The sequence below is a fragment of the Pinus tabuliformis genome, chromosome 1_1, assembly GCF_031772625.1.
Source record: "Pinus tabuliformis cultivar Carrire ecotype Pingquan chromosome 1_1, CPIR1, whole genome shotgun sequence".
Lineage (NCBI taxonomy): Eukaryota > Viridiplantae > Streptophyta > Pinopsida > Pinales > Pinaceae > Pinus > Pinus tabuliformis.
The window spans coordinates 49,095,344-49,167,432 of NC_142297.1; the positions used below are offsets into that span (position 1 = coordinate 49,095,344).

The 72,089-nt window shown below is 38.5% G+C and overlaps 1 pseudogene; it reads right to left on the reverse strand.

The window, feature by feature from the left end:
- Positions 1 to 25,713: 25,713 nt before the first annotated feature.
- Positions 25,714 to 30,547, reverse strand: LOC149211511 (pentatricopeptide repeat-containing protein At3g12770 pseudogene; annotated as a pseudogene).
- Between the last annotated feature and the right edge of the window lie 41,542 nt (positions 30,548 to 72,089).

Consider the following 72,089-nt stretch of genomic DNA (forward strand, 5'->3'; position numbering starts at 1 on the left):
GCATTATTGCACTTTTGTATGATGTTGGCTCTGACTTTATTCTGAATACATGACTGATTTTATATGCGATATATCTTTCACAATCATTTTGTCTAACTATTTATCCAAAACGATTCTTGTTAAACAATTTCACTTCTTATTGCAGTTGAATTATCTTTATTACCAATTTCTATAGGACATTATTGTAGATCACATATTTTATTTAATTCCCGGGTATATTTATAGTTAAATAGTGTTTAAACTAGGATATATGCATGTGTTTAGTAGTTTAGATTAGATTACACTTAGCTCAATCATTCCCCTGTTACATCATGTATCACCCTACCAACACTATCAAAATCTCTTTTGGGAAACTGGTACCATTATCCCTAGTCAAAGCCACTACACCAAACGGAGAAGGAGTTGTTAACCAAGCTCCGAACTGGGTGGTTTTCCCCCATGTTGTAGCAATGATTTTGGAGGCTTCAACACTGGGAAAAATGTGATGGATCACTGCCACTTACTTCAGATGTTCGTTAAAACACGCTAGTAGTTGTTATGTAATTTCTGTAAATCTATGGGCCATGACGAGCGCCACTATCGAAGTAATGAGTTGATGATGGGAAGAACCCCTACTTACCATATGTAAGCAGAAGATTAGCCTCCATATCAAAGCGCAGGAGGAGTGTGCAGAGGTTTTCAAGGCCGAGGACAAGGACCTAATATAGGTCATGGTCAGATTATCTGCTACAACTGCGGACAATCGGGGTACTTCGCGCGAGACTATTTGAATCCTATACACCCTTCATGTCAATACTGTAGACCATTTGACCATGCCATAGAAGAATGTTTGGTGCTAATAGTTAAAATGCGAGAGAAGAAAACATAGCCTCAGCAGCCTATGCAGAATTTGAAAATGATGAGGATCGAGCCCCACGAGGAGGATTAGAGCATTACTATTGTACTAAGGAGTGGAATGTCAACTTGCGCAGATAAAGATAAGTGGCTTGACGAAGATGGATGGTTCCGCAAAGCTCCTGAGAAATAAATCGTGTTTGACCTTAATCATGCCAAGGAAACATTTACGGAAGCCAAGAAGAGCTTCGGTGAGGCCTCCACCTCAGGAAGCCAGGACAAGACACCAGAGACTAGTGTGACACAAGATGTTGATACTTCTGTGCTCACCACTTTCTTGGAGACTTACATGAAGTTACTGTGTGATAGAAAGTTTGTGGAAGGATTGCAGGACTTAATAGACAAGTGTACCAATAAGGAAAAGACTCCTTCGGAGTAGCACACAATTAGAAAGATTGGTAAGCATAAGGCACGAACAGGACGTGAGATGCAGCTAACAGTGCAGATATGCGATTATGAAATGGACCAAGTCATTTTGGATCTACGGTCAGCTGCAAATTTTCTACCGAAACAGACTTGGGAAAGGATGGGGAGACCTGTGCTGTAGTGGTCTTTGATTCAACACAGTGAAGGATATGTGGTTGATCCTTATCATGCTGCCACTTCAGCCCCTTATTATGTTACATCAAGGAGTCTCCGACGAGTTGAAAATCCGAGATCAGTGTGCTTCACTGTCATCAGTGAATTTAAAGTCAACAACAAGTAGCTTTTCACCGAGAAAACTCAGGCGTTGAAGGAACAAGAGGAATTGCAGACACAGTGCCAAAACCTGGTAACAGCAATTGAGCAGGCCTGTAAGTCTCTGTTGGAGCTAAATATACCAAAGGATGTAGAGGCCTCAGCCAAAGTGAGGAAATTGGCTACTGCAGTATGTGATGCAAAGTAGAAAGTTGATAAGGTGACTTTTGATTTTCGGATGAAAATAGTTGAGCTGTAGTTGAAGTTGCAGCCAACCACACCGCCATAAGTTTAGGAACAAAGAGGTGCAGCTATAAAAGAGTCCATGGTTCAACTAGATGTCGTAGTTTAGAGTTGCAACCAACTCTTCGCACAGGCAATGGGCCTATGGGATATAATGCAGGAATATCCTACATTGCAACAGTTGAACACAGAGATTATGGAAGCACATAAACAATATGATGAGATCACTGTGACAGCGCAGACATTTGCGCGACTCCATCACTTTGTGCACTTGCAGGAAGGCAAGGAAAAGTTGATACATATCCAAGAGTTGCAGAAAACGTATCCTTGTTGAAGGATCGGCTTTAGCCTTGGACAGAGGAAGCCAGGCAACTTTCACAAAACATTCATGAGAAGTTGAAGGCCATGCAACTGACCTAGAGGACTATGCAACTTGCACTAGAGGGGCCAACCACAGAGAAACTAGTCTAGGAGGTACAACAAGCAACAGAACAAAGTACCACAGAGCTCTAGGCATTGACTAAGGAATTCAGCGAACTCCACCAAAAAGTGGAACAACCAGCTGAGTGACTCGAGGGTGAGTCATGATCTTTATGTTGGGATCTTGTTGGGATGGGGTCCCAAGGGGTAGAATTGAATTAAATTAGTCATTTTTTTGTAAAGAAGTTTGTAAAAGATGTAAAGTCTTCGCAAATTATGGATGCAGAGCGCATAGATAGATAGGATTCAAAGGGGTCTTAGCCCCTTGTTTTGGTTGGTTTTTGGATTATGAAGGAAAAAGTATAAATAGTTGAGTTATAGTGAGTCTAATATATAACTTTGATAGAGGATTGGATACGATATAGAGTTTTTGTTGTCTTGAGCAATAGCTAAGGAAGGAAGGCTCTACTTCATGCGCTTAGGTAGAGAAAGGAAGGCTCATGTAGCTGAGTATGCAGGAGGCCTGGGTAGCGTCCATAGTTGAGTGCGTGGACCCTTGTAGTTGTGTGTGTAGGGTAAGAAGAATCTGTAATCGATGAATTGAAGATCAATAGAGACAGTTTTTTGAAGAATTACTAAGTATTTCCATTGAATCTATTTATGTTATATGTTGTTGATTAATGATATGTTTTTTGAAATATTGAATGAATGCTACGTGAATTCACTGAATATGTCTTAATAATATATGAATGAATGGTTATCCACTTCCATGAATTTAAAAGCTATTTCTCTTGTGTTTTCTGACGAATTAATTAGATCTACGTAAACTCCAATCTAGGGTTTCTTTTTTATGCGCGAAAGTAGGTGAATCAATTGTTTAAGGTTTGCAAGGAGTGATTGTGGACCTTCGTGAAGATCTGGCAGCAACTTTATCTTAGTTATAGTAAAGAGCCCTTGGGGTCTACAGATCTGTGCACAAGCAGATCTAAGGCACTGAAAGACATCACACTTGTCTCTGGATGCAGAAACTTGGTTCTTGCATCCCCCAATACTGCTTCCGGTGAGACTCCAACCTGCGCTACACGTGGTGTTGCCGAAAGGGCTAGCAGTGTAGTGTTTTGGTGGTTGGCGCAACTAACTCCAAACCTAGGTCAAGACACCCTAAGCCAACAATATCATAGAGGTAGATTCAGTGCACATCTTAGAAGAAGGTTTGATACTTCTGTGGTGAATTTCACTAAATCTCAGTGAGGAATTCTATGAAGTTTCAGTGAAGTATAATCAGTGAAAGATGAAATTTTTTAGGGTTTCCTCCACAGAACCATGGGCTAATGCTTGGGTTGTCACTACATAACCTAGAACCTATATGTTGCCATCACAGGACTAGATGAAATAACTACGAAATAGAAGTCGGTTATGTCACTATAAAAATATAATAGAATCACAAGTTTTGAATAAAGTGCGACACAAGTAAGGATGCCACAGAAGTCAAGTATGACCAAAATAAGGTACCAACCCAAGGAAATCAAGTAAGTATTAAGATGCACTTGTAACAAGTCTAATAAAATCAAAGGTATGAAATTCACAAGGTAAGTATGTTCATTAAATTTCTATTATCTTAAATGATTCATATGATCCTTGTTTGTGGCTAGACCGGGAAAAAGATAGTACTCCCTAGCAATCATATGAAAAAACTCATATTATAACCTTAATACTTGTTTTCTAGAGTTTACAAATAATCTAGGATGTCAAGTAAAAGGTCCTACTGATGATTGAAAAAATTAACAGTTTATCATAGGATTCCATCCTCCATGATTATGTAGAAGATCTAACTTGATAAATTAAATTATGTCCTTGGTATCGCATTTTGTGCTTGTAAGTATGTACTACAGGTATAAAAGATGATGGGTTAATACAAAGAGAACACTTCAAGGAATCCTTACTAGGTTTTCTAGCGAACATCTCTAGGTATGTATTAAACTATACACCTTACAATATTATCTTAAAGTATGATCATGTTATTTTTCAAGTTTGCATTAAATTACTAACATCGTTATGTCTAGCTACCTTGAATCATAAGGATTCTTGTTAAGGGTGATTCATCACTTGATAAATCTAACCTCCTCATATTCTTAATTATTTTTATAGAACCCTAGACAGCTTCTCTGGAAAACCCTAACCTAAGGGTCTGCTAATGTTAATGTCTGAAACCCTAAAACTGCTTAGGGTTATTGAAAAATGTTATTTGAAGTTTATGTTGATAATTTCATTGTTGGGGTTTTGATATGATCATGAAAACCCTAACTTGTTAGGGTTGAAATGATGTCGTTTGAAATCTCAAACCTTTGAAGTTTTGATTTAGTAGGGTTTTCTTTGTTATGTTATGAAACCCTAGATCTTTAGGGTTTGGTTGAGTCTATAAGCAAAACCTTTGTTATGTATTTAAAGTAAGATCCTAGGATTGAAGCCCTAGGTATACATGAGTCGATTTAATAGAAAACATAGTCTGGTCTACATCAGTATATGTCTATTATATTAATGTTATCAGACATATGATGTGCTTATAATGAATTCCTAGGTATGGGTGTTGATCTAATTATTGATGGTCATGAATCCTAAGGTATGGAATCAATCCCTAATCAAAGTTTGAAGTTATAGGATGATTTTGTTTGGTAAATCTAAGGTTTTGTAGCTAAACCCTAGTAGTAGTTAAATTTTCTAGTATGTGACAATTTGGAATATATCTATATAGTAATTGTTGAGATTATGTGATTAAGAAATATAGGGTTTACATCAAACCTTAGTAGATGCTTGTCATAATTTTGATTAAGTTGTGATTGATTTTAATTGTTAGAGCTCATGTATAAAATCTAAGGTTTACATGAAATCCTAGTAGGAAGTTTAACATATGAAATTTCAAAGTTGTTATATGTATTAAACTAATTTGTTTCTAGAGTTTTCTATCTGAAAGATCATGTCATGTCATTAAAATAATATTGAAACCTTAGATATAATAAGTTTGATATCTTGAGGAGTTGTGGATGTGATTTAGGTTTTGTAACAAAAATTGGGCAAGTAGTTGAAGTATTGAAGTATAGTATCTTGTTGATTATGTTTGTAAAGTCTGATGCTTCCGTTATTATAAGAATTTTGATATGGCTAACTTCATGCTTCATGCTTCCGTTAGCCTCCAAGACATCTGTTGGCCTCCTCCCCCTCTGGGCATCAATGCTGCCCAGCGAGTCATTCTCGGCTCTCATGGCACCGAATCAGGTACTACGGCCCCTTGGCCCTGGAAGATTGGTAGTCATTCCAAAATGAATGATACCATAATAGAACCATAGCCAAATTGCTTCGGTTTTCCTCGCTTACATTTTGTAAGCTGTCTCTTCATGTTTGTAGTCATTGCTATGGCCCAATAAAAAACAGTGGGATTCAGACACTCTGTGGCCAATATGAGATGGTTCTTTGTTGCCTCGTGGGGTGCCTGCGACCCCGCAGCCCGTGTGATGGTAAATAACACCGCCTTGAGTGTTAGATCCCGAACGGTGGTGATATCCACCTTTGCACTCCCGGATTTGAATTGTGCCCCTGGGCACACCCGTTCCATCACCTCGCCCATCTTCTCACCAAATGGTCTACTCCCCGTCAATATGGGCACCAACCCTCTACGTAACAATCCCGTGATGAAGTAAATGTCAGAAACATCCAGTTCCAATACTTGGTCTCGTAATCGGAACACTTCCTCGTTCTCATCCCAAAGATTGATCAAGTACTGTAAAAGCTCAGGTTGAGCTCGTAAACAAGGCGTTAGGAAGAATTTTTTTAGCCCACAATTCCTGAGGGCATCCATGCAGGCTTCATCTTCCATGGCTAATTCGTCCACACTGTCATGCTCCCTCTCTTTCCATTCTACCACCATTTTGTTTGGTTGCCTGCATCCACATGGTCAAACAAACCTTGATTAGATCTCTGGTAGTTCAAATGCATCCAAATCATTTGTGGTTTTGAAAATTGGAACTAAAAAAAATAGTTTCCGCTACTGGCGCGACTGTTTTTAAAATAGTCGCGCCCATTGGCGCAGGTCCGTGCCCGATACCCACGCCAATGGGCGCGGCGCTCATTTTTGAAATACCTCCCGCAGAGATCAGATGGGGGTAGGAAAACCATTAAAAAGGCATTAAAATGGAGCATGAGGAAGCGCCTCTTGCCTGGAACTGACGGAACTCTAAATGGTTGCACGGATCTGCCACAATTGCCACTCGAAGTTCGCCACCCAATGGACCACTGCTGCTCTTCAATGAGGTAAAAAGTAAAAAGCAATTTTTGTTTTTACCATTTTGACATACTTATAGCTTTTTCAACTCAAAATAGGTTTTAAAATTCATTTTTTGTGAATATTTTAATATATTTTTTGTCGAAAATGGGTTTTACACTTGTTTTTGTGTAGTGACGGGTTTTTATGCGATTTAGACGGTGAAATGAGTTGAATTTTATACTTTTTCGAACTCGGTAAATACACGAAAAAGTCATTATGGAGTCATCTTTCAGCTCTTTTCTGACTCGTTAAAGATGAAAAGATGGCCGAGTTTCCCTCTTGACTCGCTAAACGTAAATAAGAGGTGGTCATCTTTAAACTCTTTTCCGACCGTGTAAAGACGAAAAGATTGTCGGGCCCTTGTCATTTCAGTTTCGTTAACGGTTACGAAATGACGTGATTTCAATCGCTTTTTTACTTTTTTAGGTCGAAGTCACTAACCATGAAAAGTACTCCTTGATCGTAATGGTCGGGCAGTTCTTTCGAGCATTTTTTTATACTTTTTCGGGCTCGAGAGACACAACTTTACGAAAAAGGACACCCCTGGAGTTTATCTTTTTGCTGTCTTTTCAAACTCTCTAAACATGAAAAGGCGTCGAGTTCTTCCTCTGTCAGACTCGTTAAAACTTAATGACATTAGGTTTCGTCAAAATGACGCTTTACAAGCATATGTTATCCTTGTCAAGCTTGTCGATAAAAATAACTGGGGTACTTACCAAAAATGGTGGGAAAATAGAACCACAATCATTGTCGTGTCGGCAATATGTCGCTCTTGAACATGGCACTTGTTTGCATTCGTGTCTGGGTGGCGACATCTCATCTCGTTTTTCACTTGCCTCCGTGGGTTTGGGTGATCATTTTTGACCTCTCATCTGCTCGTTGCCTTGTCACCATGACCTCTGATCATTTGATGTCAAATATTGCCAAGTCCATTATCATGTCGTTGATATGTTCAAGAGAAGTTGACCTCTGCAAAATAACAACCTCCCTTTGATAACTCACATAATCCTGATTCACAACAACCTTATCTTCTTCTGTCTCGTGTCAATGATGTGGGAAACACTATGGCCCACCTTCGATCAAGGTCACTTCCTGTCGTCTTCAGCTCGTTACACAGGAAGCTGATCTAGAGACTCCCTTCTGGTGCCTTGGAGCCTGCATGCCTCAATGGCAGGTTCTTCGCATTCGACGCAAGGTTTTCATCATTGGCCTCCGATCGAATGATTCTATGTGTGTTCGACGCCAGCTCACTAATTCGCACGCCGTAGATTGTACCTATAGTACCTTAAGGGCGATTGTCATTATTGGTGGTACCTCTCACGTACATTAACATCTTTTACCATTGGCTGGTTATCAGACGATGTTCCTGCATGTTCAACTTCGACTCCTACATTCGTATGCTTGAACTTGTACTTTGTTCGGATCGAGATGGAGCCCAAGACCCTGGATTTTGTCTGTTAGAGTCCATGCTGCGATTTTGTGGATTATTATGATTACTACATGAATCACTCACTGGATGGTTGCGACCATGCCTAAGTCTATTTATCGATCCTCACTAGATGGTTGTGCCCACACCTTGGATCTAGATTATTGTGTACTCTGCTATGGATGGTTGTGCCCATACCACATATATCATGTATTTGAGATATCAGTTGTACTTCTCCACACAAGTTTTCCGACGGTAGTGTTTTCGGTTGGACATGTTCTTGTAAAGCATTTCACCCCTCTCTCTCTCTCGGGCCTCCTGCCTTAGGGGGCATTTGTTACACAGCAATTTGTCACCGTCCCTGTTACCCCTCTCCTGCATCTTGGAGGACTCATTCCGGGACCTATGAGAAGTGACATGGCCTCCAAACACTTGCATTGTATTCCTCTGAACATGAGCTTTATTTGCCCTGAAGACATCTCCTGCTGAAAAACCCTAAAAATAGCCCTTTTTCCATTGGCGCAGTTCCATAGTGTAGCCCTTGTGCCAATGGGGGAATCCTCCAAAGATGGCATGCCAGTTGGTGCTCTGTCACAGAGTTGCACTCGCGCCAACCATAATCAGTGGTGTTTTTTAACAAACAAACGGCAGAAGCTTCAGCCTAACAAATTCCTGGACTGAATCTATCTTGAGTTTGGTGGGTTGGCTATGGATTTCCATAGAGAGGAAGTGGTTTTCCACCTTTCATGGAAGCTTCCTTGATGATAAGGCCAATTCCATGATTATTTTGGATGATCCCAACTCCCCTTCCTCCATCTGTAAAATCTTTTCCATTTTCCTTGGCAGGCTAGTTTCAGTAGTTGGCTAGTTTTTGGGGGGATAGTTCCAGAATTCCAGAGATTGAGAATTGTTAAGTTTCCAAGAGCTTCATGTTGTAAGAGCCTTCTTAATTCCCACAATGCCAAATCCAAGCAAGGAGATTCTTGTACAACAACTAGAGGGAGAGGCGTGTCCCTATTCCCAACAAGATTTGTGAGACATGCTGACTACCCGCCAAAGGAGAATCTAGCGTCAGAACTTTGGTTGTATTCTTATTTGATTGATTATTAATGGACGACTATTGGTTATGGTTCCACTCTTATTATTGATTATGATGATGATTAGTTATGTCCTTTATGACTGACATATAGTTGCATATGTTGGATTTTATGCTTGTGTTTGTGTCGTTCCTTGTATGTGCAAGTGTCCATTCACGGAGATCGTGAGGATCGTGATCTGCCGGAGCAAAGGAACAGGAGCACCACCTCTCCCACAAACAATAGCGTTGGAATCCAGGTAGGCCTTCATCACTGGTCTATTAATTTTCAATTAGGAACTTGCGTTGTAGCGTTGTATGATTGTTGCTAGACCCGGTCTGGGCTAGTAGGGATTGCCTCTGTCCGCAGAGGGGATTTACCTCCTCAACATGGTGTTTGACATCAGATCATATATTCACACCACATGAATTGTACTGTAGTAATTTGAGGGTCATTATCATTATCGGTGATTCCTCTCACGTCTGTTAACAGCTCACATTATTGGCTGGTAATCAGGCGATGTCTTTCCATGTTCGACTTCATAACATCTCTTCACATGGATTGACTTGTACATCGAGCGAATATTGAACAATTTTGAAGACCTCGAATCTACTTCCATCCATCCGAGCTGCGATATATTCAGGGATATAAAAACATCAAATGTACAAATGCGCTGCACAGATAGTCTTCTGAACCATGGATGATGACTCTACATCTGAAGAATCACCAGTCTACATCTACAGACGACTATCTGATCTATGTACATGAAATGAATTTATAAAGCTGAGCATGGGAATTCCTCCCTTAGCTAGATCATGAAAATTATATTATGATGATGTATTGTATTGTAACTTATGCAGGTCACCTTCCAGTTCAAAACCTCGAATCCTCATGATAAAGCATTTCACCCAACATTAATATTTACAACTTCATGCTTTAGGGGGCAACTGTTATAGACATATTTGGGCACTTCAACCCCAAGGTTATATGTTGATAAACTAGGGCTCATCAAACCGTAAAAGAGTTTTTTCATACCCTAAAAGAACATGGTCATCTGATTACATCATTCCCCAAAAGTTCCACCTAAGAAACAATCCAGAATTGGCCTAAACTAAACCATACTGACTGCTCCACTGGAAAAGTGCGATGCATACTGAGTGTTACACTTCCCAGGTGTGATGCATACTATTTGGGCCTTCTATAGGGTGCAATGGGTGAGGATGGACAAATGTCCAAGACAATTTGCTAGGTGGTTGCTCATGAAATCTTCTAAAAACTTCTCCTATGCCGCTTGCCTCTCTAAATTTGCCCATGGATGAGTAGGAGATCCAAGAAATCTCCAAGTTGAACCAATTATAACAAGTGAAATGACACTAATCAAAACCCCAGACATGACTCACACCCTTGCACACATCTATAAATGGATCCCTCATCTAAGATATCTAGAGGCTAGAATATTATGAATTGCAAGGAAGTGTTGATAGTTTGTAATTGAGGAAAGAGTATTGTATTGCTGGTGTGATCTTGCTATTTCATGAGGTGAAGAGGGATTAATGCTGGGAGGATGATGCTGGATCAGACAACTGGGTTGTAATTCTCCCTTCTATTTAATAAATTTCTTCAAGTTTTCTTCCATATGATTGTACAATTGTGAATGTTATCATTTGTGAATGCCATCATTTGTTTATTATATATCTAATTTTGTAATGTTTATGTTGTAATAGATCAAGATGCTTTGACGGTTCTTTGTTGTTGTGTTTCTGCAGGTACTCTCTAAGTGGGTTAAGTACGGGGAGGAGTTGCAAGCTCTGTCAAGGGGGAGAGAGATCAAGCAAGGGAGTAAGCAGAAGTTCCAGGTTGGTTCCATTATCTTTCTCTTATCCATTACACAGAAGAAGTGGTTGAATTCCTTTAAACTGTTGTTTCTAGGGTAGCTGCCAAACCTAGAGGGCTAGTCATTCGACAAGACTCTAGTTTTCCCAAAAACACCTTTTAGGGTTACAATTAGACAAAAGTTTAAAAGTTCAAAACTTAAATGTTTTTACTGATACATAACGTAATTTTAAGCAAGAAATGCTTGCCAGAACAAGCACCCTAGACTTAGGTCCTACCAAAATGAATTATGGGATTCAGTTGAAAACTTCTTTGATGCTTTTAATTTGACTCATATTCCCAGATATCATAATATTCATGCAGATGCCTTAGCTGTCTCTATTAGCTCTTTTAAAATTCTTGTTCATATTGATGTACTCTATCAGATACAAGTCAAATATAGGCCATCTATCCCAGATAATTTGAAGCATTGGAAAATATTCGAAGATGATAAACAATTGAAATCATTTCTACAGGTAATAGATGATTTTTCATTCCTACAAATTGATGAAGATAGAACTGAAACAAATGAAATGCAAATGGAAATGATACTTCAGATTTTAAAACCAAAATTGCTAATCATGACATTATTCAATTATCTAATAATTTTATTCCAAAAAGACTTATTCCTTTAGAAAGATTGTTTAATCAAAATGATGTCCTCTGAAACCCTTAGTCCATTTCTTCAGAAGATGGCATAGAAGAGATTAACATTAGAACTGATAAAGATACCAAAAACATCAAAATATGTGCATCTCTAGACTCTGAGATCAAAGCTCAATATCTTAAGTCACTGCAAAATTATAAGGATGTTTTTGCTTGGACTTATGCTAATCTAAAGACCTATGATACTTCATTAATACAGCATAAGGTTCTTCCGAAGCCAGAAGCAAAACCTTATCAACAGAAACTTAGAAGGATAAATCCAGCCCTTCTACCAACTGTAGAAAGGGAGATTAAGAAAATGCTAGATGCTCATATCATCCTTCCTCTTAGATATTCTAATTGGGTTGCAAATATAGTTCATGTTAGAAATAAAAATGGAGAAATAAGACTCTATGTGGATTTTAGAAATTTGAACAAAGCATCATTAAAAGATAATTATCCTTTGCCCAAAATGGATCAGTTACTTCAAATGGTTTCAGAAGCACAAAGACTTTCTATGCTTGATGGTTTTTCAGGTTATAATCAGGTGAATGTTGATACAGTAGACAGAGAGAAGACAATGTTTACTACACCCTGGGGTACATTCATGTATGCTAAGATGCCATTTGGCTTAACCAATGCTGGAGCAACATTTCAAAGAGCTATGGACATAGCTTTTATGGGTCAGGTAAATAAATTTGTGGTTATTTATCTTGATGACATAACTATTTTTTCTAAATCTGATCAGAAACATCTAAAGCACTTGATGAAGGTTTTTGACAGGTGTAGAAAATTTGGAATACCATTGAACCCTAAGAAGTCCTTGTTTGCTGTCAAAGAAGGAAAATTGTTGGGCCATATAATTTCAAAGGAGGGAGTAGAAATTGACCCCAAACGAGTATCTATCATTGAAACATTGACATTACCTAGAAACAAGAAGGAGATTCAAGCTTTTCTAGGCAAGATTAATTTTCTAAGGAGGTTTATTCCAAATTATGCAGAGATTGTAAAAGATATAACTAACATGCTCCAAAAAGATCATGAAGTCAAATGGACTCCCACTTCTAGGCATGAATTTGAACAAATAAAAAATACTATCTCTGAAGTTCCCACCTTAGCCATTTAGTATTTTCTCTTTTGCCTCTAAAAAAACCCTTGTTGTTGTTCTATTATAGAAAACCAACCCATAGCCTTTTTTAGTAAGGTTATAAGAGATGTTGAGCTTAAGTATGACATCATTGAGAAGCAAGCATATGCCCTCATTCAAGCCCTGAGATCATTCAGGATGTATGTCTTACATTCACCTATTACTGCTTATGTCCCTAATAGTGCAGTGAAAATTGCCCTAACCCAACCAGAAACTAATGGAAAAAGAGGTAGATGGATCACTCAATTTCTGGAGTATGATCTAACTATAAAGACTACCAAGCTAGTAAAAGGTCAAGGATTAGCCAAGCTTCTAGCTGAATCCAACTGCAAAGTACTTGGAATTAATTTTGTTTTAGAAATACAAGGGAAGAATACACAAGAACCTTATGTCCTTGCAGAAGGGGAGAATCCACAAGAACCTTCCCTTCATCCTAAAAGGAAGAATCCACAAGAACCTTCCTTTCATACAAAAGGGGAGAATCCACAAGAACCTCAACCTTCAGAGCAGATCAGTGCTATACACATTGATGAAAAATTCTTATTGTCAAACTGGTATCAAGATATTGTAAATTTCTTGATTCATTTTGAGTGTCCAGCATCATTCTCCAAAACCCAGTGTAAAACCCTTAAGTTAAAATTAGTCAAGCACTGCATTATAAATGCAAATTTATACTGGAAATATCCACTGAATATTTTGTTATTATGTTTAACAGAATCAGAAACTGAAGGAATCATTGATCAGTTTCATACAAGATTTTGTGGGGGACATAATGCTTGGAGAGCAACAGCATACAAGATTCTGAGGGGAGGATTTTATTGGCCCACATTATTCTTACAGGTAGGGGCAAAGGTCAGAGGTTGTGTTCCTTGTCAAATGTTTGCTGGTAAACAAAAATTAGCAGCTCTTCCACTTGTTCAATCAATAATTTCAGCGCCTTTTTCTCAATGGGAATTAGATTTTGTTGGAGAGATTCGCCCCACTTCAAGTAATCAGCATAGATGGATCCTCACTACAACATACTACTTTACTATATGGGTGGAAGAAATGCCAATCAGAAATGCTACTGATTCAGTAGTAATTAAGTTTATTAAAGAGAATATCTTATCTAGATTTGGTTGCCCAACTCAAATTGTCACTGATAATGCAGCAGCTTTTTCTAGTGTTAAAATGATTGACTTTTTCCAAAAATATCATATTTTGTTACATCAGTCAACTCCATACTACCCTCAAGGTAATAGTCTTGCAGAGTCATCAAACAAAACTCTGGTAAAGGTAATCAAAAAGACTCTAGTTGATCACAAGAAGAGCTGGGATTCACATCTGACTTATGCAGTATGGGAAAACAGAATTACTCCAAAGAGATCAACTGGGAAATCTCCATTTCAATTAGTCTATGGGAAAGATGCAATCTTCACTAGCAATTTGGTTTTCCCTATTTTAAAATTCCTGCAGGATTCTACAGATGAACCTGATGATTTTTCAAGAAGAATAAATCAGAGTATTGAACTTAATGAAAACAGAGATGAAGTTCAATACAAATTGAATAAATATCAGAGTAAGATGAAGGCCATGTTTGACAGAAGACCCAGGGAGAGGGACTTTAAGGAAGGTGATCTAGTTCTAAGATGGGATGCTAGGAAAGAAGAGATTCAAGGAAAGCATGGCAAATTTAACAATCTATGGTTTGGACCTTTAGCAATTGCTAAAGTCAAGGGTAACAACACTTTTGTGTTGTAGAATCTTGAGGGGCTATATTCCACTTATCCTATAAATGGAAGGTTTCTCAAACATTACATTCAGTACTAATAAGTTGAAATAGTTTTCATTGTAAATACTCTGGTTTTATTTTACCTTTCGAGATGTCAGTATGATTTTATTTACAGCAAGGACTCCATAGCCCGAGGAGAAGGCACATGGATCTATAGGTTCTCTGCATTCCACAAAAGAAAGCAGTCCCTATTTGGAGCCAATGTTGTAGCATTTTTTGGTTTTGATAAGATAGAATAAATTAGTCAAAAAATACATAAAAATATTTTGAAAAAATGTTAAGATATGGACATAACAATATTGAATAAAATGTTAGTGAAAAATCTTGATGATAATGTCCATATCAAAGAAAATGTTAGGTTAGATGTCCTAAAAAATAAAGACAAAAAGAAAATGCTAGATTAGAAATCAAATAAAACAAATAAACTCTGAAAGTGAGCAAATCTAATTGTCACTACTATTGTTTCTCCGAAATAATGGTTGTGTGCAGCTTGTTTTAAATGCCACAACCCATGACAGTCAAATAGTTTAATCTTGATTACTTCATGCTTTAAATTTAATGTTATAGTTAGAGAATAAAAATCTGGCCAAACTGTTTAATCTTGGCAGATCAGTAGTTAGGTAGAGAATAATAAGGTGCTTATCAGTTTAATCTGAGCCCTTGGAGGTTATAAGGGTAGATTTAGATAATTTGTTTCATAAAATAAAAAGAAAGGAAAAGGGTTTGCTAGCTTAAATGCACCCATTAAGTGAAAAAAATTATAGAATAAGCAAAGGGTAAGTAGAGAAAGGTTGCAGAAGTTTGATTATTGGTTGGACAAAATGTACATTTACCATGTTTCTATGTCCATGAGGCAATTACACAAAGCAAATGAAGGTCTACAAGATCAATTAATTAACTTCTCATTCATCTCCATTCATCCCTATATTCACTAATTTTCCCTTCCTACTTTCATACATTCATATTCATTCATTTTCCACAAAAAAATCCCTTTTCCTAAGGTTAAATTCCTTTTTACCTAAGAAAAAGTGAAAACCCCATGTAAAATCCATTTTTACAATGTAAAATCCATTTTTACCATGAAAAATCCATTTTACTATGTAAATTCCCTTTTACCCAAAAAACCCACAAAATGATGTTTAGCCTAAGTATTGATGTATATATGCAAAAAAGAAAATAACCCATGAAAAGCATAATACTTAGTGTTTTTCCCCTTTCCGCATCATATTTCATATATTTCCCTTTTTTGCTCATATTTTATATTAACACTAACATAATGTATTAAACCCCTAAAAGTCCTTTTCCCGTATATATTAACTGCCTTTATTAAAATACCCCGAAACTCTTAGTTTTATTATAAAAACTATATATTAAATAAAATATTGCATCGGCGGATCGCAAGCTTCTCAACATGCATGAACACCCTCCGCCATTTCGATATGCGATGTGCGATAGACCTGGACCCGACCCAAATATATATTATATTTCATGCCATTTCGCATCTGGCTCCATCGCAAGTCTCGCTAAAGCAATAAACCTCCGCCATTTGTGATCTCCAATTGCAACGGACCCGATGCAATATATCTTACAATTCATACCCATATTGCATCCACCCCTCATGGCAAGTTCCGCTAAAGCAATAACCCTCCGCCATTGCGATCTCCGATATGCGATTGGGACCTGAACCCGATCACATATCATATATGATTCATTCCTACGTCGTGTTCGGCCCCTATCGCATTCCTTTGCGATAGGCCGTCATTTGCTAAACTCTGATTGCGATACGCGATTAACCTGGACCCGATATCATTATCCGCCCACATTCATATTATTTCAAGTCCGCCATATGTGTTTTGCTAAGTTTTTCTTTGTTAAATAGTTTTTATTATTTTAACGAAGAATTAACTTTAACCTTCATTTAAAAGCTAAATCTTAGTTTTAACCAATAATAAAGCCATTTGCTAAACTCTGATTGCGATACGCGATTAACCTGGACCCGATATCATTATCCGCCCAAATTCATATTATTTCAAGTCCGCCATATGTGTTTTGCTAAGTTTTTCTTTGTTAAATAGTTTTTATTATTTTAACAAAGAATTAACTTTAACCTTCATTTAAAAGCTAAATCTCAGTTTTAACCAATAATAAAGCCATTGCCGCCATAATTGATCATTGAGCCCCTCCGTACTCCTTCATTCCATCACCGTCCAATCACATATATTCAAATCCAACGGCCCTCGACAAATTTCGAGTTGACTCTCTGTACGAGCATTACCCACCCGAAAAGCGGTATTCCACCGTCCTCCATTGCTACATGTCAAGCTTTAAACCATATCAAGTAAACCCTTTCAAAAAATGCCCACGCCTTATAAGCGGTGCGATGAAAACCAAAACCACCTTCTGCATAGCGACAAAATAGTCACTGTTCATATTGCGCCATAATTCAAAAAATGAACTATTTTTCCGTTTAAAAGCAAAAAAAACATCATTTTGCTCTATTTTTCCTGTTTTACACAGTGAAGCCTCCATAAGCCTTTGCAACCCATAAAACCATCATTTTACCTTCCAATATGCTCTGGACTCATTCCAATTGCCTTTCAAGCTCAATAAAGCCATTAACCACCTTCTCTGTCACCATTGTTTTTCTTAACAGTGTCTATGTTTTGCAAGTAAAGCTTTTGTTCCAGGGTTACAGAGAAAAAAGTCTGCATACAGTTGGAAGACAATATGAAGATCATATCAATTTACTTTACCCTGTAACATAAAATCTAAAGTGATTTGTTGTTGAAAAACACAGTAAAAACCTCAAATGCACTGTAAAGATAAAAGAAACAGTAAAGGTTACTCAGCAGAGTTAAAGGAGATTCACAGAGTTTAAAGAGTATCAAATGAAAGATCAAATGAAGAAATCAATCAAGCATAAAGGATTCAAACAATCAAGCAGCTTAAAGGGGAAAATATTAAACAACAAAGCCAACACAACCTAAATAAAAGGGACAGCAAGAAGCAGTTCAACAGCTGCCCCTATCTTCTTGTATGAAGATCTTTCCTTTCCTAGAATAAATCTCAATCAGTGTTAGGATATTTCCTTAGTTTCATTATTGTATAAATAACTCTCTTCTCGAGTTATTAATGGTTTGAAGTTCAAGATTCATTGTTCATTGCTTGTTAAGTCTTGACTGTTAATTCTACTTTGAAACTGGAAGCCACCTTTGAAAGAAGATTTTCTAGACACTTGATGTACAAAGTGTTTCTAGAACCTTAATACAAAGCAAAGGATTCTGAATCTGGTTTTACACAGTTTTCGTTATCCTGTAAGTTTTTCTAGATATCAATCATTGTGTTTTTCTTTGTATGCTTATGACTTATAAAGATATCTAAGTAGGAATAATTGTGTCTCAATTTATTCCTACAAGCTCCTGAAGTGATCATCTATTAAGAGAATGGATTAATGAACTGTTTGTTTAGCTAATCCCCTCTAATCAATAAACCATCAGCATCTTGTGTAAGCTTAAGTATACTGACTTAAACCTTTGGAACGTAGTTTAGAATGTTTTCCTACTTATGATTGTTCTATTTTACAGTCTGGAAACTGTGATAATCATATTATTTTTCGTCTTCCTCTCACCACTATTTTTTATCTATATCACTGTGTAAGGCTTTATAGTAGCCCTTTGTTGAGATATTAATATAACCCAAAGGATTAAGTATTTCAATTCTACATCTGTCTTCAATCATTGGTCTTCCAAAAACCTAAAACCAAAAACTCCAAAACAATTATTTTAGATGCTCTGGCATTGGTAGCTGACCTACTACTATCTCATAGGTAGAACAAGTGCCACATAGAAGTCTCGACAAAGTTGGAGAATGGGGAATAGGTTGTGCCACAGGAACATCCAGCTCACTTTGAGTCAAAATTCATCCAACAAGTATATCACTTTTTCCACCACCCATCCCCTCTGTCAAGTAGAGAAAGGGGAAGATTCCAAATTGACTAAAATATGCAACATAGTGATGAGCAGTCGCACTGACCTAAGAGGGTCAAATTTCAACACGAGACATTTGAAAAGCAGCCCATTGATCTATCAATCAGCATACAAATGACCGAGATCGTACCTCATTGATGGAATTTGATGCCATAGAGCATCATTTTGTATAGTATCTTTAACCCTATTCCATTTTTATTTCATGTCATTAGCTAGTTTTATTTAATGCATTTATATTATGTCTTCTATATTTTAGAATAGATTTTTCTATTCCAACGATATTTTCTATAAATGCATGATGATTTCGATGTTTAATGGATATATATTTAATGGACTTATATTTTCTTGGATGCAGGATTTTGGGGTTCTCACGTTACTTCACAAAAGCAATGTGTCCCTATATGGAACCAAATGTTGCACACATTTTGTCAAAGTTCCAAGGGAGCGGAAGTGCCCAATTTTTTCAACTTGATTGGGGCATCTATCAGTAGTTTACATGTCCTTTTAAACTCATTCTGCAAGTTATATGACGTAAATGATCCTAGTAAGACATTGAGTATATGTAACAACCTAGGTAGGCCTATGATTTTGGTGACAAATTTCATCCTATGAGGTTTTTTAACCTCATTGATTACCTATGTTTCTATATACAACTAATCAGAAGAGTTTTTCCTTCCAGCGTAAACCCCAAAGCTAGAATGGAATTTATTGTCGAAATCTTATGTGAGTTCTAGTGTTTTAGTCGAGTCTGATGTAAAAGTGATTTGGGAATAATTTAAGCTAGTTGGCTTAATTACTTTATCACAAATCACTTGGTCTACTAGATCATATTGTGTCGCATATGGGTTGTGCCTTAAAGGTCTAAGACAAATGTGTATTCCCCCTTTGAGGGTTGTAAATGTAAAATCTTATGTATTAGAGGATAGAAAAATAATTAAATCCTCTCATATGTAAATTAATTAATTTTTCTAACAAAATAAAATTTAAATCCTAAGCCGGAAAATTAATTAATAGAGTCAAAACTAATTGTCTTTAGAAAAATTTGTGGGTTTTAAAGGAATCAATTTTTTAAAAATTTCCACCAAGAGAATATTGAATATTTCAAGAAAATTTGGACCCTTGGACCTTGGTGGTTAAGTCAAAGTCAAATTTTTAAGGAAATTAACTCAAAATAATTAATTTTGAGCTAATAAAAATGGAATTAAATAATAAATTCGAAAATTTCTCAACAATAAAAAAATCAAGGGCCAAGATTAAAAGATCTTGAAGTGTTTATCAACAGCCAAAATTATTTTGACAAAGATCAAAGAAACTAACCGTTATTTTTCCACTTGGAGGATAAATCTATAAATTAGAGAGTCATTTGTGTCTCTAGCATCTTGATCTTTGGCTAAAAAATTTATGTTGAAACATCCTTGTAACCATTGTCCCGTTGGGAATTATTTTTTCAATCATAATAAAGACTTTGGGGTGCAATTCAAGGTGTTCTTGTTTATTGATTTGTGGTATGTGTTAACTACAGGCATCTCTATGTTGTGTTGAATATTGATAAGATTCATTTTTTTCTTTAGATAGAAATAAAACCATGCTATTGATAGTTTTGAGCTAATCTTAGGTGGTTTGATTTTCCATGTGATCTAAAAAATTATTTTGAGATAAATTCATAGTTCTCGTATATACTTCAATCATTGGTCTCCAAATTCACAAATTTGGGCAAGAATCATTATTGCTTGGATTCCAAATATTTATATGGTGGATTAAATTTTCGTTAACGCTATAGTATACATTGAGGTTTCTAAAGTATTTTTAGTCATTCTTCAAAGGAAAAACTCAATAAAATATTTTTCACAAAAATTTAAAATTTTTAAAATCCTTGTATATTTGTAGATCTTGTGAATAATTTTATAGATCTACCCTGGGATTTATTTTTTCTAGCTTGGATTTTGGGAATTTATAGTATTTTGTATATATTTGGGGTTTAGGTGTCTTATTTTCATTTTTGCAAGTTGGATCAAAGGATAAAGTGGAAAAAGAGCTAGATCTAGGCCCTTGAGGGTAAGATCTAGTCTCTAGGTAATTTTGCAGGGCCATTCACTGAAGACTTTTCGGCAAAATTCAAACCCAAAGAAAACGAAAATAAATAAATAAATAAAAATTGAGACAAAGATTTCACTTTTTCAAGCCTCTCGGGCCAAGATCCGGCACTCTTAGGGCCAATGTCTCCCCTCCTTGGCTTGCGTTAGCCTCCAGAGCCTCTCCCTTATCTTTTTTAAGCCCTTTAGGGCATGTCCTAGCCTCAAGAGGCCTCGGCCTCCCTTTCCTAGCCCAACGTTGGGGCTTTAGGGCCTTAAAAAGCCTAGTCGTGGGCCCTAGGCCACATGCCTACCCTCTCTAACCCAAACAGTTGCCCTTTGGGAAATTTTTCCTCTTTTCAACCCTAATTTACCTCAGAAACACCAACGTCAAGCCTTTGAGGCTCATCCTCCTTCAGCATTCCCTTCTTGTGGCCTCCTCTAGCTTTGTTGACCTCAATCTACCTTTCTAGCCTCCTTATCCCCAAACATTGGTCTTCCTTAGCCTAGCGTTGTCTTTTCTTGGCCTCATTTACCCTAATTTTCCCTAAAACCCTCTAATTTTCCAGCACTGAATACTTGGTGGTTTTGCAGGTTTTGAGGCTCAAACTTTCTATTTTTCAAGTGCCAACTTGATCCCAAAGTTTCAATAAATTTTGACCAAGGGATCATCAAGGCCTTGGGCCTAGGGTTTGACATCTAAACCCTAGTTTTATCTTTAATTTATTACAACATTCAAATCAATAACAATTAAGCCCTAAAATCACATGCTACATGGTCAAATTTATTTAAAATTGCAAAATATTCATTTTCATAAATTTTGGCCACTTGGGCATCCATGATCTAGCCTAGATCTAACTTTTATGCTTGCTGAAATTTACAGCATAACTGAAGTTTTTAGATTTGAAATTTTTGAAGCATACACTTAATAAGGGTCTAAAATTTGAAATTTGAAATTTTCGGTAAATTTTCTGATTTCTAGGGAATGTTGGTATTGATTGTAACTTCATTAGTTTGTTGATCTATCAATTATTCATTGTTGTAGTAAATAGATCAAATCTGAAATTGTCTTAATCACACCCTATAAAAACCCTAAAAATCACTTTTTTTCAAGCTAGATGAATTTTACTACTTTTTGATATATTGGGCAATGCTTCTAACATCTCTAGCTTGCTCATCTGTGGGTCAATTGACTACTATAATAATTTATTACAGATCTGAAATATTACTAAATATATCATCATAAATTAAACTAGACACATAAATTTACTTTTGTTGGTCATTGGAAAGTTTTGTGCTTCATGTTTTGGGCAAATTTTATGATTTAGAGTGAACTTCCTATTGTTGTCATAACACTAATAAGCACTCAAATTTGTTGAAGTATTATTATTGATTCAACTGTTGATATTTAATACTATGTGCATTATACTCTAAGTTTGTGAAATTTCCAGAATTTGGCACCTAAAACACTCCTACATTTAAGCTCTAGACCTGATCTTGTGATAATTGGAATTTAATTAGCATCTTTGTATTTGGTAATTCACTTTAAGTCTTGGCATCTAAGTTTTCATTTGGCTATTTTGAATAGTGATTTGTTTATTTTAAAGAGGTATCGAATATTGTTGAAAACATGGCATTTTACACCTTGTGAGAATTTGTTGAAGTTTTTCACTTATGTCTCTAAAGCGCCTTATCTTATTCAAGATTGTCATCTCATCATTGTTAAGTACTTTCGCTATAAGCTAATTCACATTAAGTACTTAAGTAAAACAAACAATCTTAAATCAAGATAATCTCACTCATAATCTCTTGCATAAGCCCTAGATCTAGCTTGCATTAAAACTTACCTCCCAGCATAAGCTAGGTTGATAGAAATCCAGGGAAACCCTTCTCACCTAGCTTGAGGGGCTTGGCAACTCTTTGGTGGTTAACACGATGACCTTGTAGTAGTCAAAGCCACAATCTCTGTAGCACCAAAGGCATCAGGTGATAAGAGCACAATAGAAGGTCATACTTAGACTAGGCATGTAATTAAAATAAACCAAAATCACTGCATCTCACATAAATTCTAAGACTTTCACATCATATAAGTTAGTTAATCATTCAAGCAGCGGGTGTCCATCAGGTCACTTGGTTCTAATCATTAATCTTGCTAAGATTTAACCAAGTAATTTGGCCATTGATCTGTGTCTCTCAAACAAGTTAGTTTCCAACTTGTTTTCCTTCACCTCATTCCATAGGGACCACCCCCCATAGCCTGTTGTTGTGAGACAGTTGTTGATTTTGGGTAGCATCGGATGTGCTCTAGCCTTGAAATTTGGTGAAGAGGCTAAAGCACATAAGATCTTCAAGACCCGAAAATCGTTTGGAGAAATTCCATCCGAATGAGGAGTTATTAAAATAATTAATATTTTTAATGGGTCCCTAAGTCTAAACTTAAGAAAATAAAAATATTAATTGGTATTAATAAAGATAAGGGTGAGAAGCTTCTAAGAGATGAAGATCAAGTCTGTTTTAATTTTAGCCATTGATTAGAGACTTAATCTCGGTCGTTGATTCATCAACAAGAAAAGTATAAGAGAAGACTTGAGGATCATTTGAAGATATACCAACGGATACTTAGTATCCCAAAGAAATTGATTTTCAAAGAGAAGGAAATCAATTTCAGAGGGAGAGTTGTAGGGTGGAGGAAGAGGAGGGCATCAGCAACAGTGAGAGACTGAGGAGGAGGTGACGTAGGGGCATTGAGAGACAGCGCAGAGGGAGACGCAACCCTCACATAGGCTGACGCAGAGGGACACAAAACCAAGCAAAGTAATGCAGAAGTGGAAGAAGGGTCTACAGGGTGCCAGAAAGTTTCCAGGGGAAAGTCTCAGGTGTTTTCTCTCAATTTCTCTATAAAATCATTCCTTGTAAAGCAATTGTTACTGAAGATTAATAAAACCCTTATCTGTTGCACCGGTTTTCCCAAATTGGGTTTTCCGGGAATAATTGTGCAAAAACAACTCTGTTGATATGATTGGTTCTTGTGCATGTATATCCTTATTATTTTCTCTGTGTAATTATGTGATAACTACAGTAGAATTTATTTAATGTTTGTTGAAGGGATTTCGTAAATAACTTATTGTGAAGAATAAGTAAATGAAATAAATTAATTGCTACAGTAAAATTTCAGGTTAGAAATTTTCACAACAGCTAGAACAGAGTCGGCAGGGATCAGAGTGACAGCCCCCGCCCTGAGCAGTTGTCACGATGCCTGTACAATCCGGGTGACAACAGATCCAAACATGTTCATCTTTGAGGTTGTCTAAGTCATCTCTGAGGCCCTTATCGGAGTTTATCTAAGGACCTAATTCGGCCCCTTTCTGAGGGCAGCTCTTGAGGTTTACTTTGCACATGAGGTTTCATTTGGATTTTCGTGAGACAGAATTCGGATTTGTTCTTAGGCATCTTTCTGAGATGAATTTGGCCATAATTAGGGCATATCTAAAATTTTTTTTTTTTGAGAAAATTTTGGGACAGGTCTGAAGCTTGAAGTTGAGGCATAAAATTTAATCTTTGAGTCATTCTTAAGCAGGCATTCAAGGCATTTTTGAAGCAGATATTTTGATAATTTAAAGTAGACCTTTACAGCAAACTTGTGGCAGACCTATGACAATCTGAAGCAGAGTTTGATATAGACTTTGACGTTTGCAGCAGACCTCGACCTCTTCTGGAGCAGACTTTGACACATGTTTTTGAAGTATATCTTTGGAGCAATCGTTGAAGTCTTAAGCAACCCTTGTTGAAGCAGAGATTGCTGGATGTCTTGATAAGCCTTGAAGCAGACCTCTAGTGAAGTTGTGAAGCAGAGTTTTGAGCTACCCTTGAAGAACTTGTGCGGCAAATCAAAAGCAAAGAGCGAGCACTTGCATTGATGATTTGAGAGCCTACGTGGTGTTGTAATTAGGTCAATGACCCTTGTACGGGAACCCAAGAATTTTATTTTATATTTTTATTCTATAGGGTGGTCGGGTGGTGCTAGATAAGGTATTTGTAGCTTCCTTCAAGAGTTTGTCGCCTCCTTCCAGTGGAATCTAATTAATCTTGGGGTTGTAGCCCTTCCAGTTGTAGCTGGTAAATCTAAAAGTTGTAGCTTCCTTTGTAATATAAATAGATTGTTCAAATATATCTTGTGTTTCTTTGATGTGATATTATTGATCAATTGTTTTGATACTTAAATTTTTGAAATTTATGAAATATTGATTGACCCCCCTCTCAGTGTTTCCAACATTTATGTTATCAATATTTCCCACATTTATGTTATTGGTAAACAAAATAAAAACCTGAATACAGCTTTCTGATTAATATTATTAGTTGCTGTCTAAATTTATTCTGCTACCTAGTTTTTGTATGTAGCGTTACTTTTATGTAAAGATTGGCAGCAACTGATATGTCTTCTCTACCAATTGGTTATGAAATTGTAGGTATGCATACTCTGGTTTTGAGTATTTAAAAGCATCATGTGAACCTAGGTTAAGCTATCATAGTAAAACTGAGTAGGTGAATGAATGGGGAAATACAAGCTTTGCAGTTGTAATTTAAAAATTATGCAAACTAACTCTGTTTTGTGCAAGGATATTTATGATAGATACTAGATAGTTATATTCAATGTTTGACATCCATGGGGATAGAAGGTGTATTAATAATAAAACCCTTGCTGAACGTTGTAGGTAAAATTCAGAAACTCATATGCTAGCTGTTGTGTCGTTGTACAAAACATACAATGGTGAGTTTTCCTGTATCAACTCCTTCAATCTTCCCAGATAAAGTGGTCGCAGAGCTTGAGCAAGCTGCAAAAGATGCTGTAGTTGAACAATTTACTTTGCAGAAAAAGTTGCAGTTCCTTCCGATTCTCTTATGTACCTACTGCAAATATTTTGGCAACGCCATTAATATTTGTTGATTAAACTACAATTTCCTATGATACACTGGTGAAGCAGGGTCACTGTTTTCACTGTTTCTTGACATCGCAGGAGATGGCAATGGGCCTAGAGCAAGAACTCTCACAAAAATTAATGGACCTAAATGTGACTAATTTCAGTATGGTACCAGTCATAGGTTTGTGATTTTTAAATTCATAGTACCATTGCAGATAGCACAACATTGATACTGTCAAAACTGTTAAAGTTTGGGGAGATGAGCATTTTCCAAAGTTGTTGCAAGATGCAAGTGCAGGCTGTGAGTATATGTGTTCATGTCTGAGCACTGTGCAGGCTGTGAGAGTATGCATGCATGTCTGAGCTTATATTTGTTTTCCATTTCAATAAGCACCACCATTCATCCTTGCAGAAAGAAAAGCCATCCTTGAAATAATGGAAATTGTTTACATTCATCACAGTAATTTCACATAAAACAATCTTCAACATGAACTCAAAGGCACTATAGAAAATTGTCACACAGATGCAGGTGATCTGTGATATGTGTAGGAGTTCCAGGGTTTGTGATAATAAACCTAAAGGCAATAGCCAGCCTCTCAGTATGACCGTAGAGCATGTCTTCCTTTGCTGCTGCCTCAATAACATGCAGCACAAATTTCCTGGTAGGCACATCCCCTGCTTCCTCCATCTGCCTGGCCAATGTCTCCAATGTAGCATAATTAGTTCAGATTGAGAGCGCTTATACGCGCAAGGAATATATGCACCATGTTATTTATTTCAATCAAGCTCCATCCAGGACTCCAGGAGTTTCATTTCCAACTGCTTGTCTTCAATCATTGTTTTCACCTTTGGTACACCTTCCCATTTGCCAACCACAGGATACACATTTGACAGTGATATATAACATCTAATATTGTCAAACTCCAAGACATAACGATGTTGCACTACATGTTCTCCTGGCTCAATGTCCAAGTGAAATTCCATAGTGCCTAGCAAAGCTCCCCACACACTAGCACACTGCTCTTGAATGAAGTCCTCTGCCTCATCTAAATGGCCAGCACAGCCAAAAAGATCAATTATGCCTCTAATTGTCGTTTATACTGTCTTCACATACAATAATTCACCAAGTTTGGACTCACACAAGTCACTCTTTTGTGCTACACAATTTTACAATTTAGATCTCCATGCAAATGTATACATGATGTATAACTTAGTATTCTACACAGCGTGCAAATCCAAGAAACTAATGTGTATAAGTTTGTAGCTGTATATGCTTATACTTGTTTTCCATTTTAATTAGCACTGCCAGTAGTCCTTACAGGAACAAAATCCATCCTTGAAATGATGGAAGCTTTTTACATTTCTTACAATACACCTTTTGCATTGTTTACAATAATTCATTCCTTAGAAGCTTCAATATGATCTTAGTGGTAGTACAGCAAGCATCACATATACACGGGCTTTTCATTAGCCGTATACAGGTCCCAACTTCTCAGCATGAGTGTAGAACATGTCTTCCTGTACTGCTGCTGCAACATCGTGCTGCCCAGAGGTTGTGTTAGCACAAAACCTGTCTCTTCCATTTGCGTAGCCAAGGTCTCCAGTGTGGCATATATTTCTTCAGATGGAGAGTGTTATTTATCCTCCACAAGACATGCAGGAACCATGTTATTTTACCTCAGTCAAGCTCCATCCTGGGGTTTGTTTTCGAAACCCTAGTCCTTCAACATTTGTTACACCATCTCAACTGCCAACCACATGATATGCATTTGAAAGTAGTACACAATATCCAATATTAGCAGGGTCCAAGTCAAAAGGATGTTGAGCTAGACAATCTCCTAGCTCAATGTTCAAGTTTAACTGAATTTCACAGGTGCCTACCAAACCTCACCAAACACTAGCGCCCAGCTCAAATCTTTCAAATGAAACCTTCTGCCTTGTTCAAATAGGCAGAAGGGACAAGAAGATCAATTATGCACTTAGTTGCAGTTTATACAGTCTTCCCAATCACTGTTTTTGTGTTTCACAACTTTTACAACTTAGATCTCGTAATGCAAATATCTGCATCAAAGCGTCTAACACTTATACCCAAGGTGTAAATCCAGGAAACTAATACACCCAATTTGCAGTTCCCTCCGCCTGTACTAGTTTTCCATTAAAGCAGCATTACCAGTAATCCTTGCAGGAACAAAATCCATCCTTGAAATGATGGAAACGTTTTGCATCCCTCACAATAATTTCACGAGTGACAATCTTTGATATCAACTTGGTGGCAGTGTGGCAATCATCACACACACGCAGGTTTTTTGTAATCCGTATAGGGGTTCCAGGGCTTGTGCTGATAAGCGCAAAGGCAATGGCCAGCCTCTCACTGTGAGTGTAGAGCATATCTTCCTTCGTTGCTGCCTCAACATCATGCAGAACGGAGTTTATGTTAGGCACATAACCTGCCGCCTCCATCTGCTTAGTCAAGGCCTCTAATGTTGCATAAATTTCTTCAGAATGAGAGTGTGATCTATCCTCTGCACAGAACACATGAACTGTGTTATTTACCTCAATCAAACTCCAACCTGGAGCTTTTTTCAACCCCTTGTCTTTCATCATTGTTCTCATCTTCGCTACACCATCCCATCTGCCAACTGCAGCATATATATTTGAAAGCAATATATAATATCCAACATTATCAGGTTCCAGGTCAAAGAGATATTGTGCAGCACGTTCTCCTAGCTCAATATTGGAGTGCATTTTGCAGGCGGCTAGCAAAGCACCCCATGCACTAGCACCCGGTTCAAATGGCATCTTTCTAATCAAGTCCTCTGCCTCATCCAAATGACCAGCACGGCCAAGAAGATCAACTATACATGCATAGTGGTCAACCCCAGGAGTAATGCCATAATCTCTACCCATACAATAAAAGTACTGCCATCCCTTATCAACCAGCCCTGCATGACTGCAGGCAGACAAAACACAAATAAAGGTGATGTGATCCGGTTGCGTGCCTTCTGGCTGCATCACGTCAAAAAGTGCAAGCGCTTCCTCCCCATACCCGTGCATACCGTATGCTGCAATCATTGTATTCCACGAGACTAGATTTTTATTAGACATTTCATCAAAAAACTGGCGTGCACTATCTATACTACCACATTTTGCATACATGTCTACAAGTGCTGTCGCCACAACAATGTCGGACTCAAATCCACATCTAATAATGTAGCCATGGATCCACTTGCCCTGTTGCAAAGCCGCTAAATGTGCAAATGATGGAAGCACACTGGCCATGGTGACAGCATCAGGTTTCACCACGGTCAGTAGCATTTGATTAAAAAGTGCAAGGGCCTCGTCAGCATGGCCACTTTGGGTATAACCAGAAATCATTGCATTCCATGAGACTGGATTTCTTTTTGACATTTTATTAAACAAGTGGCGAGAAACATCCACACTCCCGCATTTCGCATACGTAGCTACAAGGGAATTCTGAAGAGAAACATCCAACTCAAAACCACTTTGCATTATATAGTTATGAATCCACTGGACTTGTTCCAAGTCTCCTAAATTGGCATAGGCTGGGAGCACACTCACCAACGTCACCGTGTTCGGTTTTATGTCACCCTTCTGCATTTCATTAAACAGTGTCAGCGCCTCTTTAAAATGTCCATTCTGAGAATACCCGGAAATCATTGCATTCCATGAAACCACATTTCTTTCAGGCATTTTATCAAACAACCGACGAGCAACCTCTAAAATTCCACACGTAGCATACATGTCTGCAAGAGCTGTTGCCAGAACAACATCCCACTCAAATTTATTCTTAATTATGTAACAGTGCATCCACTGACCTTGTTGCAGAGCAAATAAACTAGCACAGGCGGAAAGCAAGCTCACCATCGTGGCCGAATTGGGTTTCGCTCCTGAGAGTTGCATTTGATTAAAAAGCTCCAAGGCTTTGATTCCTTGTCCGTTCTGAGAATACCCAGCAATCATAGCACTCCATGAGAGCGCATTCCTTTTAGGCATTTTGTCAAACAATTTGCGTGCAAAGTCTAAACTACCGCATTTAGCATACATGTCTACCAAAGCAGTCATTACAATAACGTCCGATTCAAACCCATTTCTAAGCACATAACAATGAATCCCCTTACCTTCCGGCAGAGCTCCCAGATCGGCGCACACAGGGAGAACACTGGTCACGGTGACAGAATTTGGCCTCGAATCAGAGAGCTGCATCTTGTTGAAGAGAATCCAGGCTTCATTTGGATGTCCACTTTGAGCATATCCGGCAATCATTGCTGTCCATGAGACCACGTCTCTTACAGACATTCTATCAAAAATTCGGCGGGCAGCATCTATACTTCCACATTTAGCATACATGTCAACAAGGGCATTCGCCACAAAAATATCCAATTCCAATCCACGCCTGATAACCTGCTCATGACTCAACCTACCATGTTGAAATGCTGAAAGGCCAGCACAGGCCTTGAGGACAAAGTTGAATGTGTAAGAGTTAGGTATTATTCCTGCCCACTGCATTTGATAATACAGATCAAGGGCATCTTTGAACAGCCCATTGATGGCATAGCCTCTAAGCATCAAATTCCATTCAAAAAGCTCTGGTTGGCACATTTTGTCAAACACTTGGCATGCATCCTGCATGCTGCCTAACATAGCATATTTGTTGATAAGCTTGGCTTCAGTTTGGTCACACCCAGCTGTGATCAGCTGGGTGTGGAGTTGTTTTAGCATTTTTATGTCGTTGCAGTCCTGCAATGAACGAAAAATACGTTTGTCGTTGATCTGGGATTTGGAGGGATCGGCGGAAGAAAGATTCATAGCGCTTTTAGCCTGTGAGTCGAGTGAGTCGCGTATCATTTGATCTCTTACAGGAAAAGTACTGCAATGGGTGACTTTGGTACAAGCAGAGAAGGCCGCGTTTAAGAAATAAAGGAAGCGGCGACGGTAATGGTGATGGAAGCCAATTCCATAATTTCCATCGCAATAGTCACGCTTGTGCTCCACAGAAAACATCGTATCAGTGGCAAATGTCAGACAGTGTACTCTATATGTTTACCTTTACTTATATAAATGAGTTAAAAACGTGGCGAACAACCTAAGCAATCAACATAGATGATCAACCTTTAAAACATTTACCTGAAATCCAAAGCATTCAACCACCCAACAATTCAATGGAAATTTTATGTGTGTTAGTTACATTACAATATTTCAAAGGCATTCAATAATAACTCAATAACTTTATGTGAGAGTTGTGATTGTGGTTTCATAGTGAAGAGGGTGGTAGAAAAAGCACGGACTAAAGTTTCATTGGTTGAGCAACATGAATGAGTACTTAGAATTCAGTGTAAGTAGTGTAAGTACTTTATGAATATGATGTAATAGTATTCTTCATACATTGAGATATAATACTTTGTGAATTCAATAGAATAGTTTGATGGTGAATTTACAAAATAGTAATTTTGTGGTAAAAAGGTGTAAGTTCTTATTGTTAGGATATTCCGACACATAGGATATAGTTAAGTTCAACTTGGTCTAGCATAGAGTTAGGGTAGAGTTAGGTAAAGTGTGTTTCTTTACCGTTGTACATTTTGTAACTTACAATCCGACGGTCACGATATGTAGTGATCCGACGGTTCACTCTCACCTCGGTATTACCGACACTTGATCCGTGGCTTGACACCCGATTGGTCCATGAGTTCTATTTAAAGCGCATGGAGGGTCATTGTTCGGGTAATCCGTGCATGAGAGAAGCTTATGTAAATTTTCATTCTTTGATTAATAAATTGTCTGTAGTACCCACGTTGGGACAGGCCGTGGACTGTTTCCCTCCTTGCACTCTGAGGGTTTTAACCACGTCAAAAATACTGGTGTATTGATTTGAGATCTAGTTGTGAGCGGTGTCATTTTGGTATTCTTTTTGTGGAACTTACCCTGTAAATTCCTACATGGTATCAGAGCTATTTGAGGGTCGCGTCCGTTGGTGATCCAAATCTGAAGCCGGTAGAACTGCATGCGGCTGTCGTTTCCTAGATCTGTTGTTTCTGACTGCTTTCGGGCCGAGAGGACTGCTCTGTTGCGTTCGGAGCATCTGTTCCAGTGAGGAACCCCTTTCGTTTCATGCGAAAAGGTTTCCGGTAGCCCTAGCTGCGTCATTTTTTAGATCGGGAGGTATACAGTGTTTTTTTTGCAGTTTACTGTTAATTTCTCTCTGTTTATTTCGATCTCAGTTTATTTAGCCTTTTTTTTTAACCGGATCTATACCTTTCATTTCTGCGTATGCTCTTTGCCCTGCGACTCTGTGCGATCTGGGCAAATCAGAAACAGAAAGGAAGGATTTTTCTCATCCGTATGCTCTTTTCCCTGCACCTTAGTGTGATCTCGGAAAATCAAAAACATTGAGAAAAATATTTAGTTTTTCGGATAAAGCTAACTTTGAGATTTTTTTTAAATTTCTAGTTTTTTGGCTAAAGATAACTTGGAGCCGTAAGGTTCGTTTTTCTTTGCATATTCGTGTTGGGTTTTGTTTTTTGTGTTTTGTAGGGAAAAAAAGCTTTCTCAAGGCAAGCACGCAAATCGAGGCCCCCCTCTCTCTCTCTCTCTCTCTCTCTCTCTCAAATTTTTTGTATAGATCAATTGGTTCAAAGCTATTTTTAGAAAGTAGAGGTCTTGGATTCAAGTCTCCATTTTGTGGGGGCGGATTTTTTCATTCCCGCACATTCGCGCACTTTGTCGGCAACGTCAACAAGTTTTTTTTCAAAAAGCCATAACTTCTTCATCCGGAAGCCTTTTTCAGAGCCGTTTTTTTTAAAACAGCCTATTTTTTCGAGATCTATCCATTGGTACACTTACTTTCAGCATCTTCAGCTTCAGTTTTTTAAAAAAATGGAAAGTCCATGCCAAGTCATTCTTGACAGCACTAACTACTTCCAATTGGTAGAATACATGGAAGATTTACTTAGAAGTAAAGGTCTCTTCAGAATAGCCACAAACCAAGAGAAGAAACCCAAAGATGAAGACAAGGCGGCAAAATGGGAAAATAGACAAGATCAAGCACGTGGTTTGATAGGGATGTCTATTTCTCCTGATCTTAGATTCCACATTGCAGGACTTGAGACTCCTCATGAAGCATTAGAAAAACTTGCTAAAGTTTTTGGGATTAAAAATGAAATTAGATCCCATCAACTTGAAAATGAGCTGCTTACTTTGGATCCTAATAATTTTTCTTGCATTGAAGATTTCTTGTCAAAATTCAAGACCCTTAGATATTTCTTGGAAGGTGTTAAAGTTAAGAAAGATGATGGTAACCTTATTTATTCCATCCTTACTAAGTTAGGACCAGCCTACTCTGTATTTGTTTCCACTTTCCATTCTACAAGAGAAGCTTTCATTTGTCAAGGACAAGAATACAATGCCCCTTCCTTTGACTCCTTTTGTGATTCCTTAATAAGAGAACAAGAAAAACTCTTACACCTTGGTCTTCTTAATCTTGGAAACTCTTCCACAAAAGCGTTAGCCGCCCAGCAGCACCCAAATTCAAAGAATCCTAAGAAGTCATATCCTCAAAAGAATGGTCCTAAACCATCTCAGCCTCAAAATGAAAGATCATTTCAGCAAAATTATAAGCCCAATAAAAACAAATGGAAGAAGACTGATAGACATTGTAACTTTTGTAATCAAGATGGCCACTTAGAATCTAAATGCTTTAAGAAGATGGAAGCCTTGGAAGCCGCAATGAAGAAACATAACATCCATCTGGAGCCTACTTCAACTTCAACTTCCGGAACGGCATTTTCTGCATGTCATCGTCAATCATCTCAGTCTGGTTATGCATTAAATGTATCTTCTTCTTCTTCTCATTCTCATGAGTGGCTCATTGATTCTGGAGCCTCTTGTCACATGGCCAAAAACCAAGCCATGTTTTCTTCTTTAAATTATTGTAACACCAAAAATATATATGTTGGTGATGATAGATCTCTTAATGTTGTAGGGACTGGAACTGTTCATCTAGACAATGGTCAGTTCAATGATGTATTATGTGTTCCAAACTTATCCTGCAACCTTCTATCTGTCTATCAGATAACTCATTCAGGTGAAGGTAAAATTGTTGAATTTTCACCTCATGATGTTGTAATCAAGGATCTAAAAGATCCTAAACAGATTCTAGCTACTGGTCTTGCTGATGATTCCAAAAGGTTGTATAAGTTTCACAACTTTGGGTCATCCCATCTTCCCTCAGTGTTTGTCGCTCATAATGATGAAGTGAGCAAACTTTGGCATGAGCGGTTTGGTCACTTAAACTATCGCTCCCTTCAGCATCTATGTAAAGAAAATATGGTGACAGGTCTTCCTATGGTATCTTGCAAAGATGGTGTTTGTTCCGGATGTGTACTCGGAAAACATCATCGGGACAGTTTTGACAAACGTGCCTCTTGGCACGTCTCAGCCCCTTTACAGCTTGTGCACAGTGATTTATGTGGTCCTCTTCCTGTTGCTTCATTCTCTGGCTGCAAGTACTTCTTAACTTTCATTGATGATTTCTCTAGACGCACTTGGGTATACTTCTTAAAACTCAAGAGCGAAGTATTTAGCACTTTTTTGGCCTTCAAAGCATTTGTTGAAAAACAATCTGGACATCAAATTCTTAAGCTAAGAACTGATAATGGTGGAGAATATGTTAAAAACGCATTCATCAACTTTTGCACCGAAAATGGAATTCAAATGCAACATACTGTTCCATACACTCCACAACAAAATGGTGTAGCTGAAAGGAAAAATCGCACCTTAAAGGAAATGGCTAATTGTATGCTGCAATCTAAAGGACTCAGTCTTAGTTTTTGGGCCGAAGCAATTAATTGTGCAAATTATATAATCAATCGCACTCCTACTAAGGTTCTAGAGAATATCACTCCAGAAGAAGCTTGGAGTTCCATTAAACCAGATGTAAGTCACTTTCGTGTGTTTGGAAGTGAAGCATGGGCCCATATTCCAGATGAAAAGCATAAAGCTTTAGAACCTAAGAGTGAGAAATGTACTTTTGTTGGGTATTCTGAAGATGTAAAAGGTTATAGACTTATTCCATTTAAGTCCAAAAATGTTATCATTAGAAGAGATGTAAAATTTGATGAAAATAAATCGGCCTGCGAGCCTAGTCCGGCAGATGTGCCACCTCTTCCTATCTCTTCTATCTTTGAAAACATTTCTTCTTCTGATGATGAAAGCGAGGATGATAATCCTCCCCCACCTTCTCAGGATCCTCAACTTCCAAGATGGGTCCGTGCTACTCGGGATGCAGCAGGTGATCTTGCCGGTGATCCTACAGATCAGCGACGTACACGTTCTCAGTTTGAAAGAGCCTCTTCTTTACTGGCTCAAGCACCAGTAAATCATGATCCTGACACTTTTGCAGAAGCTTCAGGCCATCCACATTGGGAAGCAGCTATGAATGAAGAATATCATTCATTGATGACAAATGATACATGGGATCTTGTTCCTCTACCAAAGGGACGCAAACTTGTTAGATGCAAATGGGTTTACAGAACCAAGTATGGACCAGATGGGAAAGTTGATAAACATAAAGCTCATCTAGTTGCTAAGGGCTTTTCACAGGTTGAAGGCATTGACTACACTGAAACCTTCTCTCCAGTTGCCAAAATGAACTCAATCCGCCTTGTTCTTTCCCTTGCTGCCTCTTTAAAATGGGAAGTCCATCAAATGGATGTTAAATCTGCCTTCTTGCATGGGGACTTGCAGGAAGAAATCTATATGGAACAACCCATTGGCTTCATACAAACAGACTCCAGCCTCGTTTGTCGACTTAAGAAATCCCTTTATGGCCTCAAGCAAGCTCCTCGAGCTTGGTATGCCAAAATGGATAGCTTTCTTTTAGAATCTGGCTTTTCTAGGTGTCATTCTGACAATACTGTCTACACCAAGAAAGTGGGCAACTCTCTTATCATCCTTGTTCTTTATGTTGATGATCTTATTCTTACTGGTAGTGATCCCAACCTTATAAACCATGTGAAGTCCAGCCTTAAAAAGAAATTTGAAATGGCAGACTTAGGACACTTACACTATTTTCTCGGTCTTCAAGTCTTGCAATCCCAAGAAGGTATTTTCCTTTCCCAGTCCAAGTATGCTTGTGATATTCTTCGTCATTTTCACATGGAAGACTGTAAGCCAGCCCCTTCTCCCTTTCAGTCTGGAGTCAAACTTTCAGTCTCTTGTACTTCTCCTGAAGTTGATGCTACCTTATACCGTCAACTTGTCGGAAAACTCTTGTATTTAACCCATACTCGTCCTGATCTTTCCTTTGTTGTTGGCCTTGTTGCTCGTTTTATGCAAAACCCCCGTGAAAGTCATTGGAAAGCAGCTAAAAGAATACTTCGTTATGTTCGAGGTACAGTACAGTTTGGGATTCATTACAGTGCCAAAGCAGCTCCTCTGTTAGTTGGTTTCACTGATTTTGATTGGGCTGGTGACCTTGATGATCGGAAGTCTACTGCCGGTTATGTCTTCACTCTTGGTTCAGGACCTATTACATGGGCTTGTAAGAAACAGGCTGCCATTTCTCTTTCGTCAGCAGAAGCAGAGTATCGTGGTGCCGTGGAAGCTAGTAAGGAAGCCTTGTGGCTTCGTAAGATCCTATCAGAGTTTGGCTTTGAGCAGCAGCATCCAACCACACTTTGGTGTGATAATCAAAGTGCCATTCAGCTATGCAAAGATCCAGTCCAGCATCAGCGCAGCAAACACATTGAACTACACATGCACTTCATCAGAAAGCTCATTCATGACCATGTTCTTGAAGTGCAATATTGTCCAACGGATGATCAGGTTGCAGACATCTTCACAAAGGCTCTCACAGAGGCGAAGTTCACTAAACTTCGATATATGCTTGGAGTTCAGGAAGTTGTCACTAAGGGGGGATAGGCTCTAGTGCCTCCTTCCTTCTCCTATTGTGTCATATTTGTAAATCCTTCAATCCTATCCCAAGTTGTTCTTAAGGGGGGATGTTAGGATATTCCGACACATAGGATATAGTTAAGTTCAACTTGGTCTAGCATAGAGTTAGGGTAGAGTTAGGTAAAGTGTGTTTCTTTACCGTTGTACATTTTGTAACTTACAATCCGACGGTCACGATATGTAGTGATCCGACGGTTCACTCTCACCTCGGTATTACCGACACTTGATCCATGGCTTGACACCCGATTGGTCCATGAGTTCTATTTAAAGCGCATGGAGGGTCATTGTTCGGGTAATCCGTGCATGAGAGAAGCTTATGTAAATTTTCATTCTTTGATTAATAAATTGCCTGTAGTACCCACGTTGGGACAGGCCGTGGACTGTTTCCCTCTTTGCACTCTGAGGGTTTTAACCACGTCAAAAATACTGGTGTATTGATTTGAGATCTAGTTGTGAGCGGTGTCCTTTTGGTATTCTTTCTGTGGAACTTACCCTGTAAATTCCTACACTTATTAGCGGTTTTTAATTAGTTGATGTCAATGTTTTTATGTATTTGTCTAGTTTCATGGAATATGTATTCAATTCATACTTTTAAGTTAGGTGATCTAGTTTACACCATGGGTTTATTATGGATACTTCTTTAATTTTATCTACAAAATGTGAGAAAACATCTTTTAAGTTTCTTTATCAAAATTTGCTTGGGAACAAAAGGTGTAAACCCTTGGTGAATTTGATCGAATAGTCACTCTATTAATTGGACAAAATTTTAAAATGTGTGTATCTGATAGAATAATGCATTAGTTATAGCAAATTGTAAACAAAACAACTAAAGGAGTGAGCTCAATTAGTTGTTGTGAATATTGCTATGTGTTTGCAAGTTCCATGTTGGGGGTGGCGAGGGGGGCGGGCCAATTTGAAACCCCTTTAGTGAGGTACATTAATATATAATCTATGCCAAGAATATTGAAAAAGTCATCCATAAATGTGGGGAAGCATCTTTTTTTTGTTAGGTAATGTGAGGCTTGAGATGACTGGCACACCTAACATGTGGCTTGAGTAACCGCGACTCAAGGGCATCTAAGCCATCAAAATCACTCTGAGACCGCACCTGGTCTGGGCCACACTAGCCCTTAGCATGACTGAATTTTTTCCCACGGAGTTTCGAGCCAATGACGTGGGGGGGCACAATTTGAAACCCCTTTAGTGAGGTACATTAATATATAATCTATGCAAAGAATATTGAAAAAATCATCCATAAATGTGGGGAAGCATCTTTTTTTTCTGTTAGGTAATGTGAGGCTTGAGATGACTGGAACACCTAACATGTGGCTTGAGTAATCACGACTCAAGGGCATCTAAGCCATCAAAATCACTCTGAGATAACACCTGGTCTGGGCCACACTAGCCCTTAGCATGAATGAATTTTTTCCCACAGAGTTTCGAGCCAATGACGTGGGGAAACATCTTTTGAATTTCTTCATAAAATATCTTTAAACTATATATATATATATATATATATATATATATATATTGGATGGAATAACATTATTTTATAAGAAGTTGTAAATTATTAATTTGATGAAATAATATTCTATTATAGCCTCGAGGGTTAGTTCAATCGATTGAGTCCTCATTGTTAAAACACCTTTATTGTTGAGAGGTTATGGGTTCAATTATCTCAACACTCTCGGGGTTAGGCTCAATAGTTGAGTTGGTAGGAAGTGATCCCTTTGAGTGGATTTGCCTGGTACAGATATTTTGTGGACATAGTGATCATCGATCTCTAGGGTCCATGAACCACATAGGAAAAAGATATAAATATTTATTATAATAAAGAGTATACATTATTATGCATTGAACCTCTACTCGAAAATCTCAAATCTAGATCCAATCCTTGGACTAGCTCTTCTTTCAACATGTTTATAAGGAATTAAACATGAAGCTAACAAGCCCTCTCTGAGGAAGCACTCTCTCTTCCTTTTATAAGGAGTTAAACATGAAGCTAACAAGCTCTCTCTGAGGAAGAACTCTCTCTTCCTTAAGGTCGTTTTGAATCCATGAATTTATTGATGGATTCGAGTTCAAATCGATGGACCTTCAATTTTAACTTTTTTTTTATATATCAAAATTTTTGAAGATTGTGAAAAGAAACTATAGTTGAAAATGGTATTAATTGTAAGTAGGTATTTGATATTTAATTGATAATGTCGAAACATATATATATATATATATATATATATATATATATATATATATATATATATATATAATTTAGAAAGAGAAAAAAATGGAGTATATTATTAATGAATTTTACAAATTAACAATATATTTGTTATAAGTATAGGCATTGAATAAATTTTGATAGAATGATATTTTTGCTATTTAAAATATAGGTCTTAACAAAATTTAAAATAATATTTTTATCGTAATATAGTGCAAAATATTTAAATTATGTAATTTTAATAATTGAAAAGTACAATTTTATGTTGGGTGTGGAAGCTGATTATCTTCTTTATTCAGAGGTATTGCCGCATTGGACCGCAGTTCGTAATGTGGCGGCAATGCCACCTGTAAATGTGTGCCGCCGGGGGGTCCAGGGGGGAATTTGCTTTTAAAATGTTGTAATTTCGTAGTCAATCTGGGTAGTTTATTAGGTGAAGATCTAAGGGTAGAAGTTATGTTTAATTTAGTGTTTTTTGCCCTAGAAGGAAACCCCTCACTATATATGAGGGAATTGTATTGCAACTATGTAGATCTGTATTCTGAGCGAGAAAGGGAAAGGAGATTGTATGAGAGAGAAGAGGAAATTACAACAGATCTATTGTAGGTTGTATCTCTTCATTTTTGTTGGATAATATAAAAGGAAGGACTAGTTGTTTCTCCGTGGATGAAGCCCAAATTGGGTGAACCACGTATATCTGTGTCTCTCTTGTTTATGTGTTTTCTGTGTTTATATTTCTGCAATATTTTATGTGTTCCATTACTCTGTAATATATAATTTTCTAACATTTTAATAATTTAATTTTGAGATAAAAATGTTTAAAGTACAATATTCTTTGTTTATCATGGAATAAGTTTGAGGTTCCTCGTTGGGGTGATGAACATGGATCATACGTAGGAGAGTGGTAATTGTAGGAATTTACAGGGTAAGTTCCACAGAAAGAATACCAAAAGGACACCGCTCACAACCAGATCTCAAATCAATACACCAGTATTTTTGACGTGGTTAAAACCCTCAGAGTGCAAGGAGGGAAACAGTCCACGGCCTGTCCCAATGTGGGTACTACAGGCAATTTATTAATCAAAGAATGAAAATTTACATAAGCTTCTCTCATGCACGGATTACTCGAACAATGACCCTCCATGCGCTTTAAATAGAACTCATGGACCAATCGGGTGTCAAGCCACGGATCAAGTGTCGGTAATACCGAGGTGAGAGTGAACCGTCGGATCACTACATATCGTGACCGTCGGATTGTAAGTTACAAAATGTACAACGGTAAAGAAACACACTTTACCTAACTCTAACCTAACTCTATACTAGACCAAGTTGAACTTAACTATATCCTATGTGTCGGAATATCCTAACATCCCCCCTTAAGAACAACTTGGGATAGGATTGAAGGATTTACAAATATGACACAATAGGAGAAGGAAGGAGGCACTAGAGCCTATCCCCCCTTAGTGACAACTTCCTGAACTCCAAGCATATATCGAAGTTTAGTGAACTTCGCCTCTGTGAGAGCCTTTGTGAAGATGTCTGCAACCTGATCATCTGTTGGACAATATTGCACTTCAAGAACATGGTCATGAATGAGCTTTCTGATGAAGTGCATGTGTAGTTCAATGTGTTTGCTGCGCTGATGCTGGACTGGATCTTTGCATAGCTGAATGTAACTTTGATTATCACACCAAAGTGTGGTTGGATGTTGCTGCTCAAAGCCAAACTCTGATAGGATCTGACGAAGCCACAAGGCTTCCTTACTAGCTTCCACGGCACCACGATACTCTGCTTCTGCTGACGAAAGAGAAATGGCAGCCTGTTTCTTACAAGCCCATGTAATAGGTCCTGAACCAAGAGTGAAGACATAACCGGCAGTAGACTTCCGATCATCAAGGTCACCAGCCCAATCAGAATCAGTGAAACCAACTAACAGAGGAGCTGCTTTGGCACTGTAATGAATCCCAAACTGTACTGTACCTCGAACATAACGAAGTATTCTTTTAGCTGCTTTCCAATGACTTTCACGGGGGTTTTGCATAAAACGAGCAACAAGGCCAACAGCAAAGGAAAGATCAGGACGAGTATGGGTTAAATACAAGAGTTTTCCGACAAGTTGACGGTATAAGGTAGCATCAACTTCAGGAGAAGTACAAGAGACTGAAAGTTTGACTCCAGACTGAAAGGGAGAAGGGGCTGGCTTACAGTCTTCCATGTGAAAATGACGAAGAATATCACAAGCATACTTGGACTGGGAAAGGAAAATACCCTCTTGGGATTGCAAGACTTGAAGACCGAGAAAATAGTGTAAGTGTCCTAAGTCTGTCATTTCAAATTTCTTTTTAAGGCTGGACTTCACATGGTTTATAAGGTTGGGATCACTACCAGTAAGAATAAGATCATCAACATAAAGAACAAGGATGATAAGAGAGTTGCCCACTTTCTTGGTGTAGACAGTATTGTCAGAATGACACCTAGAAAAGCCAGATTCTAAAAGAAAGCTATCCATTTTGGCATACCAAGCCCGAGGAGCTTGCTTGAGGCCATAAAGGGATTTCTTAAGTCGACAAACGAGGCTGGAGTCTGTTTGTATGAAGCCAATGGGTTGTTCCATATAGATTTCTTCCTGCAAGTCCCCATGCAAGAAGGCAGATTTAACATCCATTTGATGGACTTCCCATTTTAAAGAGGCAGCAAGGGAAAGAACAAGGCGGATAGAGTTCATTTTGGCAACTGGAGAGAAGGTTTCAGTGTAGTCAATGCCTTCAACCTGTGAAAAGCCCTTAGCAACTAGACGAGCTTTATGTTTATCAACTTTCCCATCTGGTCCATACTTGGTTCTGTAAACCCATTTGCATCTAACAAGTTTGCGTCCCTTTGGTAGAGGAACAAGATCCCATGTATCATTTGTCATCAATGAATGATATTCTTCATTCATAGCTGCTTCCCAATGTGGATGGCCTGAAGCTTCTGCAAAAGTGTCAGGATCATGATTTACTGGAGCTTGAGCCAGTAAAGAAGAGGCTCTTTCAAACTGAGAACGTGTACGTCGCTGATCTGTAGGATCACCGGCAAGATCACCTGCTGCATCCCGAGTAGCACGGACCCATCTTGGAAGTTGAGGATCCTGAGAAGGTGGGGGAGGATTATCATCCTCACTTTCATCATCAGAAGAAGAAATGTTTTCAAAGATAGAAGAGATAGGAAGAGGTGGCACATCCGCCGGACTAGGCTCGCAGGCCGATTTATTTTCATCAAATTTTACATCTCTTCTAATGATAACATTTTTGGACTTAAATGGAATAAGTCTATAACCTTTTACATCTTCAGAATATCCAACAAAAGTACATTTCTCACTCTTAGGTTCTAAAGCTTTATGCTTTTCATCTGGAATATGGGCCCATGCTTCACTTCCAAACACACGAAAGTGACTTACATCTGGTTTAATGGAACTCCAAGCTTCTTCTGGAGTGATATTCTCTAGAACCTTAGTAGGAGTGCGATTGATTATATAATTTGCACAATTAATTGCTTCGGCCCAAAAACTAAGACTGAGTCCTTTAGATTGCAGCATACAATTAGCCATTTCCTTTAAGGTGCGATTTTTCCTTTCAGCTACACCATTTTGTTGTGGAGTGTATGGAACAGTATGTTGCATTTGAATTCCATTTTCGGTGCAAAAGTTGATGAATGCGTTTTTAACATATTCTCCACCATTATCAGTTCTTAGCTTAAGAATTTGATGTCCAGATTGTTTTTCAACAAATGCTTTGAAGGCCAAAAAAGTTGTAAATACTTCGCTCTTGAGTTTTAAGAAGTATACCCAAGTGCGTCTGGAGAAATCATCAATGAAAGTTAAGAAGTACTTGCAGCCAGAGAATGAAGCAACAGGAAGAGGACCACATAAATCACTGTGCACAAGCTGTAAAGGGGTTGAGGCGTGCCAAGAGGCACGTTTGTCAAAACTGTCCCGATGATGTTTTCCGAGTACACATCCGGAACAAACACCATCTTTGCAAGATACCATAGGAAGACCTGTCACCATATTTTCTTTACATAGATGCTGAAGGGAGCGATAGTTTAAGTGACCAAACCGCTCATGCCAAAGTTTGCTCACTTCATCATTATGAGCAACAAATACTGAGGGAAGATGGGATGACCCAAAGTTGTGAAACTTATACAACCTTTTGGAATCATCAGCAAGACCAGTAGCTAGAATCTGTTTAGGATCTTTTAGATCCTTGATTACAACATCATGAGGTGAAAATTCAACAATTTTACCTTCACCTGAATGAGTTATCTGATAGACAGATAGAAGTTTGCAGGATAAGTTTGGAACACATAATACATCATTGAACTGACCATTGTCTAGATGAACAGTTCCAGTCCCTACAACATTAAGAGATCTATCATCACCAATATATATATTTTTGGTGTTACAATCATTTAAAGAAGAAAACATGGCTTGGTTTTTGGCCATGTGACAAGAGGCTCCAGAATCAATGAGCCACTCATGAGAATGAGAAGAAGAAGAAGATACATTTAATGCATAACCAGACTGAGATGATTGACGATGACATGCAGAAAGTGCCGTTCCGGAAGTTGAAGTTGAAGTAGGCTCCAGATGGATGTTATGTTTCTTCATTGCGGCTTCCAAGGCTTCCATCTTCTTAAAGCATTTAGATTCTAAGTGGCCATCTCGATTACAAAAGTTACAATGTCTATCAGTCTTCTTCCATTTGTTTTTATTGGTCTTATCATTTTGCTGAAATGATCTTTCATTTTGAGGCTGAAATGGTTTAGGACCATTCTTTTGAGGATATGACTTCTTAGGATTCTTTGAATTTGGGTGCTGCTGGGCGGCTAACGCTTTGGTGGAAGAGTTTCCAAGATTAAGAAGACCAAGGTGTAAGAGTTTTTCTTGTTCTCTTATTAAGGAATCACAAAAGGAGTCAAAGGAAGGGGCCTTGTAGTCTTGTCCTTGACAAATGAAAGCTTCCCTTGTAGAATGGAAAGTGGAAACAAATACAGAGTAGGCTGGTCCTAACTTAGTAAGGATGGAATAAATAAGGTTACCATCATCTTTCTTAACTTTAACACCTTCCAAGAGATATCTAAGGGTCTTGAATTTGGACAAGAAATCTTCAATGCAAGAAAAATTATTAGGATCCAAAGTAAGCAGCTCATTTTCAAGTTGATGGGATCTAATTTCATTTTTAATCCCAAAAACTTTAGCAAGTTTTTCTAATGCTTCATGAGGAGTCTCAAGTCCTGCAATGTGGAATCTAAGATCAGGAGAAATAGACATCCCTATCAAACCATGTGCTTGATCTTGTCTATTTTCCCATTTTGCCGCCTTGTCTTCATCTGTTGGTTTCTTCTTTTGGTTTGTGGCTATTCTGAAGAGACCTTTACTTTTAAGTAAATCTTCCATGTATTCTACCCATTGGAAGTAGTTAGTGCTGTCAAGAATGACTTGGCATGGACTTTCCATATTTTTTTTTAAAAAAGCTGAAGCTGAAGATGCTGAAAGTAAGTGTACCAACGGATAGATCTCGAAAAAATAGGCGGTTTAAAAAAAAACGGCTCTGAAAAAGGCTTCCGGATGAAGAAGTTATGGCTTTTTGAAAAAAACTTGTTGACGTTGCGGGCAAAGTGCGCGAAAAAAAATCCGACCCCACAAAATGGAGACTTGAACCCAAGACCTCTACTCTCTAAAAATAGCTTTGAACCAATTGATCTATACAAAAAATTTGAGAGAGAGAGAGAGAGAGAGAGAGAGAGGGGGGGGAGCCTCGATTTGCGTGCTTTCCTTGAGAAAGCTCTTTTTCCCTACAAAACACAAAACCCAACACGAATATGCAAAGAAAAACGAACCTTGCAGCTCGAAGTTAGCTTTAGCCAAAAAACTAGAAATTTTAAAAAAAAAATCTCAAGGTTAGCTTTAGCCGAAAAACTAAATATTTTTCTCAATGTTTCTGATTTTCCGAGATCACACTAAGGTGCAGGGAAAAGAGCATACGCATGAGAAAAATCCTTCCTTTCTGTTTCTGATTTGCCCAGATCACACAGAGTCGCAGGGCAAAGAGCATACGCAGAAATGAAAGGTATAGATCCGGTTAAAAAAAAAGGCTAAATAAACTGAGACCGAAATAAGCAGAGAGAAATTAACAGTAAACTGCAAAAAAAACACTGTATACCTCCCGATCTGAAAAATGACGCAGCTAGGGCTACCGGAAACCTTTTCGCATGAAACGAAAGGGGTTCCTCAGTGGAACAGATGCTCTGAACGCAACAGAGCAGTCCTCTCGGCCCGAAAGCAGTCAGAAACAACAGATCTAGGAAACGACAGCCGCATGCAGTTCTACCTGCTTCAGATTTGGATCACCAACGAACGCGGCCCTCAAATAGCTCTGATACCATGTAGGAATTTATAGGGTAAGTTCCACAGAAAGAATACCAAAGGACACCGCTCACAACTAGATCTCAAATCAATACACCAGTATTTTTGACGTGGTTAAAACCCTCAAAGTGCAAGGAGGGAAACAGTCCACGGCCTGTCCCAATGTGGGTACTACAGGCAATTTATTAATCAAAGAATGAAAATTTACATAAGCTTCTCTCATGCACGGATTACTCGAACAATGACCCTCCATGCGCTTTAAATAGAACTCATGGACCAATCGGGTGTCAAGCCACGGATCAAGTGTCGGTAATACCGAGGTGAGAGTGAACCGTCGGATCACTACATATCGTGACCGTCGGATTGTAAGTTACAAAATGTACAACGGTAAAGAAACACACTTTACCTAACTCTATACTAGACCAAGTTGAACATCCCCCATAGGGCAACCATGATGTTGAAGTGTGTTGAGCAAGTAGCGCTAGGAAGTTGTTGAAGGAATGTTCTCTAGAATGTCAAGGGTATAGTTTCAATGACCTTGGTTTGGATAATCATTTGTAACATTTGGGAAATGAAACTTGTAGTTGAGGAGGGAAGTGTTGGCACCATTGTTGCGGGTGGCCTTCTCGGAGAGTCGAAATGGTTAATTGGTCGATGTGTGTCCTTAATTGTGCTCTAAGGGACTGAGTATGGTGAAGTATGGTTGTTTAGTGATGTCTGGGTGGTAATCTAGGACCTGAGACCGAGTTTCCTGATGGGTTCATGAACTACCGAGAATTCAAATTGTGGTGGAGGAAGCTCCTTGCAAGGCCCCCATCAATATGTTGGACTACGAAGTGGTAGGGTGGTAGCACTGGAATTTCGATGATCCTCTCAAGTAATTCATCCCCCTTTTTCTCATCTTAGAAGGTGTATCTGGTCTTCACTAGTTGTGTGGCATATTTTTCTATTAAGCCTACTTGACTGGGTGTTTCATGCATGGAGTAAGAGGTCTTGACAACCAAATTTCATGTCTTTATTTTTCTCCTTAGAGGGGCTTAGTGTTGTCCTTCTTCCATCTTAGGATGGGGGTTGGTATCATTTTTGGCTCCTTTGTGCCTCAACCGAAAAGGGATGGATTTCTATCAAGAGTTCTTATTAAGGAGCCTCGTCGTTGGAATTATGGGTACATCGGGGTTGGGAACACATTACCCTTTTATTATTGTTTTCTATAAAGGGTGGTCGTGGCCAATTTTGGGTATCGTTCATTTATAATTTGGTGTTCCTGTTGGGTGATTTAATTTTAAGTTAAATCCCTGTCATTTAATTTGTCAACCCGAGACTTCGTAAAACGTGGTATGCCTGTACTATATGTACGAGGTGGTTATATTTCAGATTATATTAATCTAATGCAATTAAAACTAATTACAAAACAAATTAAATCAATCTAATTCGAATCAAACCATCCCAAATATATAGAAATTGAAATCACACATGCTTGAAATTAAAATCACACTTGCAGAATTGAAATCACACCACACTTGCATAATTGAAATCATACATGTTGGAAACTTAATCACACTTACTGAAATGAAATCACACTTGTTGAGAGTAAAAGCACACTTGCATGAAAAGAAATGAAATAAAACAACTACACTATGTTACCAAGATGTACAAAGATGTGCAAATTGTGGTTGATGGGGGCCCTCCATTCCTCAACAAGCACACTAAACAAAATATCACATCTTGGAGATCAAAGTAGCATTATGTATTTCATAAAGATGAATTTACAAGATATTACAAGAATTCTCTCTCCTCACTGTACAAACCACATGGATAGAACTTGGAACCTCCAATTAGCAACTATCACTAACAACAACCCTAACTAGTTACAATTGACAACTGATAACTAACAATTAACAACCCTTTGTATGAAGGGTGCACTCATATTTATACAAAAATTGAGGATAACTATACAATAAATATAGATCCTTAGATCTCTCCTAAATCCACATTTATCTCTCATGGTTACAACGAATCTCCTAAAAATGTAAGATACAAATCCTCTCAAAATCCTCTCATTCATGATTCTTCTCCTTTGGATGTGCATAGTTAATGATCCACATCTTCTACAAATATTCCACAAATCCTCATGAGTTGGAATTTGAAATTCGAATTTGTGGTTGGGTGGCCAAGTAGGACCCTTCTAGAATCTCCAAGTAGGCCTACAATATCACAAAACTCATAACACTTTTAGATATATACGAAAATATGTTAATTTCCTAACATTTAATCACAAATTCACTTATAAATATTTAAAATCAATGACTTGGAAAATAATAATGATAAACCCATGTAATGATGAAAATGGTTACTTAATGTAAGGTTATGGGGCTATAGAGTTATGGAATGAGGGTAAAATGATGGAAATGCAGGTGAAAGTGGATGACATTTTGGAGACCCAACATACCCCCCAACTGAAGATGTTGCATGTCCTCGTGCAACCATTGCATTGATTCCTTTAACCATAAGTTAATCATCTTGAAATGTTTTGCTTCTATATGAGCTTTGGCTTTATATTGATTCTCTTTTAACTTTGCATAATCATATCATTTGATAACTTTATTTTTTTTGCAAAGTGTACTTTGAAAGATATTTGATTGCAACAAATATATTTTTATGGTTGGTTCTTCTTTGACAACCAAAATTTTATGAGTATTGGTTCTTGTGTAACAATACTTTTATTATTTTTGTTGCATCAAAATACTTGAAAACATTGAGAATTCCTTTTTAAGTCCCATAGTGACTATCAACCATTTAATGTGCTCATCAATTGATCATTGCAAAACATATAAACTTTTTTTTGAATCAAAATGCAATAATAGTTGGTTTGGGAAAAATATGTTGGTTAGGATGAAATGAAATCTGACATGTGGCATGAAATATGAATATCCCTTCCCCCCAACTTAAGGTGTTTTTTTTTTTATTGCAAATGAGAAAGGGAATTTGAATGTGCTGAGGGATTTTCCAAAATTAAAATTTTAGCATTTAAGGAATTACATGATTAAAAACTAGAAAATTACATATCTTCACTTACCTGAAAAGTGGACAAGTTATATATATCGAAGAGTGTGGTTGTTGCTACTGGATCATGGAAGATGAAGTAAAAGAATTTGATTTGCTTCTTCTTTCCCTTATTTGTATGAATTGAGGATGAGATTGGAATATTTATTGTTATGCCTACTGAATTGAGTCCTACTGGAAACTGCTAAAATCATGTAGTCTTCATTCGTTCACACTCGATGGCATAATTCTTATCTATGTGAATATATGTGTCGATGTCGAACATAGAAAATAAATTGTTGGATTACTAGCCATTAATGAATGCCATTAACCAACACGAGACTACTCACCATTGATGTCAATGAGAGTCAAGATGCCTAACTACATCTTACTAGGTACGAATAGATGTGGCATAGTTGAGTCACCTAGAAGATCCAAAAAACAGGGGACATTGATGCATTCCCACTGTTTATTAGTGAGAGAAATTGCCATTAAGGCATGTAAGCCTCAAGGTGCTTGAAAGATCTCTAGTCTTGATCCCAGATGATGTGTCAGAGTCGATGGGTCAAAACTTGTTAGAAGGGAGGCTTTAATGAATCCTCCATCATCTCATGCGAGTATGAAATAATAGTTTGAAGGACTATATATGAAAGATTTCCATTGAAGCAAGGTTTATTTTACAGAAAGGAAATGAAAAATGGGGTGACTCGGCTTTGTAAGGGAGTTGAATGACTTTATTTTTGGGTTAAGGGTGAGTAAAATGAGGCAAGAAAATATGAAGATTGCAAAGGGAAATGAGTTTTTGGTAGTAGAGAGATGGACAATTATGGATCGACTACAAGCTTAAAATGTGTAGCAATTGTAAAATTGGTATGTGTTTAGTAGCAATGGTGTAGTGGATCTAATTTTACATTGAATGATCATGCTCTTTTGAAACAGACTTGGTCTTTAAAAAGTTGCTCGTGCATATAGTGCTCTTCTTTCATCATCCTAGACCTTGCAAAAACTTAGAAATTTCTGCAATAAAATGTAAGACTATCAAAAGGGAGAGGTGATTAGTCCCTCTTAATTTGATATATCAACAAAAAAACTCAGAAATAATACTAATAAAACAAATTCAAGAACGAAAAATTGAATGCACTTTTATCTCATCAGTACCATGGATCACTTGTTAATATTTTGTTGGTGACTTCTTCATTTGTTTCTAACCAATTTTGATCTCGAGACCTCTTCTCAACACACTTAATGCTTCATCAATAGACCACAAACCAAATTTTCATAAGCTATTGAATTGTGTCAATTCTACAACTACCAAAAATACAGATCGTTGCACTACCTTGACACTTTACAACTTGCAATTAGACTCGGATGGTGGTTTTTCAATTATTGTAGATAGATTTTTAAATATTTGTATGCTTTTATGAAATTCTAAGTCTGTAACTGTGTTTTTCCTTTTTCTCTAGTGCTCCACCCTTGTCCATGATCTTTTGGATCAAGAAAATGCTCAAAATTCAAAATTCTTGGATTAGCTTGAAACCAATGCCAAAGCGTAGATCTCGTCACCTTGAATCCAACACACTTTGTTTCACTGAAATACAACTTTGGATGCTCCCGAAATTGCGTTCTGGTCGTTTTGTGAAATGGCGAAAAAAATGAATTTTTGAGTTACAAGAATACCCAGTCAGCAGTGCGTACGCTGACTGGGTCATGACACTTAGCAAGTTTTTATTGGACCTCATCATTGTCCACTGTGTGTTTGCATTTGTCACAAGTTGATTGGTTGACACGTGTTTGTTTTTTATTGGTTACAATTTTGTGTATAGAGCCAACGAGGAAGTGCCATGTGGACCAACCATTGGTTGCCACGTGGTATCCTCATGGTCACCTAAAATATGTTAAGTGCCAAAATTTCCCTCCTTGAGAACTGAAACCATGACCTCCATCCTACCAACAAAGCACTTAACCAACTCAACTATCACATGCTTTGTTAATTAATGTCCCAATTTTCATATTTAACTTTTATGAGCGCATTATTTGGGAAGGGGGTCAGGGCTAAGCCTTAGCCCACAATTCTATGTGTTATGAAACCAGCTCAAGAAAAGATAGAAAAGATAGATCAACGCCTTAGAATTCAGCCTCTTCGAGGGGGAAACCTCCTTTACATTACATAAATGAACAATTCTTTGATGATCCAAATGACAAAACCTCCTTTCTATATATAGGAGTCTAAGGAGTCACAATATAATCCAGCCGACCTAACAATAATAATATAAAGCCACAAAAATAACAATAGAGGGATTCTATGGGGCACAGAAATAACAATATGGGGGTAATAGGGGCACAACAATATAAATAAGGGGTATAACTACAATAGTAATGGGGTAATCACTAGTATTATAGGACCCAACATGCCCCTCTCCTTCAAAAAAGTGTTGTCCTCAACGCTTGAGTAGTTCTGGATACTTCTGCATAAAATTCTCATCCTCCCATGTGGAATCTTCAGCGGATAAGTTCTTCCACTTGATAAGATACTCTGAAATTGATCGATTTCGTAGCTGTCGAGTTCTTGTTTCTGTGACTGCTTCCGGTTCCAATATAATTTTTCCTTCCTCGTCAAGTTCTGGCAATATTGTTTGAACTGGGAGCTTGTCGCCTATAACCTTCTTTAAACATGAAACATGGAAAACTGGGTGCAATCGAGAAGCTGCAGGAAGCTCCAATTTGTATGCCATAGTACCAATCTTTTGCAACACCTTGTACGGACCATAATACTTTGGTGATAATTTATTATCCTTCTTAGCTTGCTTTAGGGACATTTGCTTATATGGTTGTAGCCGTAGGAATACCCAATCACCTACATCAAAACTTCTTTCACTGCGATGTTGATCTGCCTGTTGTTTCATTCTATTTTGTGCCAACACGAGGTTATCCTTTAAGAGTTGGAGGACTTGTTGTTGATGTTCGATGTGATGTTCCACTGCTTGAACCTTAGAATTTTCTCTTAAATATGATGTGATGGATGGTGGTTGATACCCATAAAGTGCCATAAATGGGGTCATTTTTGTTGCTGTATGGAAGGAAGTGTTATACCACCATTCAGCCAGAGGCAACCATTTGACCCATTGTGTCTGTTTATCAGATACAAAGCAACGAAGATATCCTTCCAAACATTTGTTTACTATCTCAGTTTGCCCATCAGATTGAGGATGATAAGATGAGCTATGAGCTAACTGAGTACCAAGACAAGAAAATAATTCTGTCCAAAAATTTCCAGTGAAAATGGGATCTCTGTCACTTACAATAATCTTTGGGTTTCCATGTAGCTTTTGAATTGTTTCCATAAATGCAGTAGAAACTGTACTGGCTTTAAATGGATGTGATAATGCACAAAAGTGTGCATACTTGGTAAGTCTGTCAACTACCACCATGATGACACTCTTTCCCTCAGACTTGGGTAAACCTGTGATAAAATCCATTGAAACCTCCTCCCAACGTTGGCTTGGAATGGATAAAGGTTGTAATAGACCCGGTGTCTTAATTGTTTCAACTTTATTTTGTTGGCAAACCAAACATTCCGCCACAAACTTTTGAATATCTGATTTAAGGCCATCCCAAAAAAATTCCTTCTTAACCCTGTGGTAAGTTTTTAAAAATCCTGAGTGCCCTCCTAAGGGAGAAGTGTGCAATTCCATAAGAATCTTTTGTTTTAGCTGGGAATTCTTACAGAGGTATAAGCGATCTTTGTACCATAACGAATCATTTTTCCAGCTAAATGTATCAGACGTACTGGAATCTTGTTGTAGCTTTCGAATAAGTGCCCACACTTCTTCGTCATTCTTCCATTCCTCCCTTGCTTCGTTTATCCAATCTGGTTGGATAATAGAAATGGCGCACAACAATGCTTCCACATCCTCATCCTTTCTTGAGAGTGCATCTGCCACCACATTTTGCTTCCCTTTTTTGTAGATGATTTCAAAGTCATAACCCAACATCTTTGTGACCCACTTTTGTTGCTCTTCAGAGGATAATCTTTGTTCTAAAAAGTATTTAAGGCTATCATGATCCGTTTTTACCTTGAAGTGTCTTCCCATTAGGTAGGGTCGCCATTTCTTAAGTGCATGGAGTATTGCCAACATTTCCTTCTCATAAATAGCTTTGCTTAAAAACTTTCCCTTGATTGGACGACTTTCAAAAGCAATGGGTCTTTCATCTTGCATTAGAACAACACCAATTCCATTTCCTGAAGCATCACATTCCACAATAAAGGTTTTTGTGAAGTCCGGTGTAGCTAAGACCGGTGCTTGGCACATTGCCTCTTTAAGATGTTCAAAGGCCTTTGTTGCTTCCGGAGTCCATGAAAATGCATCTTTCTTCAATAATGTTGTTAGAGGTGCTGCTATTCTCCCATAATTCTTAACAAACTTGCGATAATACCCTGTCAACCCAAGAAATCCTCGCAGATGCTTTATGGATGTGGGGATTTTCCATTCCTTAATGGCTTTAATTTTGCTAGGGTCTACCTTAACTCCTTCATGAGATACAATATGACCCAAATATTCCACCTCCTGGACTCCAAAGAAACATTTGGATCTTTTTGCATATAATTGTTTCTCCTCCAATAGTTGTAGCACCCTGTCAACATGTTCAACATGATCCTTCCAAGACTTGCTGTAGATTAGTATATCATCAAAAAATACTAACACAAATTTTCTAAGGAATGGTTTGAAAATTGAATTCATCAAACCTTGAAATGTTGAAGGTGCATTGGTAAGGCCAAAAGGCATGACCAAAAATTCATAATGACCCTCATGAGTTCTAAATGCCGTTTTCGGAATGTCTTCAATCTTCATTCTGATTTGATGATATCCCGAACGAAGATCCAACTTGGTGAAGTAAATTGATCCATGCAATTCATCCAGTAATTCATCAATGACAGGAATGGGGAACTTATCTTTAATAGTGAGCTTGTTGAGCTCCCTATAATCTGGACACATGCGCCATGATCCATCCTTCTTGTGCACCAATACTACTGGAGCAGAGAAAGAACTTTGACTCGGTTGAATTATACCAGCCTCTAGCATTTCTGCAACCATACGTTCAATTTCACTTTTTTGGACATAGGGATATCTGTACGGCCTGATGTTTGGAGGAACACTTCCTGGAATCAGATGAATAGCATGATCATGATCACGCATAGGTGGGAGACCTTTGGGAGTCTCAAATACCTTGGAATGATTGTCCAGGACTTTTTGGAGATCTGGAGAAATAGATGATTCCAATGTGGAAACATCTAGCGAACATAATTGTGCAATTACACCTCTTTGCTCCTTTTTTAGAAGCTTTGTCATACCATTAGAGCTGATTATCTTTCCTGGTTTCCCTGCAATACCCCTTAATTCAACTTCCTTTCCTTCCGTAGAAAATTTGATGAAAAGTTCTTGAAAATTAAAAGCTATTGTACCCAAGGATTGTAGCCATTGGACTCCTAGTACAACATCAGCACCTCCCATTGGAATGGAAAGCATTGGGCTAGTCAATACATATTCTCCCATGGATAGCTTGATATTATGGCACTTTCCAGAGCAATTTATTGTTCCTCCATTTGCAATCATCACTTGACACTCTGGTGCTGGATATAGGAAGCAATTCAATTCTTTTGCTACCCTACAATGAATAAAATTGTGGGTGCTTCCTGAATCAATCAACACTATTACCTTTTTCTTCTTGATTTGTCCTTCTATCTTGATGGTTTGAGGAGTGGTAATTCCCGCCAATGCATTACAAGATATGGTCGGATTTATTTGTTCTTCATCTAGGCTTTGTTCCTGGAGTATATCTTCTTCTTTTGACCTTTCTTGCTCCTTTTCTTCTTCCTCTTCACAATCTATGTAGAATAATTTCTTCTCAGCACACTTATGACCTTTAGTGTATTTGCTATCACAACTGTAACAAAGCCCTTTTGCTCTTTTTTCTTCCAATTGTTGTGGTGTCAACCTTATAGGTTGTGGAAGACTAGGGGCAACAACACTTCCGTCTTTATAGTTGTGAGTGGTATGCTTCCTGGTTGCCATAATTTTGCTTTCCATTTTTCTTGCTAACCTGAATGCCTTCTCTAATGAATCAGGTTCCCAAAGGCGAACATCATGTTGGATATTATCCTTTAAAGACCCTATGAACACATCAATCCTATGCTCCTCTGGAATATCTTTTACCCTTATGTTCAATTTTTGGAACTCCTCAATGTGCTCCATTATTGAACCCTTTTGTTTGAGACTTATCAATTGGCTAAAAAAAGTGTTGCTTTTTGTATCTTCATAATGTGCTATCAATTCTTCCGTAAAAATTGCCCAAGTGATAAATTTTTTACGAGAGCAAAGCCATTGATACCATACAAACTGATTTGGTTCCAAATATACAGTTGCCATACGTACCTTTTGTGTGTTTTGCACATTATTGAGATCGAAGAACTGCTCCATCTGTAATATCCATGTGGCGGGATCCTTGCCATCAAACTTCCTCATATCGATTTTTGGAATATGGTGGGTCTTCGATCCAACATTAGCATCTATGGAATCATGATTAACATTTCTTTTGTTCACATCATGAGTTTCCTTTACAACCTTTTCACCATTAGTAAGTATTTCTTGTAGAAAATTTGTCAAATCTGTCTTCAAATCTGCCATGTCTGTCTTCAAATCTGTCCTCAAATCCGTCTTCAAATCATCCATCTTAGCTTCCATGCCCTTTATCTTAGATTCCACGCCATTTATCTTAGATTCCACACCACTTATCTTAGCTTCTGTTAGCTTTTGTGAGCGTGACATTTGTTGCACTTGTTCTTGTAATTTTGATATATCATGTAGCATTTCTTCCTCTTCTTCATGAGTCATGCTAGAGCTTTCAGGTTCCTTACTAGGTGTTTGCATTTTCTTTCCTCGGGGCATCAGTTACCGATAATAATGCTTTACTATGCCCTTTGAATTCCGTTAAACCAAGCTTACACAAAAATTTAAAAAAAAACTACACACCTTTTTTCACTTTATAGAAGCCTGATATTGAATCTGATGTATCTCTGTAATTTCGAATCATCCAGTTCTGAAATTGCGACCTGTAGTAGCCTTCTGCGTCCTCTTTCCAATGCCACAAGTCTGACCCAAATTGGATTCTCCAAGGAAGAGTTATGTGAAATCTCCCACAGTGACTTGCTTTTAGACTAGTTCAGTAGAGCAAACTTGTACGACGTGCCACGAGTCACTGTTTCAACCTTTGAATCTGAAACACACATACAAGAAACTACAGTCCGTCCTCTTTTTGTACCTTCTTACGAAATTTCAATCCGATCCCCAGAGAGAAAGTTATGACGATTTTCCCCAGGTCACCTGTTTTGAATGTAATTCAGGAGTCTGCAAAAAGACCAACTTCCTCAGATCATATCTCCACAAATATCATGCGAAAAGCTCTGAAATTCGGACCCAAGGTTCAGCGCGATTTCTTCTCAAATGGGTTTTTTTTTGCAACTTCTGAAACGTCACAGAAAAAAAGTTATAGCGAAAATTCCACGATGACCTGTTTGGAGCAGCGAAACCCTAGAATCCAAAGCTCTGATACCAAATGTTATGAAACCAGCTCAAGAAAAGATAGAAAAGATAGATCAACGCCTTAGAATTCAGCCTCTTCGAGGGGGAAACCTCCTTTACATTACATAAATGAACAATTCTTTGATGATACAAATGACAAAACCTCCTTTCTATATATAGGAGTCTAAGGAGTCACAATATAATCCAGCCGACCTAACAATAATAATATAAAGCCACAAAAATAACAATAGAGGGATTCTATGGGGCACAGAAATAACAATATGGGGGTAATAGGGGCACAACAATATAAATAAGGGGTATAACTACAATAGTAATGGGGTAATCACTAGTATTATAGGGACCCAACATTATGCAACGTAACATGACCACGAGCACAGAGGATTTGGGGTGGTTTTAACTGTCCTACAATTTCAACCATCAGTCGAGAAGGCCATATTTGCATGTCATTCCTGTTTTCTGGGTGCACAAGCTAGGTTTGAGTCGGATTGTAGGTTTATTAGTAGCAAAATTGGGAAAAAACTTAAAACAATGATATCTTTCTCAATTTTTGGCCAAATGAGGTGCAAAAAGAGTCAAAACAGGGGTTTTCGACAATTCTAGATCCATTGGAGACATTATTTTTTCCATTTGAGCTTTATAAAATCCTATACTTATGCTTTTGATTATGAATTTAGATCCCTTATCCATTTTTTATTGAAAATTTTTAAAACTAACTTTGTTCAATTGTCTTTATGACATTCTGAGTCACAAAGAGTGCAAGAAGAGAGCATACTCAGCAATATTGAAACTCTTTATTCATTTGGAATGTTAAATATAAAAGACAAAGCAAAATGATTTGATCTCTAGCTTCAGATTGTGGCTCTCAAAAATCTTATTCATTCTCCTTCTTCTCAATTCCTTTTCTTTCTACATCTTCCTGCAAATTATTAGTGAGTTGGGTGGCTCTTACTACACTACCAATAAATAAAATTGCAAAAAAATGAAATTTAACATAAAAACTTAAAAAAAAACATCATTAGACTTGGTTTTATTCATCAATTATATCCTACTCTACTCTACTGGAAATAGAAAAATTGATCAAGTGTATGCATATTTCCAGTGTAACCATGTGCGTAACAGGAGTAAAAATATATTCATGCTTAGTTCTAAAAAATATTCATTAAAACACATCAAAGCATGAAAAACCAATTGTTTTGATAATGCAATTAAGAAATAAGGTGATTTGATACTTGATTGGAACCATCTTTCAATAAGGCCATGACATTCCTGATTACTTTCTTGGTTTAAATCACTTTGAATATCCTCATTTGTTATGCATTCCTCATATTCTAGTAGTTTCTCCCCATCACAGTATTTCATATTCTTCAGTCTCTTCAACAAATTGATAAGAGGAATCCAAAGAGACTTGAATATCTTCTTGTGGAGGTGGAGAGATAGATAAATTTTTTAATGCAGATAAAATATACTCTTCCTGAGAAGCAAATATCACAGTTGTTTCTAGGATTCAAGAGAGTTCTTGGAAGGGCATTCTTAAAACTCCTTAATTGTCTGTGAATTACTCCAACTGGTTGATAGTTCCCGTCGTGCACACAAATTAGTACGAAGTTTTGAAAAATTATTAAAATCTAAAATGCAAAATGATTTTAACATGCTTTTAACCATGCATCTAAAAATGAATGCAACTATAATGAGTTGTCTAAACTTCAAAGTAAACACCTATGTATACCTCCTCGACAACGGCGCCAAAATATTGGGTGGTTTATTTGTAAGTTAAATCCCTGTCATTTAATTTTTCAACCCGAGGTTTCGTAAACTGACGAGGTATACTTGTACTATATGTACTAGGTGGTTATATTTCAGATTAGATTAATCTAATGCAATTAAAACTAATTACAAAACAAATTAAATCAATCTAATTCGAATCAAACCAAACCAAATATAAAGAAATTGAAATCACACTTGCATAAAGGAAATCACACATGCTTGAAATTGAAATCACACTTGCAGAATTGAAATCACACCACACTTGCATAAATGAAATCACACCACACTTGCATAATTGAAATCACACCACACTTGCATAATTGAAATCACACCTGCTGGAAAGTAAATCACACTTACTGAAATGAAATCACACTTGCTGAAAGTAAAAGCACACTTGCATGAAAATAAATGAAATAAAACAACTACACTATGTTACCAATATGTACAAATATGTGCAAACTATGGTTGATGGGGGCCCTCCATTCCTCGGCAAACACACTAAACAAAATATCACATCTTGGAGATCAAAGTGGCAATATGTATTTCATAAAGATGAAGTTACAAGATATTACAATAATTTTCTCTTCTCACTTTACATACCACATGGTTGGAACTTGGAACCTCCAACTAGAAACTATCACCACCAACAACACTAACTAGTTACAATTGACAACTAATAGCTAACGACTGACAACCCTTTGTTTGAAGGGTGCACTCCTATTTACACAAAAATTGATGATAACTATACAATAAATATAGATCCTTAGATCTTTCTTAAACCCAGATTTATCTCTTGTGGTTACAACCAATCTCCTAAAATGTAAGATAAAAAGCCTCTCAAAATCCTCTCATCCATGATTCTTCTCCTTTGGATGTACATAGTTAATGATACACATCTTCTACAATTATTCCACAAATCCTCATGAGTTGGAATTTGAAATTAGAATTTATTGTTGGGTGGCAAAGTAGGACCCTTCTAGAATCTCCAAGTAGGCCTACAATATCACAAAACTCATAACACTTTTAGATATATATGAAAATATGTTAATTTCCTAACATGTAATCACAAATTCACTTATAATACTTAAAATCAATGACTTGGAAAATAATAATGATAAACCCATCTAATGATGAAAATGGTTACTTAATGTAAGGTTATGGGGCTATAAAGTTATGGAATGAGGGTAAAATTATGGAAATGAAGGTCAAAGTGGAAGACATTTTGGAGACCCAACAGTTCCTATTCTATGTTCGTGTTGGGATTTTTGGGGAATTCGTACACTTCCCATCATAAATGACCAGTGGTGGCAGTGCCCAATCTAGTTCTCCATTTATTGTGGGTTCTGGTGAGTATCCATATTTGTCTTTTAACGGTGGGATTAGTTGTTGTGTACGTGCACAGTTATAGAAGAGAGCCACTCATGATGCGACAATAAGGACATCCTCATCATGGGGGAGGCCAGCGGGGCCAAGGAGATAGACCTCAAGGAGATGCGTTAGCCGAAGATGGAGAACTGGAACAACCTCTTGGAGGTTCTCCTAGCAGGGTTGACTTACCTCTCCCATTTGATTCCATAGAAGCACAAATTCGCAAGCATCAATGGATCAACAAGCCCGATACTATCACAATGAAGTTATTATCTTTCTTAATGACATCCCGCACAACTAATGGCACATTCTGGAGCGGAAGACTCACTACGTCGCAACCAAAAGAGATTGCAAGACTGAATGGATAATTTTGAAAAACATATGGTCCATATGGAATCCCATGTTCATGATGCTTTTCATTGCCCAGGTGAAGGACGTAATGTTTGTCAGGATCCCAATAGTGATAATGTCTAATGAAGCGAATAGGATACATTTTGGTTTTTGCTCAGTTTTGGGTCTTTTGTACCATTGACATGTGGCTTCAAGTTTTGTTCAGTTGCTATCAGTATTTTTTTGTATGTACTTGATGGCCAACAAATCGGGTAGGGGTGAGGCCTTAGTTTGTTGGCAGATGCTCCACACACAATGTAATCTCTTCTTGAATTAATAGAAATTTATCAACTTACAAAATAAAAGGAATAAGTTTCACGAAAAAAAATCGAAATAATGTATGTAGATCTTAAGTGTAGCTAAACAATACCACAGTAATATATTTCTTGCAATAAGAAGTAAATTTTGATTGAATTAGCCAAACAATATTAGTAAATTATAAATAATAATTTTGTCATTTCAAGGTGTACATTTAAAATTAAGTTCTAAGTAAACGTACCATTTATAAGTTTTTGAATGAAATTTGATGTTTAAAGGCTCTACCACCAATGGGCCATTTGAGGAGGCCCTATATCCTTATCCTTATGTAGTAGTTTAATTGTTAGACGATGTTGTTCTTTCTTGGGTATCTTTTCTTGTAAAGTTTCCTTGAAATTTGGCAAGAATTTTTTGGAATTGTACGTTTCAACTCTAATCTACAAAATTCAAGTGCCTAGGGGGTCTTTAGGGTGTTGAATCCATTTTTGCATTCAAAACACATTTTAAACAGTTAAAATTCACAATCTTGTCAAAAATTGTATCACTCGATTCTAGTGAAAAATACAAAATGTCTAATACTTAGATTGTTCCTATTATAATAATACTTATTACTTACTCATTCAATTTTGTCAATAGGAGTTGTGCCACCCTAACAAGGTAAGGTCAATTTTAAGGTTGGATATAAATAGTTGTTTCTCTTGAGATTTAAATCTTTTTGGAAGCACATGTTATCCAAGTTTATATAGTCACCCTAATGTCAATGTTTTTTATGATAATTTTTTTAGAATATTTAAAATTTTGAAAATATTTGGATTTAACAAACAAATAAATCTACATATTGGATATATGACCACCACTAAGCCCTGAGGGTTAGCTCAATTGGTTGAGTCCCTGTATTTAAAGCACCTCTGTTATTGAGAGCTCACAGGTTCAATTCTCTCAACACTCTCACGGTTAGGCTTTGTGGTTGAGCCGATTGATAATGATCCCTTTAGGTGAATTTGCCTGGTACAAATATTTCACGGACATAGCAGTCACCAATCTTCGAGGACCATGAACTACATAGAAAAAAATGACCACTATAAGCATTGATATCACAATTATTTAATATTCAACTTCCTCGTGAATGAAATGGGGTGTTAGTTGGAGAGAGCTTTATTAAAGCTATCTAGAAAACTATACTTTGATGTTTTTATCATATATGTTGTTTATGACACATGTCCCTATGTCCCAAATCTCTCTCTCTCTCTCTCTCTCTCTTTATATATATAGATGCTTGTAGAGGTTGCACACATGACCTTATATATATATATATATATATATATATATATATATATATATATCTATCTATATATATATATATATATATATATATATATATATATATATATATATATATAAGGTCATGTGTTCAACCTCCACAAGCACCATCCAAAACCAAATTAGGGTAGTTAACTACCAAAATACCTTTATGTCTAAACCACCACTAATAAGACTATATGTGAAGAGACACGTCAATAAAATTACATGAGAAAACAAATATAGTACCATAGGCCCAAGCATAAACAAAGTGTCATTGAGTTATTATAAGGCAAAGCCTAGCATTGTGCAAAGCTTAGTCATTTTTAACTCCCAAAATTGCATTGCACAACTTCAAGTCTCTAACATTGTTGGGACAGGGTTCCCTAGGGTCAATTTGTAAAGTCTCTGCAAGTTGTGGTCACGGAGCACATAGATAGTAAAGTGTCATAAAGGGTTTTACCTTTCTTTTATGTAAGTTGTGTAGGATTTTATAGATCTACCGGCGGACCATGGGATTGTATAAGTACGAGATTATTAGAGAGTCTAAGGCAAGTAATGAAGGGTGAAGATGAATGTAATGGGTCAGTAGAAGGAAGAGCAAAGAAGTCTTAGAGTATAAGAGAAACTCTACAGATGTGTGCGCAGAGGCCTAGATTAGAGTCTATAGCTGAGTGTGCGAACCCCTGCAGCTGAGTGCGTAGGGAATTCTTGAGTCTATAAGCAGAATTGAAGTATTAATAAAGAGCTTATTCCAGCAATTGTTGTGTTTTGTCTATTTATCCCTGTTATGAATAAATGCGATTTTATGGTGTGATGACTGATGGATTTATGAATTAATGTTTTATTGATGCATGAATTTACATTATCTATATTGTTATAAGAATACAAGTAATAATAATTGTTTACATGAAGAATATCTTGTTGCATGTTAAAGTTATTGAACACTTAAGTCGATCTAGGTAAATACAGAATTAGGAGTAATCACAAAGGCGCATAAGTGGTTGATTCACCTATTTAGGGTCCACAAAAGACAGTCATAGACCTTCACGAAGGTCTAGAGGTTGGTTAAAAGAATTTATATCAATAAGCCTTAAAGGCTTATCGATCTGCGTGAAGGCAGGTTTAGGGCATAAAACGACATTACACTAATCTTTGGGTGCGGAAACTTAGTTCCAGCATCCCCCCATACTGCTTTGGGTGAGACTTCAGTTCGAACTCCACGGGTTGATGCCGAAAGGGCCAGTAGTGTAGGGATTTGTTTGGCAAACTTAACTCTGAACCTGGGTTAGGACCCACCAAGCCGACAAACAGTTTCATTGTTAAGACCGAGATCTGCATAAAGAGATGTGTGATGTCGCATCATTGGAATCCAACTAAGAATGAAATTGAGGAGTGGTTGGATAGAAATATCCATGAATTCGCGGCACAAGAAAACATAAATCCAATATTGATAAAAGAACAGTGGTTGGACAAGTATCTGTACACAGAGATACACGAAATTTTCTTCTATTCCATCCCAATTGAACTATATGAGTGGATCGCTAAATTGGCATACAACCAAGGAAGGTGGAGGCTTGACGGTCCAATAGTGTGGACCCTAGAGCTAGTGCGGAGATTGGAAGCCTCGAAAGATAAGATCGTGCGTGTTGTCGATCACTAGCTTGATCATGTCATAGGAGGACTTGTGAAAAAATTCGCGGTCGATAACTTAGTCCGCGATAGCGAAGCAGAGCAGTGCTTCTTCAAGGGACCACGAGGTAAGTATTTGAGATCTCTGAATATTTGGATTAAGATGCTCTTGTGTGAAAAGCAGGTTATTCCATTACCTTGATGTTTGGAGCTACACGAAGAGGAAATCTCTTCAGGGATAGAGGAAGAACAGGTCTTGAATATAGCCCATTGGTTAAACCTCCTCTAAGTGACGATGAAGGAGCAACACAAGCTTTACTATAGAGCGTTATCCAGTTAATAAGGCAAGGGTTCCCGCAAATACCCCATCCACCCACACCACCCCCATCTTCACCTCCACAACATACACCTTCGCCCACACTGCCGCCACCTTCACCACCATCCAATATGTCGAATACAATGAAGTTGCCAGTTTTCAAGGGCTTGGGAAATGAGGACCTAGAACAGTGTTGGTTTGTTGTGAAGTCCATGTGGACAACCCAGAATATGACAAATGATCAAATGAAGAAAGTAACGTTGGTTACTACTCTATAGGATCACATGCTAACGTGGTACATTAAGTATTGTACCGATAACTAACAACTTCGTTAGTAGACATTCAGACTATGCTGAATAAGGAATTCAGTATGCCCAAATCTGAGTCGCAATCAGTCATCAGATTCAAGGAAATCATGATGAGGCTTGGTGAAACACCATGGGAGCTGGATCAGAGATTGAAGTGCCAGATTTGTGAACCTAACATGAATCTTATGGATGGACAACACCGCAAATGGTTTGTGGCTTTGCTCTTGCCTCACTTAAGGGTTGCTTTATCACAGCAAAAGATTGGTACCCAGGTGGAAGCTCTGGAAATTGGTTCAAGACGCTACTTTGGGGTATAGAAGATCCACGTGAAGTTGCAGAATCTTTGCCTAGAGTTTCAAATTCTGAAGAAGGATAGAGCGGCTCATCCAAAGGTGCGCAAAGAATTTTGGTGCCTAAAGTGTAAGAGCTAGGGGCATGATAAATATCATTGCCCTGTCTTCGCAAATTATGTTGTAGGAGGAGGGCCAATACCTCTGAGGTCGGAAGCTCAAGTGGGGCCAAGTACAGGGCTCGTGCTGTGGTGCACTATCTGTCAAGTAGCTGGAAAACATGTAACAGGCAATTGCCACTTGCTGCAGAAAATTTGTGCAGACACCAAAATAGCTCTTCTGTAACTTTTGTAAATCGGTGGGTCACGATGAGCGTAACTGTCGTAGCTATGCGTTAATGATGGAAAGAACGCCCGCGTATTGAATGCAGATAGAAACTCGACCTCCAGATCAAGGCGCTGGGGGAGCACAAAGAGGATATCAGGTGCACGGGCGAGGCCGAGGTGGAGGAGGACCTATGAGAGTTCGAGGGAAAGTTATTTGCTACAATTGTGGAGTGTCAGGACACTATGCACAAGAATGTACGAGCTTGGCATGCTTGTCATACCGATACTGTACTCAGTTTGATCACGAGATAGAAGATTGCCCTGTATTAATAGCTAAGATGTGGGAGAAGGGAGTGCAACCTCAAAAACCTACCCAGAACCTGCAGATGATGAGTGTTGAACCCCGCGAAGAGGATCCTAATGTAAATATCATGTTGCGAAGTGGAATGATGATTGCCAAGGATAAGGGAAGAAGCCTAAAGAGAGTGAATGGGTCTGCAAGGCTCCAGAAAAAGAGGTTGGGTTTGATTTGGAGCGCGCGAAAGAAACCTTCATGGAAGTGAAGAAAAGATTCGTTGAGGCTTCTACCTCAGAAATTCAGGATAAGCTGTCTGAAGAAATGGACCCATCCATGCTTACTACCTTTTTGGAAACTTGCATGAAGTTGTTGCACAATATCAAGGCTGTGAAACGGTTAGAGGAGTTGATAAATAAGTGTGTCGATAAATAAAATGCTCTTGAGGGACCTCGAGTAGTCAAAAAAATTGGTAAGCATAAGGAAAGAACAGGGCGTGAGATGAGGCTCACTATGTAAATAAGGGAGTATGAAATGGATCAAGTTATTCTGGATTTGGGGTCGGATGCAAACGTATTGCCTAAATAAACATGGGAAAGAATGGGGAGACCTGTGTTGCAGTGGTCTCTAATTCAATTGAGGATGGAAAATCAACAGAAGATTATTCCCATGGGAAGATTGCAAGGAGTGAATGGGGTAATCAAATTGAAGAAGAGGACAATTTCATTTGAGAGGAAATCACTCTGCATAGTAGTACCTTTAGACCCTACAAAAGGACCTCACTATACTGAACCGGTCCATGATCACGAAAGTGATGATGATTTGGACTATATCTACAAAATAACAGCGCGAGACCAATATTGGGTGAATTCGATAGTAGATGGACGCATTGCATGGAACTGCAAAATTGCATGTACATCAGATTTAGATGAAGAGTTGGAACACCGACAGAATAGGTTGCATGAATTATATACGATGCATTGTTACATGATGACTAAATCATTGCTTTGTGTCTCATCGTAGGTAAGAAGTTTCCCTATTATGATGGTCTAACTGATGTAGATAAATTTTTGGATGCCTTTGAAAGGCAAGTGCCTAAGAAGCATCGCTTCCAAGCACTGGATTTGGTGCTATGCGCTACGCCCGCAAGGTGGTGGGGTACGCATAATGACAGTTTTGATGGATTGCGCGAGTACAAAAAAATGATGTGATTGCCATTTGGTTGACCAAAAGTCCGATTAAGAGAGAAATATGATGGAAGGAATGATCTACACGATCATTTAGCAAAGTGGACTAATGTGTATGGGACGGATCTGTAACTTGAGTGGGTACATCTATTCTATTACACCTTGGATGTAATACCCATGGATTGGTACCTAGAAATAGAGCTCTATTGGATTGGATGTAATACCCATGGATTATAGCACCATGTGTTGGAATGCTATAATGTGACTTCTGAAGAAGAAGACGAGGATCCAAGAAACATTAATATGCTAGAGGCATAAGGCCACCATGAAGTTGAGGCACCATAGATGGAGAATCCAAATGTCACCGCTCCACTGAAAACCAGACAAGTGAACATTGGCACAGAGGCGGAGCTGAAGTTTGCGAAGATAAGGGACTACTGGGATGATGCTACAGTGGACAAGGTTACTGAGTTTCTCCGTGAATATCAGGATTTGTTTCCCAAAAAAATTTCAGACTTAAAAGGCATCATAGGCAATTTGGGAGTGATGAAAATAACGTTGAAACCAGACGCGAAGCTTGTTAAGCAGAGGCCATATCGCCTTAATCCCAAGTACAAGGAAAAGGTCCACTTGGAGTTGGATAAGATGCTTGCAGCAGGTATTATTGAACCAGTGGAGAATCTAATTGGGTGAGTCCAATGCTAGTTTAGGAAAAGAAGCAGAAAGATGAAATAAGGATTTTCATAGATCTCAGGAAGTTGAATGATGCTTGTGTTCATGACCCTTTTCCAACTTCGTTCACCGATGAAGTACTGGATAATGTTGCTGGGAAGGAAGCCTATTCATTCAATGATGGGTTCTCTAGATACCATCAAATAAAGATCGCGTTAGAAGACGGGAGTAAGACTACCTTCACGACTAAGTGGGGATGCTTCCAGTATACAGTAATACCTTTTGGACTTAAGAATGCGTTGGAAATATTCTCGCATGTAGTCATTGCGTTGTTCAAAGAATTCATTCACAAGTTTTTGGAGGTATATTTTGATGAGTGGATGGTGTTTGGACTAGTAAAATGCCATGTAGCTAGTTTGCGCTTGATGTTGGATATGTGCCGAAGGTATCAAATCGCGCTGATCTGGATTTAAGCAGGAACGCAATAGATTACAGAGATAACCATAAATACAGAGATGCAGCGGAAATAATACTTCATTTCATTAATGGAATATACTGAAATATGCTTACAACCAGAGATGGAAGTAAACCAGCTAGGGCGATGGTAGCTTATCTCTGAGAAGAGATGTGGTGGCTACATGCCTCTGAACTGTTCCAAACTGTATTACAATGAGGCTCGAAGGCCTATTTATTGTTGAGAAACAATGGAAAACCCTTCACATCCCGAAACCTAACCCTAGAAGATGAAACGCCAAATTGTGGGCCCCGTTTGGGTAAATTGGTACATCAATTTCCCGGGGTCGTAACTTTGGCATACAATCTCCGTTTGACGCGTACGATAGCTCGTTAGAAAGATCTATCCGAGTACTATCACTTTGGGAGGCAACATCGATCCATGGACCCATGTTGCCTTAGATTCCCAAAAAAACGTCGTTTAGGGCCTCAAAACGGCTCCGGAAGTTCAGGACCCGAAAAACTGCTAAAAATAGTAAACTGTGCTACAATTTAGGAAACTGAAAAGACTGAAAGAGACAGTTGTGAGGGTCCAAATGGGTTGGTGGGTGGCCACCAACATCCACCTGGATCATTCCTCCCCCCTTAGGAAGCAATGGTCCCCATTGCGTTGAATTCCTCCCTGAGATGAGGAAGCTTCTGCCGAGTTGGTTCTCTGGTGAGCTGTTCTGCAATCTCTGATGTGTCCAGAAATGGTGGAAAGCATGGTCGACGATGGTCCACATTGAATACTTGGTGCAGGCGAAGGAATGGAGGAATGATGTGCTCTAAAGCATTGTTCCCCACAGCATTGGTACTGTTGTAAGGACCATGTCTGAGTGGTCTGAACTTCTGATGGGTTCTGGTAAGGCGTTCCTTTTGTCGATGCAACCAGGCTTTGTTGCCCACCTGAAACTTGTGTGGTACCCCTGTGGGTGAGGAGAAGTTGTTCCTGTGTTCTGTCATGACCGTATCCCTTTGCTGCTGCTGCTGCGTGGAGGAATCTTTCGCGGGGGCCATGGATGTAGCAACGATCTTCCCCATACAGATGAATTTCCTGGTCTGGGAGATGAGCTTGCTGCCTTTCTTAGCGGTGATCAAAGATGTGGCAGTAGGTGGGGCTACCTCTGGTATCCTGTATAATGAATTATTTAAAGAAATAATGACAGCACGAGGCCTTGACTCATACACAGCATGTCGCCTCCACAAGTATGGCTGGCCTAATAGTACATCACAAACATCCAGAGGTGTAACATCACACAATACCTCGTCCGTGAAGGGTTTGATGCTGTAGGGAAGGCGGCACTGCTGGCGAACTTTCAGATCTCGTCCTTCGTGGAGCCACCCGATGTTGTAGGCTGCGGGTGCGGTGTAGTCGGTAAGCCCAACCGCTTCACGACCTCTGCTGAAATGAGGTTCTTTTGGCTACCACTGTCGACAATGAATCGCAACGGTGAACCCTTCACCCACATCTGTGAGTGGAAAAGACGCTCCCCTTCCTCTGGATTTTCGGGCTCGTCTTTCTGGATCTTGGCAGTGGCAACAGTGGCGCTGGGATCCGCATCAATGATCTGCTTCCCTTTTCCATTCCCCTTGTCGAGTTCTGGCTCAGGGTCGGAACATGCATCTGATTCGGAAGCCTTCAACTCAGCCACCAGCAACTGCTTGGTCCGACACTCACTTGTGTTATGAGTGGGACTCTTGTGGAACTCACACCACTTTCCTGTGTCCTTCTTCGGCTTCGTGGTGTTGTTCTTTTCTTGTGGCTTCGACGAGTTATCTTGGGTCACCCCGCCTTGGCTTTGTCCTTTGGGCTTCGGATTTACAGATCCAAAGTCTCGCTTCTTCTGTTTGAACTTTTGCTCGATTTTGACAGCGTATCGGTATGCTGCGCCGAGTGAGGAGATGTTCAAGAACCCCATCTCTTCCTGGATGTATCTGTGTAGGCAGCCGCGGTATTTGAGTACCAAATGCAGCTCAGAATCTTTGATACCCAACTGTGTGTGAAGGGTATGAAAAATGTTTGTGAACTCCGGCACATCTTGGTCTCGTCCCTGCCGCAGTGTGGTCCATTTGATGTATTTGTCCTCATAGCTTCCGACAGGGTAGTACTTCTCCTTGATGGCATCCTGGAAGTCATTCCAAGTGGGTGCGGCTGAAAATAATGAGCCTGTACTTTCATCCTTCTGCTCGCAGTAGGTTTCCCACCAGTCCTTGACGTGGGGGGCTGCTTTGAGAAGAGCGAAAAAAATCTTTTCCCGACTTGAAAATTCATGAACAGAAAAATACCCATCTAGCAGATTTAACCATTTATCTACGACATCTGCGTCTATTTGACCTTCGAAGATGGGGATTTCAAAATTAACTTGTACCTTGAAGGGTGTGGAATTTCTAGAGTCGCTGTTGGAAGTCGATGCGTCGCCTCTGGGTAGCCGCTGAAGAATCTGCGCAAAGCTATCCATCATCGCGTTCCTTTGCCGCTCGAGCGCTTCTTCGAGCAAGATTTTGATAGGATCTCCTGCCCCCTCGTCTTTCTTCTCATCCGCCATGGGAGGCCGTCGGGATTTGTGAGGCTGGTCTTGCAAAGGTTCGACCAGTTCAAACCCTAACTCCTTATATCCCGACCTCGTTGGGGACATGCAAAGAAAAACAGAGAAAAAGCAGACCGCTCTGATACCACTGATCCGGATTTAAGCAGGAACGCAATAGATATCAGAGATAACCATAAATACAGAGATGCAGCGGAAATAATACTTCATTTCATTAATGTTATATACTGAAATATGCTTACAACCAGAGATGGAAGTAAACCAGCTAGGGCGATGGTAGCTTATCTCTGAGAAGAGATGTGGTGGCTACATGCCTCTGAACTGTCCCGAACTGTATTACAATGAGGCTCGAAGGCCTATTTATTGTTGAGAAACAATGGAAAACCCTTCACATCCCGAAACCTAACCCTAAAAGATGAAATGCCAAATTGTGGGCCCCGTTTGGGTAAATTGGTACATCAATTTCCCGGGGTCGTAACTTTGGCATACAATCTCCGTTTGACGCGTACGATAGCTCGTTAGAAAGATCTATCCGAGTACTATCACTTTGGGAGGCAACATCGGTCCATGGACCCATGTTGCCTTCGATTCCCAAAAAAACGTCGTTTAGGGCCTCAAAACGGCTCCGGAAGTTCAGGACCCGAAAAACTGCTAAAAATAGTAAACTGTGCTACAATTTAGGAAACTGAAAAGACTGAAAGAGACAGTTGTGAGGGTCCAAATGGGTTGGTGGGTGGCCACCAACATCCACCTGGATCACGCGCTAAACTTGAAGAAATTCTTATTTTGCGCCCCTTTCAGAATCTTGTTGGGTCATGTAGTGTGTAGACAAGGATTAATGGTGGACCCTGCTAAGATCAAAGTTATAATAAATTTTGAGGCACCAAGGAGTGTTAAACAGTTGCACACAATGTTGGATGATACTGGATATTATCGGAAGTTCAACAAGAGTTATGCCCAGATTACTGCGCCGATGGAAATGATAGTAAAGAAGGACGCTACATTTTGTTGGGATGAAGAATTTCAATGGAGTTTGGATGTATTGAAGAAGAAAATGGTCACCACGTCGATCATATTCTTCCCGAATTGGAAGAAGGAATTTCATGTGCATGTGGATGTTCTGGGTAGCGGAGGCCGCGCGTAATGGTTTTGGGGCTTAAAGCCTATAAGTTAGGGTAATGATATTGTAAAAGCTCCGCCGAATGCACGGAGCACGAAATGTAATAGATCAAGTCAAAGGGTTGTCCGCCCAAAAATAATATAAAATAATAGGAAGTGAGTCGGCCTGTCCTGGTCTGCAGACAATGGGAATGTATAAATAGAGAGAGGCTCTAAGGGTAGAAAGTAGCTTTGAGGAAGATCTGAGGCATTATGGGTTTATGAAGGCAATATTCTCTCTGCTTCTGTAAGTCTAAGTCGTGGGGGTTAGTGGTTAGATAGAGGCTCCGCAACTATGTGCACGGAGGATGGGTAGAGTCCGCAGCTATGTGTGCAGACCCCTATAGCTGACTGCGCAGGGTAGATCTGGTTGTACTGAATGGAAGATATTAATAAAGATAAGTTGTTTCTGAAATATCGCGGATCTGTTGTATTCTGGTTTATGCATCTGGTATATGAGTTTATGTCTTTAAGAATTATAATGGTGCGCACTGGTTATCATTGTTTAATGTTTGCTTAAAGACCTTTCTAATTAATTCTGATATATAATAAATCCATATAAATAATAAGATTCGGGAAGTAACTGGCACGGATCTACGCGAAGGATAGATAATTGTGCAGAGTAGCGTGGGTTCGCAGAACGGTTTGCGATCCTTCCAGGTCACATCAAGACATCCCTAGGGTGCAGAAACCTAGTTCGAGCACCCTCCCATACTACCTCAGGTGAGACTTCAATCCACGCTCTACGGATCATTGCCAAAAGGGCTGGTAGTGTTGGATTTGTTCAGCTAAAACACTTCTAAACCTGGGTCAGGACCCAACAAGCCAACAAATGGTTCCATTGTCGGGACCAGGATCTGCCTAAGGGATGTCTGATGTTGGAATTTTGAAATCCTACGAAGAAAGAGATTGAATATTGGTTGGATCAGAAGTGGTACGAGTTCATAGTTGGCCTTAGCACACCCGCGCATAAACCAGAAGTTTAACATGGCAAGCGCGATCAAGTTGCTTGTATTCAAAGGAGTAGGAAGCGAAGATCTAGAATAGTTTTGTTTTGTAGTAAGGACAGTGTGGGAAGCACACGGAGTTACGAACGATAATATTAAAAAGGATACCTTGGTGAGTGCACTATAGGACCGCACGCTGACTTGGTATATCAAGCACTCTAGCGATCATCCAAATGTCGGGATAGCGGAGATCCGAGATGCATTGAACAAAGAGTTTAGTTGGCCAAAATCAGAGATGCAGTTGATCATCGGGTTCAAGGAGATCGTGATGCTACCAAGTGAAACCCCTTGGGATCTAGATCGAAGACTGAAAAGTACGATCTAAGAGGCTAACATGACGCTAATGGATGGGCAATACCGCGCGTCATTTATGGCATCTTTGGCACCATATCTACGAACGGTGCTATCACAACAGAAGATCTCGACCCAGGCTGAAGCATTAGAGATAGCGATGAGGTTGCATGAGACTCCAATATAGGATCTTGGGTTGGGAGTTCAGCAGATCCACACGCAACTACAAAACCTATGCTTAGAAATGCAGAGTTTGAAACAGGAGAAGGCACCCCAGCCAAAAGCACGAGAGGAAGTGTGGTGCATAAAATGTAGAAGCCAGGGCCATGATAAGGATCATTGTCCGGTCTTTGCAAACTATTTGGCAGCGGGGGGACCGATGCCGTTGCAACTAGAGCCATAGGTGGGGCCAAGCACGACACCCTCGCTCTGGTGTGCAATCTGTCAGGTGGGAGGAAAGCACAACATGGACAACTGTCACCTACTACAAAATTTTAGCCAGACCCCCCAACAGCTATTTTGTAATTTTTGCAGATTGGTGGGCCACGATGAACGAGACTGTCGTAGTTATGAATTGTTGATGGATCGAACACTTGCCTATAGGATGCAAACTTAGGCGCAAGATCATGATCCAGCCGCAGTGATAGCACACAGTGGGTTCCAAGGGTGAGGATGAGGATGGGGAGGAATGGGGCCAGGAAGGGGCCGCGGGTAGCTAATTTGTTACAACTGTGGAGGACCAGGGCACTACGTGCGTGATTGTACCAACCCGACCAGAATATCGTGCC